Genomic DNA, 72,089 nt, shown 5'->3' with positions numbered 1-72,089 from the left:
TGTTTGATCATTCTAAGCCACCTCATAGCAACACTTTCCCTTGATCGCTCAAAGTGGAAAAAATGCTCAAACTTTGACATTGTGTAACTCGGATACCATGGCACTTATGGATGATTCGTTTGAATCTACAGGGTCATGTTGTTGGTGCCTAAAAAATCCTCTCTTGGTTTTGGAAAAATCGATTCCATTTTCTTGTGGTGATATTTTTTATGTCGCATCAAAAACCATCAAAAACCATCAATGAAAGGTGGCAGAATAGTGCATCTTTCGTTTTGCTCGTCATGGGAACAAATTGTCAGCGCGAGCGCATCTGAGTGGCTGATTTTACACTAGGTGTGCTTTTTTCTCACTCTCCAAGACGTCTGATCATTCCGAGCCACCTCGTAGCGATGCTTTCCCTTATGCGCTCAAAGTGGGAAAAAAGGTCAAACTTTGACGTTGCGTAACTCAAAGACCATGGCACTTATAGATGAGTCGTTTGAACCTACGGGGTAGTTTGTTGCTGCCTAAAAAATCCTCTCTAAGTTTTGGACAACTTGATTTCATTTTATTGTGGTGAATTTTTTTTGTCGCATCAATTACTGTCAAAAATCGTTAGTGAAAGGTGGCAGAATAGTACATCTTTCATTTTGCTCGTCGTGGGAAAGAACCGTCAACATGAGCGCATCCAGGTGGTTGGGTTTATGCTAGGTGTATCCTTGTATCTCTCCCCAAGATGTTTGATCATTCCGATCCACCTCATAGCGATGCTTTCCCTTAAGCACTCAAAGTGGAAAAAAGGTCAAACTTTGACGTCGCGTAACTCCGAGACCGTGGGACTTATAGACGAGCCGTTCGAACGTACATGGTCGTGTTGTCCCTATTGGTGGGCTTATTAGACCATAAATATAGAAGTTATTACATTTTATTGTTCATTATTTACCCTAGGACATGGCTATAACAATTTTGACAAAAAATATTAGAACTTCCTCAATATACAACCAAATCAAGTGAAACAAATTGAAAATGGAACATAACTCATCAATGAATCATTCCCAATTGGTTTTATAGCCAAATGAAAGAGGAATCAACAAGATTTAAGGTTGTGATTAGGCTGTTGCATGTGAGAATTACAAGAAAAGTGCAGCAAATGATAAGTTTCTTATTGAATATCCTTCAATACATAAAAAATCCTTCAAAATTATTTATATTCAAATGGTACAAATTTGGGCTCTCAAAATTTGCAAATCAGCCCCATGGGCACTTTTATATATAAAATTTGGCATCTAATATAAATGATCAAGCTCATTACTGTTTATATTTACAAAATTTTGCATCTAAATATGCAAATTGCAACTTCTTGTTGTTTTTTAATACAAAATTTAGCATCTAGATATGCACATTACAACTCATTGTTTTTTTTTAATACAAAATTTAGCATCTAGATATGCACATTACAACTCATTGATGTTTTTATATACAAAATTTGACATCTACATATGCACATTACAACTCATATGCATGTAGAGAACATCCAAAAAAGAAAAGTTACAACGATTCACAAAAGATATATATAAAATTGTCAAAATTATTCTACCATATTGTAGAATTATTCTTCTAGATGGCCCAAAATCAATCAAGTGAACCTTCTGGATCAGCTCTAAACCTTAGTGTCTCAAGTATTGCCTCGTGGTCAGATTCACAAACTTTCTACAAGTCCTTGTTAAGAGGTCTACCATGATATTTAATCAAATGAATATTTGTTGCAACAAGAAGGTTTGAGTAATGAAGAATATGTCTGTGTCTGAAAATCCTCAAACAACCAAGCATTAGAATTTTTGATAGGGTACCTGAATTTTATAGAAGGATAAGTTAATGCCAAAATCAATACAATGACTAATAAATAAATGAGTTTAAGAGGTCTCAATACAACTCGGCATGGTACAACAACGGTACCTTCTAAGCCACGTCCCCATAACAACAACGGATCCTATTGGGTACTCAATACCCTCTCCATCAACCACTGTAGAAGTCAATTTCTTTTTGGCCTCAATACAATGACATAAAAAGTAATTTGTTCCTTCTTCGTTGTTCTCATCTGCAATAACTACATATACATGGCCTGCATTTAATAGAAGTATATAAATTAATACCAAAATCAGCATAAGTTAATACTAATAAATTGAGCTTAAAATTGGTTTTACCCAAGTAACAAATTGCAACCCTTTACCTGGTTCAACTATGCCTGATACATGGTTAAAATCCACTTATGCTTCAATCTGGTTCATTTTTAGTGCTCTAAGAAGTTGATATGTATCTAGGGTTTGCAAAGGTCTACAAGACCATTGGTCAACCCACTCTTTTGATTCACATTCATCCCACACAAAATGCATACACGAAGAGCAAAAGTATGCAATCTGTCTAGTATAAATAACTAGCAATGTTGCATTTGAACTTATAAATGAATGCATGTCAATTTATCTTATAAGTGTACAACAATATAGATGATTTTCAATGTTAAATTCACATATTAACCAAAAAATCTAGAAACCATAGACTTACCTGCATTACCTAGTCCCATCATAGAGTTACACCATTGCACAATTGTTTCTACATCTATTAACATTGCACCACCTTCGTACTTCAATTCCTCTCTAGTAAGAGATCTTTTCACACATGCTCCCGCACCATCATGCTCTCCCTTTCCATGCCCTGCCTCTATGAAATTCCAAAAATGTTGCAAACCACTTGTCACATGCATCCTAGTCAACCAGTAGAACATCCTTGCATTCTTGAATTGTGCAGTGCAATTGTCTGACCATATTAAGTGTTGGTTGTATCTTATATATCTTTCCCTTAAACTATCATAGAAGACTGTAAAGCATCCTTGCACAAACTCTAAGGAATGAGTACGATCATCGCTGATATAGAAGTGATATTCTCTTATAACCTTTCTATCCTCCTTGGTGCTATCATGTGCATGCATGAATGCTATGTGTACAAAAATTGTAAATTGTGTAGAGTGTGTTGGCATTTTTATGATGTTTTGATTGTCACTAATGGACACACACTTTCTTGATGTATGAGTTAAGCTCAACTGGTTATTGTTCCAATCGGTATTATGTATTATTGAAAGTATAGTCTTTAGACTATTGGTATTTTGCAGAAGATGGTTTACTGGTCACAGATTGACTGAAGATCCCAAGCTGTATGAAGACCCCAAGCGGTTCGAGGATCTCAAGCAGTACGAAGGACCCAAGCGGTAGTTAACTTTTGATCGAAACACTATGATCTTTCAGTCTTCATTTTTGACAACCGTTAATCGGTATATTGTATTAACCGATATATATCTGTGATGAGTTACCAACCGATATTACTGTAATGTGTGATGAGTTATCATTCAACAACACTTTGGTGGTGTGTTTGTGTCATGTTACCAAATGTGTCTAGATGCACTGTACCTAGGAACTTGTAGTCTAATTCTATTGGATCGACATGAAATCAGATTCCTTTATAAGGACATCATGTCTAGGGTATGCATGTGTGAGATATAGAATAAAAAAGGTTATGTGTGATTATTGAAGAGAAGATTAGGTCTGTGTGAAGAGATAGAGTGTGGAGATATTGAAGACTGAAGTAATGCTGAAATGCATTAACAAGGAGCTATCAAGGATCTAATTAAGCATACTATGCTAGCATCTAGATCATTCACTTGTTGATTACTCACATCTTCAACAAGTCTAAAGCCCTTAATCGGGTAGGCTCAACAAAACTTTTGTAAATCCTCTAACAAGGTGGTTCACAACTGTGGATCTTAAATCCTCTAATGGGTAGTCTTTAAAGGGGATTATCTCCTAACAAAGATCTAGATTCCTAACAGGATTTGTTTTGGTGAAGAACATCGTATGACCTTAACCGGTCTGACCTTAATCGGTCTGATTACTATTCTACAGATAGTTACTTGTGAGTTTCTGCTCATCGTGGTTTTTCCCATTTGGGTTTCCACGTCAAATATCTTGTGTTATGGTGATTGTGCTCTTGTGGGTGAATGCTTTGTTTTCTATTTGGTTTGCATTTATCCTAACCGGTTTATTAGTGAATCTACTACATCGGTTATCTGCTAAATTGTTTAAAAGTCTACTTATAGTATATTTTGGCATACTAATTCACCCCCCCTCTTAGTTTTCATCAATTGGTATTAGAGCAAACCTTTGTATAAGTCTAACCACTTGGAAGGAGATATGGGGGAATACAGTGTGAGGGAACTTACTCATCATCTCACTCAAACTGAGAGAGCCTATGATGAACTCAAAGTCAAGTACAAAGCCTCTTTGGCCAAAAGAAGAGAGCATGCTGAGAAACTGATGGAACTCACTGAAAATAGCTCTTCTAATGAAGCTGACATGGATGCCCTAGTTGAAGAAGTTGAAAAACTGAATGAATCTAAAATCAATCTAAGAAGGGAGTTGGAAGGACTGATTATCAAAATCAGTCAGGAGCTTGAGAATAGAAGGAAAGCTGAAGATCTGGTACCCTTACCGCTCATCTCTAGGAGAGTAAAGTGGAAAAAGAAGTAATACAAGGTGAACAAAACATGACTATTTATGAGAATGCAACCTTGATGGAATCCAATGTTGCTATTTCCAAGGAACTTACTGAGTCAAAGGAAATACTTGCCAAATTCAATCAGAGTACTGCTAAGCTAGAGTAAAAGTTGGAATAAGAAAAACCAGCAAAGGATACCACTGGACTTGGTTTCTCTAGGTATGAGGAAGGTGAGACCTTTGGAACAAAAGTTGAAGCATCAAAGAAGCAACTGACATCCAAGGATAAAGGTAAGCAAAAATTTAAACCTGTTTACTTTAATTGTCTCAAAGAAGGACATACTGCCAATGTATGTATAAGCAAGGCCTACAACAATTTTCCTTATTTTCAAAACAATATGCCTAGATCCAATAGATTCAATGGAAACTGTTATGCATGCAACAAGTTTGGGCATAGAGCATTTGAATGCAGGTCAGTTTTGCACAACACTGGGAGATATTCTCCAAGGACTCAAGGAGTTATTTCAGAACTTCTTGTGAACCGGAATCCTAACCGATACAATACCTATGACCATCGGCCAGTCAGTTATCAAGCGGCAACTGGTTGGAAAGCAACTTGTTTGGTCTATCGTGGTAGCGGTCACATTGCTGCAACATGCAGAAGGAAGAATGGAAGTATGAATAACAGACCATGGAGAACACTTGGAATGGTATGTTATCATTGCAGCAAACCGGGACACACTGCCAGAACTTACAGATTGAGAAAGAATCTATCGGGTGATATATCGATCACTCCAGAAGGGAAGATTGATATTGAAACCATTCAGGTAGAAATGAATAAAACTTGGAAAAAGAAATCAGAAGAAGAGTCACAGGATGAACCTGCTTCTGCACCTAGTGTGGAAGTCTCTGAACCGGCAAACTAAGTTTCGTAAAAGCTTAGGGGGAACATATCAGTGAAATATTTTGAACCCCTGATTTATATTAGTAAAGACCTTTACCAGTATATGTTACCTATCAGTTGGTAGAAGATCTGAAGCGGTAAAATGCAAAATTAGGGTTTGTACCCTAGCAGTGATGCATTTATTATGATCGGTGAGAGTTTGTTTAAAAGGGTTTTCGTCATCATTTTCACTTATCTGTTTACAAAAGAAGAATCTTTAAGAGCAGAGGAACCAAAGCAATTTGTTTAACATTTGGAGAAATCATGTGCGAAATCTTGCAATCATCTTCAAGCAATCAATGAAGAACACTAAGCGGTGAACTAGCAACTGAAGTGGTGAACTGTGCGCGATATTGGAAAACCTAAATTTCAGATTGTGAAGGTATTTTTTGAAAATTCTTTCTTATCATTTGGTTATGGCTTTTGCATCACATTCTAGTTCTAGTGCACCTGAAGATACGCTTGATTTTATTCAAAAGAAAATGAGATACAATGCCCTATCTCAAATTCCCGTCGGAGTCATTGTCGAGGGAGATATGTCAGGGTATATAGACTGTAAGTTGGAAGACCTAGGATGCCTAGTAATTCACTCCCAGCTAAGTTTGTTCTGTGGAGATGACAAGAAGATCAAACCAGAGTATAGCATCCTCGAGAAGATGAAACTACACAATGCAGTATACTTTCTGGAAGAATTTACGGAAGAACATATTCGCGTTATCCTCAGCAGAGTGCATGGTGATAAGATGTATCTCGAATGGACCTATGACATCACACCGGAAGCGATTCATGCCATCACCGAATTCTGCAATGTTGGAGAAGTACCATTTCTACGGAAGGTCACCAAAACTAAAATGACAGAACTCATTGGTTTTGTGAGTGACCAACGAGAAATGACTGTCAACACCATTTTTGATGATCTGGTAAAATACGCTTGCATGGTGATTGGTTACAAAATATTTTATGCCAACAGAATGAATTTTGTCCCTGCTACTACGGTGAATGTTGCTTACATGATGATCAAGGAAGATACTAAATATGACCTATGTACCTACTTACAGAAGCAGTTGTTGGTGAATCTGAAATCCATCAAATAGGACAAATCACTGAGGTTCAAGTTTGGCCAACTTCTGGTTGGTCTATTCTTCTATTTTCAAGGTTATTTCCCTAGAATCGGTGATGTTCAATGGTCTACTAACCTATCGGTTTCCAGACAGATTAAGGAGAGTCTACAAGCAGTGGGAACTGCATATACTGAGGTTCTAGGTAAGTATTTTGATAAATTCAAACGAAAGATGAACCAGAGAATGAGGATATCTAGTGATATAGTGAAGAAGTATGAAGATGACATTTGCTTCACAATAAGGACATATGATTGCATAATGAAAGCTATGGAACCTAGAAAGGAAGTAGTTGGCCCTATGGGGTATGAAGTGGTGAATGACATATTGATCGGGTATGCCTCTACCCTACTTGCCTCACCACTGGATGTAAAGAAGAAAAGAACTGGTACCTACTTGGATAGAGTCACACCGATTGAGGAACCGAAGCAGAAAAAGGGCAAAGCAATACCATCGGTATCTGCACCGGTTACATATGACAACCCGAAAGTGACCAAGCGGTCACCAGCCAAAAAGAAACCTGAGATTATTCCGGCAAAAGTATTCAAGAGGAAGCGGAAATCCAGGAATCACTCACCAGAGTTAGAGGACACTGAATCGAAGGTTGAAACAAAGAAGTCAAGGCAATCAAAAAAAAATTCAAAGTCTGCTGGTAATGAACCAACAACTTCTGCACCAGTAAATATAGATATTACCTCTTATAAACCAATGACACACTGTCAGAGGACAATAAAGAATACTAGGAGGAAATTGCTTGATGACTTGAAGGAACATTTTGATGACTTTAATGATAGTGAGAAAGAGAACGTAGAATAGGAGGTCATTAAATATTTATGTATTAATGATCGGTCACCTTCTGAGATTGAATCTGTTACTCCAAATTCTTTGTATAATTATTTGGATAATAAATGGCACATTGCCATTGAAAGAGAACAAGAGATCAGGGAGAAATTTTTTGCACAGTACTTTCCTGATGCTTCAAATTCTGAGTTATTTGAAATTATGGATAAGAACAAAGGCATCTTCTTTATGAGGAGGCGACTCAGGTTACTAGAAGGTAAAAATTCTGAAGTAGAAAAGGATACACACATACATGTTGGCATTTGGCATTATAACAGACAATGGGAGGCCATTTGGCATTATAATAGAAAATGGGAGATTGTTGACATTTCAATAAGGATATTGAGAAGGTTGTTGATGATTATGGATATAACTGATTAAGAATGATTTAATGTCTTAATATTATTATTTTGTCATTGATGTCAAGAAATTGATTTTCTAATTTAGTATGATGTTGCCATATCTTGAGAAGTATGATTTGATGAGTATAAAGATGTCAGTAAAAGACACAGAAAGAATATGATGAATAAGGGGATGAATAAGGTATTCAATGGGCAACTATTACCGAGTAAGACAATGATGAGATCATGATGTTTAGATTGTTTTAACATCATACATATGTTGTAAATTGTAAGGTTAATACTATACTATGTTACCGAGCAAAGAACCTAGTTGGTAAACCCAAGGAACCTAGTCGGTAAAACCTAAGGTTATCGCAGTCGGTAAAACCTAAGGTTATCGCTATCAGTTAATGAAGGCAGAATGTCTACCGAGTGAAGTTTAGTATTTACCGAGTTGTAACTGAGTTGTTACCGAGTTGTAACCAAGCTGTAACAGAATACATTAAATGGTTACATGCGTTATTTAATGAAGAAAGCTGATGAGCTAGAACTGATTAAATGATTGGTATGTCGTGCATGAAGTTTGTTAAAGAATCTATGGCAAAGGAAAATCGGCATGAAGATCTACAACACAGATTGAACCGCAATACCCTAGCACAAGTTCCAAGAAATGTATGCAAGTTCCAAGGTAGGGTAAAACATTTTTCAGATTGAAGGATACATTGAACCTGGACAAGATTGAAGATCTGATGGCTATGATTGATCATGGGAAATGTGATCAAGGAGATTAAGCGGTTAGCTAATTGTTTATAAATAGGGAGTTGTTGATAAACAATGTATGTGGGCAAATGTATGCACAGGGATGCTACATAGTGATTACCGAGCACATAAGCTTGAAGACCTATTTGAATAACAGAGTATAGAAGCCCAGCAGATGGACAAGATTAGTTCTATGTCTATATTGTATTGAGCAAATAAGAATCTGCTTTAGCATTTTAGATGTGAAGTTGCAGATAGATTTTTATTACTATTATTTTGTGAAAGTGACATAAAATCTCTTAACTGAGTGGACTTAACAGTCTTATTTGTAAAACCCTCTAGCAAGGTGACATTCTGATTGAGTGTTCGAAATCCTTTAACAAGGTCACTTCTAACAAGGTGAAGATCCTAACAGATCTGAGGGAAATCCCTTAACCGGGTCACATCTAGCAATGTGTTTGTAATCTTTAACAGGATTTGCTTTTAACCGAGCATACTGTAGAAGAGTATATTTCTTAGTGGGTCCGAAATCCCACAGTGGTTTTTCCCTATTTGGGTTTCCACGTTAAATCTGGTGTTATGAGGTTTATGATGTTTATATGCTTTTGAGTTTGCATGTTTAACAATTTTGGTTATATTACTAAAGTATATGTTACTGAGGTTGAATCTGATGTTTTTATGGAAGATTAAGTTTGTATGATCCACCCCCCCCCCTCTCATCTTGTTGGCTATTGGATCTGTACTTACATTAAGTATCAGAACTATCAATTGGTATCAGAGCTTTGGACTCAGGAAGAAAAGTTTAAAGGTACTTGAGGCAAAGATCCAAAAATGTATAAGAGGGATACACCGAAGCTGAACAAGTCAAGTTTCTCTATATGACAGAAAAGGATGAAGCTGCACCTATCAGGAGTTGGAGAATATGTTGTATATTATCTGGAGAATGATTTCATCACACTGAGCACCTATCCATTGACAATGGAAGAAATAAAGGCAAAGCAAGAACATATCCAAGCAATGATTGAAATAACATCTGCATTGACCGATTCTGAGTTTAATGATCTAGAAGGCTGCAATGATGCAAAGGCTATGTGGGACAAGCTCATATCAGTGTATGGAGGAGATGAACATGTTCAAAGAGAAAAGGTAGATAGTCTAAGAGGACAAATTGAATCTATGAGGATGAATTAAGGTGAGAACATAACCCAGTACAGTACAAGACTAAAGGAGATTGTCAATCAAATCAAAGGAGTAGGTGGAACTATTGAAGAAAAGGATATAACAAGTAAGTTGTTAAGAACCCTTCTACTGGCCTATGCAATCTGAGTCTCTGCAATCAATGAATTGAGGTCTATACCTAATATGCCAGTTTCTTTAGATGCTACTATTGGTAAGCTACATGCATTGGAGTTAAGTAACTTTGATAACAGTGGATCTTCGATAAATAAAATTTAATCTGCATTTATTTCTTTTCATCTTGATGAATCTAATGATTACAATGAAAGAAAGTATAAGTACTCTGAAGGAGATCACAATGGAGCAAGTGAAAGATTTCGCAAGAACATGGAGGAAGTACACAAACTATATGAGGAAATCAGAAAGCAGGAAGAGTTTGAAGCACTATTAGCCAGAAGGTTACCGAGAGGCAAAGGTAAGTATAAAGGAAAACTACCTTTGAAATGTTTCAATTGTGATAAAATAGGACATATGGCTTCTAACTGTTCTAACAAAGATTCTACTGAAAAGAGAGATTACCGAGATGACAGACAGAAAGATAATCATTACAGAGGACACCGAGACTTCAGAAGAAGAGATAGAAAGACATGCTTAATAGCCGATGAGGAATCTAATGATGATAAATCGGATGAAACAGATTCAGAGGAAGTAGTTTATGTGGCTATCAAAGATGGATCAGATGAAGAAAGGTATGAAGAAAAAGCCCTAATATCTCACATAAATACTAATGATTCTTGGATCACAGATAGTGGATACTCACATCATATGATAGGTGATAAACACAAGTTTGTTATGTTAGAAGATTATGATGGAGGCTATGTAAGATTTGGTAATGATGCACCATGTGCAGTAAGAGGTAAAGGATCTATAACACTTCTTGACAATGCAAGATGCAATGATATTTATTGGGTTGAAGGTTTGAAATACAATTTGTTGAGTGTAGCACAGCTAAACAATGCAGGTTACCAAATAGAATTTTAGAAAGGAATTGTCAAAGTTCATGACAAGCATGGAAAGTTAGCTGCTACTAGGACACAAACAAGAGGTAACACATTTCACCTTGACTCAACTCGGAATAAATGTCTGTATGCAAAGATAGATAATACCTGGTTATGGCATAAAAGGTTTTGTCATGTAAATTTTGATAATCTGATCAAAATAAGCAAGAAGCACCGAGTAAGAGGTCTACCAAGTCTTGAAAAACTTGAGAATGCTATGTGCCGAGGATGTCAAATGGGTAAGATGACAAGATCAAGCTTTACAAGTAAGTCTTACACTTCTAAGGGAATTTTAGATCTTATGCACACTGATCTTTGTGGTCCTATGAAAGTTTAAAGTTATTATGGTGACAAATATTTCATATTATTTGTGGATGATTATTCAAGGATGATGTCAGTAATGTTTTTAAAAGAAAAATCAGAAGCTTTTCAAATGTTTAAATGGTACAAGGCAAGAGTTGAAAATGAAACAGGAAGACAACTGAAATGTCTTAGATCAAATAGAGGAGGAGAGTTCACATCTGATGAGTTCAACTTATTCTGCAATGATCATGGTATTAAAAGACAAGTCTCTGCACCGAGAACTCCATAGCGAAATGGAATAGCTGAGAGAAGAAACGGATCTATTGTGAATTGTGCCAGAACCTTGATGATTGAAAAGAAAGTGCCACAAACATTTTGGAGAGAAGCAATAAGCACAACAGTTTACACCCTGAACTGAGTACAATTGAAGAAAGGTACTTTGAAGACACCATATGAAATCTGGTATGACAAGAAACCTAATGTAAGTTATTTTAAAAGCTTTGGAAGTAGATGCTATGTACACAAAGATGATAGAAATGGCAAGTTTGATTAGAAAAGTGAAGAAGGAACATTTCTAGGTTATTCTTCTAGAAGCAAGGCATTTAAATGTCTGATCAAATCATCTAACAAAATAGTAGAAAGTGCAAATGTGAAAATTGATGAATTTGCAGAAAGAAATGATGAAGGAAATTCCAAAGAACCAGAAGATTATGATGAATTTGTCTATGTTCAACTGACAAGTCCTACCGAGAAAACTGTTGAAGAAAATGAAGAGAATATCCAGTTACGGAGTGATGAAGAAGATCATACAGAGCCTACTGAGCCTGTATTAGCCAAGTATGTCAAAAGACATCATGCACCAAGTTAGATTATAGGAGATAAGGATGATCCAGTGATGACAAGGAACAAACTGAGATAGAACACATATCTGATATCTGAATTTGAACCGAGAATAGTGAAAGAGGCATTTAACAGTGAAGATTGGATAAATGCTATGATAGAAGAGATTGATCAAATCAAGAAGAATGACACATGGACACTAATCCCAAGGTCGAAGGACAAAAATGTAATCGGTACAAAGTGGATTTTCATAAACAAGCTAAATGAAAAAGGTGAGGTCATTAGAAATAAAGCAAGACTAGTATGCAAAGGTTATGCTCAAGAAGAAGGAATTGATTATGGTGAAACTTTTGCACCTGTGGCTAGACTTGAAGGAGTAAGAACATTGTTGGCATATGCTGCTTTCAAAAACTTCAAGGTATATCAAATGGATGTCAAATCTTCATTTCTGAATGGAATATTAGAAGAAGAAGTTTTTATTGAACAACCTGAAGGATTTGTTGAAGACAAGAGTAAGATCAGGTATGTAAATTGAACAAAGCATTATATGGTCTGAAACAAACACCTAGAGCATGGTATGAAAGATTGCACTCTTATTTGATTAAGATTGGTTTTATAAGGACAAGTGAGAACAACAATATGTATATGAAGAATGATGAAAATGGAATACTGATCTCAGCCATATTTGTTGATGATATTATATTTTTTGAAAATGACTCTTTATGCAAAAACTTTGGAAATGAAATGAGCAAAGAATTTGAGATGTCATTAATCGGTGAGATAAAGTATTTTATAGGTTTACAGATACTGCAAATGAAAAATGAGATTTTCATTACTCAATCCAAGTACATAAAGGAAATCTTGAAGAAATTTGGAATGGAGGATTCAAAACCAGTAAGTACTCCTATGACTACCAACTGTAAACTATCAAAGAATGATGAATCTGCATCTGTTGATGAGACACTTTACCGATCCATGATTGGAAAGTTGCAATATGTTGTTCACAGCAGACCAGACATAGCACATGCAGTAGGTATAGTTGCAAGATTCTTTGCAGATCCTAAGGAAACACACATGCTAGCAATCAAGAGAATTTTTAGATACTTGAAAGGCACTGAAGATTATGGCTTAGTATATCAGAAAGGAAATGATTTTGATTTAAAAGTTTATACTGATGGTGATTGGGCAGGCAACATTGATGACAGAAAAAGCACAAGTGGAGGAGCTTTCTTTTTAGGAGAAAGACTAGTGAGTTGTCTTAGCAAGAAACAAGGATGTGTTTCACAGTCAACAACAGAAGCTTAATACGTTGTTGCAGCATTGAATTGTACCAACATAGCATGGATCAAACAACTGTTGGAAGGTATAAATGAGAAAGTTATCAAGCCAATAACTATATTCTGTGACAATACTAGTGCCATTAACATTTCAAAGAATCTTGTTATGCACTCTAAGACAAAGCACATCTCTATCAAATATCATTATCTTAGAGAAGAAGCTCAAGAGAAGAAAGTGGTGTTGGAGTATGTTAGCACAAAGGAACAAATAGCAGATATCTTCACCAAGCCACTACCAAGGGACACTTTTAAATATCTCAGAAGTAAGTTAGGGGTCCTACCCCTATCTTCTACTCACTGACCGAGTTCGGTGAAAGCATCAATTTGATGACTCTATCAAATATCTTTTAAGAGTTGATGCTGATTTACACACTTTAGGATGTTTTCTAAAGGTGTACAGGAAACAGTGTAGGATACATACAAAAAATAGGAAATGAAGACAAAATGCTCTGACCGAGACTAAGTTGACACATTATAGTAGGAATTCACTTCATACAGGAAGAAATTATATTTTAGTTCTTTACTTTTTGGCATTTTTGTCAAAGGGGGAGAAGACTGGAGAAGAAGACTGAAAAGACTGGAGAAGACTGGAGAAAACCAGAAAAGAAAGACTGAGAAAAGAGGAGAAGAATAATGTATGGGGGAGAATTTTGATGACAGAAGGAAAGCATTTCAGCATCGAATCAATTAGGTCAAATCAATTGGTTTTGCCATCAATGCCGAAGGGGGAGATTATTGGCATTTGGCATTATAATAGACAATGAGAGATTGTTGGCATTTCAATAAGGATATTGAGAAGGTTGTTGATGATTATGGATGTAACTGATTAAGGATGAATAAATTAATTTTCTAATAGATAAGCAAACTGATCTATTACTGTCTTAATATTATTATTTTGTCATTGATGTCAAGAAATTGATTTTCTAATTCAGTATGATGTTGCCATATCTTGAGAAGTATGATTTGATGAGTATAAAGATGTCGGTAAAAGACACAGAAAGAATATGATGAATAAGGGGATGAATAAGGTATTCAATGGGCAACTATTACCAAGTCAGACAATGATGAGATCATGATGTTTAGATTGTTTTAACATCATACATATGTTGTAAATTGTAAGGTTAATACTATACTTTGTTACCGAGCAAAGAACCTAGCCGGTAAACCCTAAGGAACCTAGTCGGTAAACCCTAAGGTTATTGCTATCAGTTAATGAAGGCAGAATGTCTACCGAGTGAAGTTTAGTATTTACCGAGTTGTAACCGAGTTGTAACCGAGCTGTAATAGAATACATTAAATGATTACATGCATTATTTAATGAAGGAAGTTGATGAGCTGGAACTGATTAAATGATTGGTATGTCGTGCATGAAGTTTGTTAAAGAATCTATGGCAAAGGAAAATTGGCATGAAGATCTACAACGCAGATTGAACCGCAATACCCTAGCACAAGTTCCAAGAAATGTAAGAAATGTATGCAAGTTCCAAGGCAGGGTAAAACATTTTTCAGATCGAAGGATACATTGAACCTGGACAAGATTGAAGATCTGATGGCTATGATTGATCATGGGAAATGTGATCAAAGAGATTAAGCGGTTAGCTAATTGTTTATAAATAGGGAGTTGTTGATAAACAATGTATGCACAGGGATGCTACATAGTGATTACCGAGCATAGAAGCTTGAAGACCTGTTTGAATAAGAGAGTATAGAAGCCCAACAGATGGACAAGATTAGTTCTATGTCTATATTGTATTGAGCAAATAAGAATCTACTTTAGCATTTTAGATGTGAAGTTGTAGATAGATTTGTATTACTGTTATTTTGTGAAAGTGACAGAAAATCTCTTAACCAAGTGGACTTAATAGTCTTATTTGTAAAACCCTCTAGCAAGGTGACATTCTGATTGAGTGTTTGAAATCTTTTAACAAGGTCACTTCTAACAAGGTGAAGATCCTAACAGATCTGAGGAAAATCCCTTAACCATGTCACATCTAGCAATGTGTTTGTAATCTTTAACAGGATTTGCTTTTAACCGAGCATACTCTAGAAGAGTATATTTCTTAGTGGGTCCAAAATCCCATACTGGTTTTTCCCTATTTGGGTTTCCACGTTAAATCTAGTGTTATGAGTTTTATGATATTTATATGCTTTTGAGTTTGCATGTTTAGCAGTTTTGGTTATATTACTAAAGTATATGTTACCGAGGTTGAATCTGATGTTTTTATGGAAGATTAAGTTTTTATGATTCACCCCCCCCCCCCTCTCATCTTGTTGGCTATTGGATCTGCACTTACATTAAGTATCAGAACTATCAATACATGTTAAAGTTGTTGTCGAAATACACCGAGTATCTGAAGCCACTAGGAAGGCTGATCAAGAACCTGACCTATCCTCAGGCAAACCGGATGAGGTATTTGACAGTCAAGGTGAAAGAGTGATAGAACAAATTGACCCTATTGATGTTGATGCATTAGATAAGGAGGATGTCAATCTTGACAAAGAAAAAGCTGAGAAAGAGAAACAAGACAAAGAGAAAGCAGAGAAAGAAGAAGAGGAAAAAGCAAGGCAAGAAGAAGATAAGAGAAAAGAAGAAGAGAAGAAGAGAGAAGAAGATAAGAGAAGAAGAAGAGAAGAAGAGAGAAGAAGATAAGAGAAAAGAAGAAGAGAAGAAGAAAGAAGAAGACAAGAGAAAGGAAGAAGAAAGGAAGAAGGAGGAAGAGAAGAAAAAGCAGGAAGAGGATAAGAAGAAGGAAGAAATGGAGAAGAAACAAGAAGAGGAGAAAAAGAAAGAGTCAGAGAAGAAGAAAGAAGAAGAAAAGAAAAGAGTGGAAGAGGAGAAGGAAGCAAAGAAGAGAAAACAAGCAGAGATCCAGACCGAAGAAGGAGGGCAGACTCCTAAGGTAACCGGGGATCAAACCAAGCAGGTTGATTCCACCAGTCCTATTGATCTAACTCTTGCATGTCTGACTCAATCTCAAGATGAGTCTGAGCTACTTTGAGGCATCAAACTTGCACAAGAGAGACTAGAAGAATTGTGGAAGAAGAAAGAACAGGATGTCATACAAATTGCAGTTGACACCCTTACCGGTCTAATTCCCAGTACTAACCTCCCCAGTATCAACTCCTCTCTATCCAAGCTCAAACTTATTTGTACCATAGTAGAGGACCAGGTATAATGCTTGGAAGATGTTGCTCAAGCAACTACAAGAAAGAACCATGAAAAGGCACTAAATATTGCCTTAGTCAAGCAACTGAATGAACTTAAGACACAACTACTGAAGCAGCAGAATGATATCAGTGTTGCTATGGGTGGGGGTAAATTACTTTTGAGTAAAATCTACCAACCCCATCTGTTTTGTGAAGATGTGCTCAAACAGAAAGCTCAACTCCAATCGGAGCTATAGGAATATATCAACAACTTCAAGATGCCCTATGATTTATTCACTGCCTATGGAAAAAATATTCATCATTTTTAGCATCAGACTGCCAAGATGGACTTAGAGATCAGCAACCGGACTCAAGATTTCCAAGAGCTTCAACTGCTCCTATTGCCAAAACTGCAGGTTCTTCAGAGATGTTTTCTCAACTTGGAAGCTATCACGGTAACTCAAGAGATGAGTACCATCGATGCAATGGAAGAACTGGCATTCCAAATGAAGACTGAAAGTGAGGTTGCTACCTCATTACTTGAGTCATGGACATTGGACATGAAAACTTTTGTGCAAAACTTTAAATCTGTTTTTGAGAAATTTCATTCCTTATTGTCATGAACATCTACTCTATTTTATTGTATAAGAAAAATGGGTTACTTTGCATTACTTTGTCATTGTTGGCAAAGGGGGAGTAGTGTACATTAAAATTTTGGTGAATGTTACCATTTCATGCACTTACTTGTAATGTTTTGCAAAGGTAGGAGTATATATGCTTAGGGGGAGTAATTTTGATTGTAGCATCTTTTTTGTTATTGTTGTAAAAACACTTAGATGTCAAAATTTTCCTAAGTGTTGCCATCAATGCCAAAGGGGGAGATTGTTGGCATTTTTATGATGTTTTGATTATCATTGATGGACACACACTTTCTTGATGTATGAGTTATGCTCAACCGGTAATTATTCCAATCGATATTGTGTATTATTGAATGTATAGTCTTTAGACTATCGGTATTTTACAAAAGATGGTTTACCGGTCATAGATTGACTAAAGATCCCAAGTGGTATGAAGACCCCAAGCGGTTTGAGGATCTCAAGCGGTACGAAGGACCCAAGCGGTAGTTAACTTTTGATCGGAACACTATGATCTTCCAGTCTTTATTTTTGACAACCGGTAATCGATATATTGTATTAACCGGTATATATCTGTGATGAGTTACCAACCGGTATTACCATAATGTGTGATGAGTTATCATCCACCGACACTTTGGTGGTGTGTTTGTGTCGTGCTACCAAATGTGTCTAGATGCATTGTACCTAGGAACTTGTAGTCTAATTCTATTGGACCGACATGAAATTAGATTCCTTTATAAGGACATCATGTCTAGGGTTTGCATGTGTGAGATATAGAATAAAAAAGGTTATGTGAGATTATTGAAGAGAAGATTAGTTCTATGTGAAGAGATAGAGTGTGGAGATAATGAAGACTGAAGTAATGTTGAAATGCATTAACAAGGAGCTGTCAAGGATCTAAATAAGCATACTGTGCTAGCATCTAGATCATTCACTTGTTGATTACTCACATCTTCGACAAGTCTAAAGCCCTTAACTGGGTAGGCTTAGCAAAGCCTTTGTAAATCCTCTAAAAGGGTGGTTCACAACTATGAATCTTAAATCCTCTAATGGGTAGTCTTTAACGGGACTTATCTCCTAATAGGATCTATTCTGGTGAAGAAAATTGTATGACCTTAACCAGTCTGGTTGCTATTCTGCAGATAGTTACTTGTGAGTTTTTGCTCAGCATGGTTTTTCCCATTTGGGTTTCCATGTCAAATATCTTGTGTTATGGTGATTGTGCTCTTGTGGGTGAATGCTTTATTTGCTATTTGGTTTGCATTTATCCTAACCGGTTTATTAGTGAATCTACTACATCGGTTATCTGCTAAATTGTTTAAAAGTCTGCTTACAATATTTTTTAGCATACCAATACACCCCTTGTAGTATTCATCAGAGTGGTAATACCTAGATTGTACTTCATTTTGCGGCTTCAGTGTATAATTCTCAACAAAATCAATGACAAAGACAATAGAGTCAAGGGGGAAAGTGTCCTTACACAACTTGAATTCCTCATCTAACCACCTAGCTCTATGTGTGTGACTTATGTACTCATACACTAGTTTCTCTTGAAACATCTTCATAAAATCAGCTATGCATATATCCCTTTTCATTAACTCACACCTCTTTAATTCTTTTCCATCTTTAACACCGTATGTGACTGACTTGTATTTTCTAATAGAAACTAGTTCCTTACCAATTTCATGTGTGTTATCCAGATGTAGGCATCTATGCAACTGTTGCAAACCACCACATGTAGGACAAAAACCTCTCAAACACATCATCTTATAGTAAATGCACCTGTCATCTCATCTATATAGTACACTTGAAATAAATTCTCTTAGTGACTTAGGAGGTGCTTGTATACCACATTGCTGCAAAACATCATTAGTGTGAAAAGTACAACATATATAGCGATAAATATCATAATGCATGGAAAATTCAACATGGACCCTACAACAACATGTAGTACGTGCATGATTAATCTTAACATAAAATGGTTTTGTCATCTCAAAAAATCTTTGACTAATTTTAATTTGAGGAAAGCTTTGAATAAACCTTTCATCAAATTGTGTTTGAGTCATATCTAAATAGTGTTTTGGATGTGGCTCACGATTTCTAATTCCAATTCACCTTCTAACAACATCTATTTAGTTGGTTGAAACCCTTGTGTTGTCATGCCAATATTTCTCAATTAACGTTCTTAGTGCATCAACAACAACCTTTTCCTTGCATGGGAGTCTACTCGAGAATGCCAAAACATAATTATTATTAGGATCCTCAATTTTCTCTCTCCTCTCTAAGGCATAGTGTAATGTGATTCTACTTATCCTTAATGACTTGCTTGTTTTGATTATTAAATGATATTTTTTCATTTCCTTTCCCATTATGGTTGATGTGAGGGCACGATGAGTAACATTAGCATCTTTAGTGCGTGATTTCGAACCAATGGCTTGGTATGTATCAAAAAGATTTCTCACAATGGTTCTTTCACTATTATTTTCGGATGTCTTAACCCCAAAATTTTCGTTGTCTCTCTAAATTTCAGATTTTTAATCATTTCAAAAACTAATTGGCATCTTCCACTTTGATTTAAGTTTTCAAAATAGTTATTCCAAATTATTCTAATCATTCTTATACAAGTTCTTTTAGAAATTTTATCATGCATGGGCTTCACAATATTTTCATCAATGTCTATTAGGAACTTTGGTTTTCTATGAATTATTCTAAGATGTGTTAGGATTGGTGCATGCTCTTCATTTTCATTAGGTGAATTATGTGCATTGATCACATCAATTCAAATGGTATATCTTCTTCAATTTCATTAACATGTGCATTCACTGAATCATTTTCAAATGGTGTATGTTCATTGCATTCATTAGGTGCATTCATCATATGTATTTGAATTGGTGTATTTGATCATTTTGATTTGGTGCATTCATCATATCAATTTTAATTGTAGAATGTTCATCACTTTCATTAGGTGCATTAGATGACGTACCTTCACGTAATCTCCTCATACGCTCCCTTTGTCTTTCCTTTGTTGCCTCTCTTTGTTCATTCATTCCTCTCTTGTTCTTTCCCATTGTCCTACACATAACATCATGATGACAATCCATAATCAAATAGAAAAAAAACAACAAATGATCATCAATTTGTTAACAATGATAAGATTACTTCAAAAAAACCCAAATACAAGACAAATCAATCATGATCAAAGAAAAACAACAACAAATAATCATCATTTTGTTATAATCTAAAGTAACAATGATAAAATAACTTAAAAAACAATCCAATATACAAGACAAATCAATCATTTCAAAGAAAAATTCACAAAAAAAATGAAAACCTGACTATTATTGTCCTACAAAATCATGTGCAACAATAGTGGGGCCTTCAAACAACTTGCAATGCTAGTTTTTAGGCCGTTGGGACTAAAATATATTAAGGTTTTCCCATAACCTGTATGGGTTATGGAAACCTAACGGGAACGTTCAATATTTCTCATAAGTCGTATGGGTTATGCAGAACTAGAAGTTTTGGCCTTAGTTCTGCATAACCTAGAGAGAGAGAGAGAGAGAGAATAGGGTCAAGAGAGGGAGAGGGAGAGAGAGATAATATGATAAGATAACGAGAGGGGAAGGAGAGAGAGAGAGAGAGAGAGAGAGAGAGAGAGAGAGAGAGAGAGAGAGAGAGAGAGAGAAGGGGGAGAGGGTGAGAATATGATAGGATAACGAGAGAGAGAGAGAGAGAGAGAGAGAGAGAGAGAGAGAGAGAGAGAGAGAGAGAGAGAGAATATGATAAGATAATGAGAGGAGAAGGGAGAGAGGGTGAGAATAACAAGAGAGAGAGAGAGAGAGAGAGAGAGAGAGAGAGGAGGAGGAGGAGGAGGAGGAGGAGGAGAGGGTGAGACATGAGGTAGAGAGAGAATGAGAAGGAGAAAAGGGTGAGAGACTTGACAAAGAGAGAAGTGAGGGGAGAGAGATGAGATAGAACTCAAGGAGGATAATTAGGGCTCATAATAGACAAAGACGATGATGGGGGAAGGAAGATGAGAGAGAGATATGAATGTATACAAACATATGTATATATAACTATAGATATGCATATACACATACATACACACATATTATATATGTATTTCTATACACACGTGCAGTAAATGCTAAGTTTACAAGCATACATTATTATGTTTTCATAACCCGTACGGGTTTTGTGAAACACAAAATAATGGTTTTAGTTCTACATAACCCGTACGGGTTATGTAGTATGTAGAACTGTGAATAGTACTTTTTGTTTTTCAAAACCCGTGTAGGTTTTGGCTTGGTAAGAGGGTTGGAAAATGATCTTGAGGCTTGCAAGCCCATTCCCCCCCCCCATTTTTGTCCCTTTACACATTTTTTCATCTTCCAACATGATTTCTCAACTTCGTTGTCATCAGGTTTACAAAGGATCAAGTGGGTATCTCTAAAATTACCACCATAATCTCACATGTCTTCTCAGTTTTCTGACCATATAAATTTTTCTATTTTTGGACAACATTAGCATAGTAAACTTTAATTTTCTTTACCAGTGCCTTGACAGTCCTCACAGACATATGTCGACCATTTTTTTAATAACTTTTGATAGACTTGACCAAATTTAAAATAAATGAAATATTATTGTTCTACACTAGATTCTATACACTTTTTAAAAAAAGTTTGCATTTTTTATTATTTTGATGCAAGTTATGCCCAACGCACGAACATGTACCAAATTTTCAAGATGCGGTCACTTCACAAAATCACCAAAAACAAATACTCAATGGAAAATTACAAAAAAATACACATTTATATCCCACTCTTACCTATCATCCTACCAAAGGGTTTTGAAAAATACTAAATCTAACTATATATTTGTGCAGCGCACGAAAACGGCTATGTGAAATGGAACCATGTCGGCCAGACATAATGAACATCATATCGAAAAGAAGGATGTCGCCAAGAGGAGAAGTCCATCAAAGTGAAAAAGGAGGGTTGTTAGTATAGCTTATAAAGGCTAATGAGAAAGGAAAACTATCTTGCCCATAAGCCATGTCTCATCGGCACAGATACATGTCGATGAGACAAGAAAGTCATTTCACCGAAAAACTGCACCCATAAGGATTTTTGCTTTTTTCAATCTACAACATGCACTAATCACAAGCAATAAATCCACCACATTATGAGACCAATTTAGAATATCAAGCCAAGATAGAGACACGTGAATTCAACCTTTTTTCACATCATCTGCAACTCATACTTTTGCACAACTGCAACTCATTAATGTTTGCTTTTCATCTACAACCTACCCTAGTTGACATCAATGACAACATTACCAAATAGAGGACCTCTCTTGCCTTTCCATTGCTTTTTTTCCTCTCTTTGCAAACACACACACTTCTCAGGTCGATTCTGCTTTCCACGACCTCTCTTCCCCTGTTTGATTAACACATATTTCAACAAATTCAACAAATTCATTCTCTACATGTCTTATAACCATAGCAAACCATGAGAGTACAATTCGATGAGTCATTCTATAAAATAGTTTAAGTGCTATGTCTATGCTTACACATTTTGCAGACATATCTACTAGGGTTGTCGCAAATACAATACCTAACCTAATTCCTTTATCTGTTACACTCAGATGGATGTTCAAACTTTGTTTCCAAACTCCCAATTTGGCATGAACTGGGATGATCAGTTTCTTTTAAAAATTGAAGAATTTCTTTACTTTTCACACTTGATTTGAAACAGTCTTCTATTGCCTTCAATGCCTTACAAGTTGCAAAGCAATAGTTTTTGCCTTCCTTCTCATGAAAGGGTTGCGAGTATTTCCAATCCAAACACAAATCATAGATGAAATTTGTACAATGAAAGAACTTCTAGAGTCCAATGCATCTAGACCAGGAGAATGATTGAATTTGGAACCAAATATAGAGGAGCATATGAAAAATAAGGAGGCATGTTGTATATCCTTAGCAGAGATTTTGGGCTCAAAGGTGGAGCATGCATTCTCTTATGGTACTACAATAACTAGCTAACAAATCCTATGTTGGGATTTGTGATACCTCGAGTTGCTTTCACATACTGAAATGCGTCTATAAAGCTCTGATCTTTACTCCGCATGAGATATGCAATTACCAGCGAGGTTCATCAAGAAATTCCTTTATATAATGCATAAAAACTGCCCTTCCCTACTCTCTTACCTCCTCAAAAAAATTAAACACATCACACGCTATTCTTGTTATCAATTTAGTACATGAGTTATACCATTTTGACAAAGAGAAGCCAATGAGACCATCAATCACAAGAAAATTGAAGAAAAAAAATAGAGAAATGTTTGTTGTTGGTGTGGATCACCAGTTTGCCCATGTGCTCCTTCACCAAAGATAGTAGATTGTAGAGCTCTCCCATAAACTCCTCTTCCCCCAATTTATCTATCATAGGAAAATAGATTTCTTCTTCCTACAAATAAATGTGCAAGTCTTAAATAGGATTAAAAGCTAATTTGGGTGGCTCAAGGCATAAAAGTTGCCTTCATTTTCATACCTCCTTCCTGGAAAATGCTCTGCCATAAGTGTTTATTTGGAAGTTGGATATTCTTCCACTTGGATATTGACCACAAAAAAATAATGGATTCGATTTCTCCTTATTTGATTTCTAGACACCCTTCACTCTTTCTCACCCCACAACAAGAAGTGCCTTCATATATATTTCAGTCATGGTTTCTTGCACTAGATGCAATCAATTTGTGAATTTTGATATGGTTTCATGTATACCACATGATATAATTAAACTTCTAAATTTTTTGCCATACAACCAAGCTTACCACTAACTCAATACACTTACAAAGAACACGCTGAGGAAAATATTGCTCTTTCACAAATTTAAAACTATTTTCTGAAGCACATTACTCCAAACATATTTAATGATTACTACTTCACATTGCACTGATTAAGGATTGAGAGCATCCTTATTTGATTTGATCAAACCATCACAATCATCTCAAATCAAAAGGCCAATTGGGACATTGTTTGGCAGATAGTTCAACTTGCTTCACAACACCATGTATTCTAACTATTGGAGATAAAGTGGGTGGCTATCGGTACATGTTACATTTATTAATGGGTTTTTAGTTGTTTTTTTTTGGTTTCTTTAAAGTTAAAAATTTGAGGACTAGGTGTGTAAGGATTGCAACCTTTCACTCAGGCAAAATCACTATTTTCCATTAACACCAAAATGACAACTTAAAATATTTTGATAGACAACTCAAGACTCTTTGCTTGAAAGACCAAATCTCAAGAAGATTTCGTATCCATCCCTCCCTCTACCTATCTCTCTCTCCCTCTTCCTAAACCTCTATATCTGTATCTCTTTGTCTCCCCATCTCTATCTCTTCATATTTGTCTACCCTTATATATCTCCCTCTCTTTGCCCTTTTATATCTCTCTACCAATTGAATTCATATACACTACAAATGTATGCAAATAATAGACCAAATCGTTCCCTAATTCACATTCTATACCTCATCGACATACCCATTGCACAACAAGGTACAATTGCTAGTTATTATTATTTTTAATTTTAAACATTTTATTAATATTTAAAAAAATGTGTTATATTAAGAAAGCATTTGAATTATATGAATAAAGATATCCTTTAAAAAAATGGACTTTTATTTAAAATATTAGATAATAAATTGTCTAAGGATATCCTTTGCAAAAATAGATTTTATGTGCATCGACTTTGTGTTGTAACTTTCTAAATTCATATTTAAAAAAATATTTATGATAATTTAAAAAAAAAAAATTTAAAAACAAAAAATATTTATTTCTATCTTTAAATTTAGGTTTGCATAAAAAATCTAAAGCTTTTAAATAGGTTTTCTCAAATTAGTTAATATAAATAACTTTTTATATTAGTTATAAATAGCAAAGGCTAATCATATTAAGAAAGTTTTGGAATCCTACACATCAGTTTCAGGTCAGTAAATTAATTTTCAAAAATCAAAGGTATTTATCTTCAACACAAAACCTATAATTAGCAGAAAGATCATTAAAATTTTGGGATTCAAACTAGAAGATTTACCTTGCTCATTCATACCTGGGTATTCCTTTCTTCATGGGAGCTAATAAATCATCTTATTGGGAAAATGTGCTTGAAAGGATTAAATCAAGAATTTCAGCTTGGTGAGTCAAATGGTTGTCTCTCTCAGGCCGCATCCTCCTTATCAAAACTATTTTGGCCTTTGTACCTAATTACTACATCTCTGTCCTTAAGGCTCCAAAATCAGTTGTCATGAAGATCCAAAAAATTATCAGAATTTTTTTATGGAAGGTTATCTTTCACAAGAAAATAAAATTCCATTAATTTCACTCACCAATATGTCACATGGAAAGGAGGTGGGAGGTGGGAGGAGTAGGACTGCACATGATCTCACCAAATAGAATAAAGCATTTGGAGGTAAATTGGTATGGAAAATGTACTCCAAGCCTAATGCTAAATGGTGTCAAATCATGCAAACGAAGTATCTAGACTCTTCAAACCCGCTGAGAATCCTCACCATTGCCAATCCTCCAAATGGATCTGCAATGTGGAACTTTATGATGTCCTCCAGAGAATTGGTAACCATGTATATTTCTTGGCAAGTTAATAATGGGGAGTCAATTCATTTCTGGAATGACTCATGGAATGGACACCCTCCATTAGCACAATGTCAACACCTGCAAGAAATAATTCATATTCTCACTCATTGGTGCATGAGCACCTAGGACTTAGGCTAATATTCCTTCTTCAATTTTGGCTTGTACTGACCTTATCCAAGTTAGGTTTCTAATAAGGACTCCAGGAGGGTCCAAAGTGTGTGTGTAACATTTGGTTTGAGTCAACTGTAGACCTAGTTGAGTTTGTTTTCTTCCTAGGTGTGCACTTTGTGAGTAGGTGTTAGGTTGAGTAGTTAAAATTCCCTTCTTTATGGTCAAAAGAGGCATAACTTGGTGAGAGCATTAGAGAGGTTTATAATAGTTTTAGGAATGTTGAAAAAGACATGAATGATGAAGTGTGATAGGTTGCCTAAGTTGGAAAGGCAAAATGTGGAAAATTGTAAAAGTTGTCATGACAACTTTGGTCCTAAAAGAGCTTAGCGGTGGAGTTAGGGTTAAAACATTGACCTAGGATGCCTCCACATGTGGAGAGGACTATTTAAACCCTCTCTTACATTAATACCAAGGTTGGAAGGATTGAATTTGGTGAATGACAATCTGAAACCACTCATTTTTGGACTGTTATTACTGTTTTTGTCTTAATTTGCATAAAAAGTAAATACAAATGGATTGAATCCATTGATCCAATCTTCAATAGTTTTTATTTGGTATTTTATAGGGCCAATCAATCCATTTCATTCTTTTTAAATAGCTTTTATTAGTTATTTTACTATTTTGTTTTCAAACAGCCAGTTTTGGCTTGTAAATAGAAAATTATGTAAAAATGGTTGCCCCATAAAATCCCTTAGTGCTACCATCACGACCTACTGGGAAATGGAAGGAAACCCTATGTACATTGTAAATATGCAAGGAGGAGTTCTGGAAGTGAATTTTACCATTGTTTCCACGTTGTTCTAGGCGAGCCTAGGAGCAACCCGACTAGAGAAAACAAGGTGTAAATTGAATGTATATTGTAGGGGTTTCTTCAAAACATAAACTTTAGCATTTGAAATTGAAGGATAGGTCCATTTAGAGTTCTAGTTGAGAGGAGAAGATTTTACAACCTCGTTTCATAGCTTTACCCCTTTGTTGAATAGTCATAGCCAGTTGAAGCTTCGAAACCCTAACAAAACCTCGTTTTTGGGTTAGGGCACTGTACGGCAAGTTAGGGGACTAAAACCAACAAAATATCTTGAGGATGGATGAGTGATTGAAGGATCATATAACTTATTGTAGGGTCTTTTGGACCTATTCACTCCAAACTCTTAAAAACCGGACTTAGGAGGACTAATTGGGGCTCATCCTTGTAGCCCTATTTCTAAGCAAATTTATAAAATCTGTAAGGGAATTGAAGATTGCAAAACCTCAAATGGACCTAGTTGATTTAATTTCAAGTTAAATACCACCTCCACACCTATGCAATGTCTCATAACAATATGGGGGTGAAAAGTGAGAAGTTGACAAGTTGTTGTCAAGGTTGCAAGATGAGTATATGACAAGCACATTGAATTGGTAGAGTTCCCAATCAAAACACTTGTTGCAAACACCTTAAGATTGGCAAAGAGAGAGTCCTAGCAGAGATTGAGAAATATTGGAGGTATTGAAGTATAGCTAGACCTGGTGAGGTTGGTAGAATTGAGCAACACCAACTAGGTGAAGTATGAGCAAGCTAGGTGAACCCTATCAAATTGGTATTAGAGCCTACAAGATTTGGGCTAGGTAAAAGTTGATGTCCTTAGAATTGGAAGAGCCTGTTGGAGACAATATCAATATGGTGACCAATGCAGAGTTGGAAAAGAAAGTGGATGACTAGGAGGAAGAGAATAGGCTCCTAAAGGAAAAATTGGCAGAATTGGAAGGTAAGCTTGGTGAAATTGAAACCAAGGCAGATGAAGTGTTGGTAAAGGTTGAAGGAGTAGGAGGGAAGGGTAAAGAGGTGTCAGAAGTAGACAAAGTACCTGAACCTAATCCTATTTTGGAACAAGAACCTTTCCTAAAGGCATTGAAAGCTTTAAGTGGTAAATCACTAAAAGGATTGCCATTGTTCACTAGTAAGATAGAAGTAGAAGTGGTTCTAGAATGGATAGAGGGCATGGAGAACCATTTTGAATGTGAAGGCATAACTGAAGCTCAAAGAGTCAAAGTGGCCAAGTATAGGATGAGGGGAGCCGCTCTCACATGGTGGAAACTTGTGCAGGATTAGAGGAAGAAAGTGGGTAAAACTCCCATCTCTTCTTGGAAAGGGATGTTAGTCAAAATAAAAGAACTCTATCTACCTGATGACTATGAAGTGCAGATCCATAGGAAAAGACAAAACTGAAGACAAAATTACCTCGATGTAGGTGGTTATACGGAGGAGTTTCACAAAATTAGTCTTAGATCTCATGCGGTGGAAGAAGAAAGCCTTAAGGTAGCTAGGTAACTAAATGGACTAAGATAGAACATCCAAGAAGAAATCAGTCTATTGAGCCCAAAGATAGTACATCAAAGCTATCAACTTGCCTCTAAAGTGGAAGAAAAACTAAAGAGGAAACATGATTCAAGTAGTAGTAGGGGCAGAGGTAGAGGAAAAGAAAATAGAGGCCATAGGGGAGGTTTTGGAGGAAGAAACTCAAAGCAAAGAACACAGGGTGAGTCTAAGCTCACTGAGCAACAAGAGCTTGGCACTGGTAAAGGAGGATTCAATAGAGGAAGGGGGTCAAACAGTGGTTTTAGAGGAAGGTCTAGTGTACAAGGTAGAGGTTCCTCGTATTTTGCCTCAATGAAATGTTACCATTGCAATCAGTTTGGTCATCCAACATATAGATGTCCAGAGAAGGGGTCATCATAACAGAGCAGTGAGAGGAGAGTAAACTACCTTCAAGAAGAGACTTCAAGCAGCAAGACTTCAGAGGTTGCCTTAGAATTAGAAGTAGGCGACAACCTAATGATAAGAATAACTTTGATCAAAGAACCTGTCAGAGAAGAGCCTAGCCAAAGGAGATTACTATTTAGAATCAAATGCAAGATTATGGGCAAAGTTTGTAAGGTGATAATAGACTCAGGGTCAACAGACAACATTGTGTCAGAGGAGGTAGTGAGTAAGCTCAAGTTGCAGAGGATTCCTCACAACAACCCATATAGGGTCACTTGGTTGAACAAAGGCCAACATGTCTTGGTAAATGAGAAGGCATAGGTGGATTTCACCATTGGGAGGTATAAGGAAAAAGTGCTATGTGATGTCCTACCCACGGATACATGCCATTTTCTATTAGGAAGACCATGGCAATTTGATAGACAAGATATTCATGATGGAGCCAAGAATGCATATTCATTCAAGAAAGATGGAGTCACATTCAAGATACAATCTATCCTTGAGGAAGGTGAAAAGAGAGCAGCATGTCCTAATGTCCTTTTGGTGAGTGAAAAACAATCCTTGAAGACACTCAAGGAAGGTGAAGGTATAGGGTTTGCATTAGTGATGAAACCTAAAGAGGAAGATAAGAAGGAGAAACCAGATTTGCCAATGGAGGTTCAAGACCTATTGAAACAGTTCAAAGGGATAGTGAGTGATGGACAACTAGCCACCTTACCTCCTAAAAGAGCCATAAGCCATCAAATTGACTTCATACCCGGAGCATCCTTACCTAACAAAGCAACTTACAAAATGACTCCCCAACAAAATATTGAAATTTCTAAACAGATTCAAGAGCTCTTAGACCAAGGCCTAATTAGGAAAAGCATTAGTCCTTGTGTTGTACTTATTGTCTTAGCCCCAAAGAAAGGTGGTACTTGGAGATTGTGCACTGACTCCAGGGCTATAAATAGAATCACCATTAGATATATGTTTCCAATTCCTAGAATAGAGGACCTAATGAATTGTTTAGGGGAAGCCAAATACTTTATCAAGATTGACCTTAAAAGTGGATACCACCAAATTAGGATTAAGGAGGGTGATGAGTGGAAAACAACATTCAAGACAACAGAGGGTCTTTATGAATGGCTTGTAATGCCATTTGGCTTATCAAATACTCCAAGCACCTTCATGAGGCTCATGAATGAGGTGATGAAGCATTTCATAGGTAAATTTGTGGTGGTATATTTAGATGATATTCTCATTTTTAGTGAGGATAAGGCAGATCATGTTAAACATTTGAAAATTATTCTACAAAGATTGTATGAGGAGAAGCTAACCATGAACTTAGACAAGTGTGAATTTGTTAAGCAGGATTTGGTTTACCTTGGGTTTGTGTTGTCACATGGAAATCTCAAGATGGATCCTAGCAAGGTTGAAGCCATAGTAAATTGGCCTACTCCTAAGTCAGAAATAGAGGTGAGAAGCTTCCATGGTCTAGCTTAATATTATAGGAAATTAATTAGGAAATTCAGTGCTATATGTGCACCAATGTTGGACACAATTAAAGGTGGAATGAAGGAAAAGTTTTAGTGGAATGAACAAGCAAATAAAGGTTTTGAAACCTTGAAAGAAAGGATAGCCACTCAACCGGTTTTGGTGTTGCCTAGTTTTGAGAAACTCTTCACAGTGGAATGTGATGCAAGCAATGTTGCAGTAGGTGTTGTTCTAAGTCAGGAAGAAAGACTAGTAGCTTTCCATAGTGAGAAGCTAAGTGATGCTAAGAGGAAATACTCCTCATATGACTTGGAGTTATATGCATTAGTGTAGGCTTTGAGTAAATGGAGACATTATCTCCTTCCTAAAGAATTTGTAGTCTACACAGACAATCAAGCTTTAAGATTTCTAAACTCACAAGACAAACTCAGTCACAAACACATGAAGTGGGTAGAATATATGCAAGCCTACACATTTACAATCAAGCACAAAAAGGGGAAACTAAACAAGGTTGCTGATGCATTGAGTCGGAGACTCTTGACAGTCTAAGAAATTCAGTTAAGAAGCATAGGTGTTGACAGTTTTAGAGACCTATACCCGGATGATGAAGACTTCTCAAATGCCTACAAAGTATGCAAAGAGTATCAAAATCATTTTCATAGTGAGTATTCTGATTTTACCTTGCAAGATGGATTATTGTTTAGAGGAGGGCAACTTTGTGTGCCTAGAGGGTCAATAAGAGAAAATCTCATATAAGAGAAGCATAATGGCAGTCTTAGTGGTCATTTTGGAGTCATCAAAACCTAAGAGTTAGTACAAAGATATTACTATTGGCCTAGGATGAATCAAGATGTTAGGAAGTATGTGGAAACTTGTATTGTTTGTCAAAATTCCAAGGGAACTTCTTCAAATGCCGGTATATACCAACCTCTTCCCATACCAAATAGACCTTGGGAGTGCATTAGTATGGACTTTGTAGTGGGTATGCCAAGGACAAGGTGAGGATTTGATAACATTCATGTCATAGTGGATAGGTTTAGTAAGATGGCCCACTTTGTACCTTTCAAGACCACTCATGATGCATGTCATATAGCTCATTTGTTCTTCAAGGAAGTGACAAGGATGCATGGCTTACCCATGACCATTGTTTCAGATAGGGACTCAAAGTTCATGAGTCATTTTTGGAAGACACTTTGGCAAAAAATTAGTACTAACCTATCCTTTGGATCAACCTACCATCCACAAATAGATGGGCAGACCGAAGTGGTTAATAGAAGCTTAGGAAACCTATTGAGGTGCCTTACCAAGGAGTATGGTCAGACATGGGATCAAGTGTTACCACAAGCTGAATATGCTTACAATGAAACAATAAATAGAACCACAGGAAAGAGTCCTTTTGAGGTGGTCTATGGTCTTCACCCAAGGGGTATTCTAGAGCTAAGGGACTTAGGAAATGCAACAACAAGGAGTGGATATGCTGAAGATTTTTCTCAGTCAAGCAGGCATTGATGGAGAACACAAGTAAGATCAAGCAAAAGGTTGATGAGAGAAGGAAGAACCTACAATTCCAAGTAGGTGATCTTTTCATGGTGCACCTTAACAAGGCAAGGCTACAACAAGGAGTGCCTAATAAGTTGCAGATGAGAAGGTTGGGTCCATGTGGAATTCTAGCCAAGTATGGAGAAAATGCATACAAGGTGGAACTACCCAAGGATCTAGCATTGTCCCCGGTCTTCAATGTGGCAGACTTAGTTGCTTATAAAGGACCAACTCCAGGTTCAGATTATAGTCACTCAGAGGTATCAGATGATGTAAATAACCTTCAAGTGTCGGCAAGACCAAGTCCAAAGGCTGAGAAGGTAATGAGTTCAAGGATCTCTAAAAAGACAAGACACCAAATTTATTGGGAGCACCTAATCAAGTGGCAGGGTATGGATGATGTAGAGGCTACATGGGTGCTTGAGACAAAGTTCAAGAAGTTAGGCATTGATCAGAATCTGATCCCAAAAGAGGTGACTTAATTTTCTTTTGTTTGGGAGAATGGTGCAGGAGCACCTAGGACTTAGGCTAACAGTCCTTCTTCAATTTTGGCTTTTACTGACCTTAGCCAAGTTAGGTTTCTAATAAGTACTCTAGGAGGGTCCAAAGTGTGTGTGTAACATTTGGTTTGAGTCAACTGTAGACCTAGTTGAGTTTGTTTTCTTCCTAGGTGTACACTTTGTGAGTAGGTGTTAGGTTGAGTAGTTAAAATTGCCTTCTTGATGGTCAAGAGAGGAATAACTTGGTGAGATCATTAGAGAGGTTTAGAATATTATTAGGATTGTTGAAAAAGACATGAATGATGAAGTGTGATAGGTTGCCTAAGTTGGAAAGGAAAAATGTGGAAAATTGTAAAAGTTGTCTTGACAACTTTGGTCCTAAAAGAGATTAGCGATGGAGTTAGGGTTAAAACATTGAGCTAGGATGCCTCCACATGTGGGGAAGACTATTTAAACCCTCTCTTGCATGCATACCAAGGTTGGAAGGATTGAATTTGGTGAATGACAATCTGAAACCACTCATTTTCGGATTGTTATTACTGTTGTTGTCTTATTTTGCATAAAAAGTGAGTACAAATGGATTGAATCCATTGATCCAATCTTGGATAGTTGTTCTTTGGTGTGTTCTAGGGCCAATAAATCCATTTCATGCTTTGTAAATAGCTTTAATTAGTTCTTTTACTGTTTTATTTTCAAACAGTCAGTTTTGCTTGTAAATAGCAAATTATGTAAAAATGGTTGCCCCATAAAATCCCTTCGTGCTACCATCACAGCCTGCTGGGAAATGGAAGGAAACCCTATTTACATTGTAAATATGTAGGGAGGAGTTCTGGAAGTGAATTTTACCATTGTTTCCACCTTGTTCTAGGCGAGTCTAGGAGCAACCCGACTAGAGAAAACAAGATGTAAATTGAATGTATATTGCAGGGGTGTCTTCAAAACCTAAACTTTAGCATTTGGCATTGAAGGATAGGTCCATTTAGAGTTCTGATTGAGAGGAAAATCTTTGACAACCTTATTTCATTTCTTTATCCCTTTGTTGAACAATCACAGCCAGTTGAAGCCTATAAGCCCTAACAAAACCTCATTTTTGGGTTAGGGACTTGTACGACAAGTGAGGGGACTAAAACCAACAAAATATCTTAAGGATGGATGAGTGATTGAAGGATCATATAACTTATTGCAGGGTCTTTTGGACCAATTCACTCCAAACCCTTAAAAACCGGACTTGGGAGGCCTAATTGGGGCTCATCCTTGTAGCCCTATGTCTAAGCAAATTTATGAAATCGGTAAGGGAATTGAAGATTGCAAAACCTCAAATGGACCTAGTTGATTTCATTTCATGGTAAATACCACCTCCACACCTTTGCAATGTCTCATAACAGTATGGGGGTGAAAAGTGAGAAGTTGACAAGTTGTTGTCAAGGTTGCAAGATGAGTATATGACAAGCACATTGAATTGGTAGAGTTCCTAGTCAAAACACTTGTTGTAAACACCTTGAGATTGGAAAAGAGAGAGTCCTATCAGAGATTGAGAAAGACTTGGAGGTCTTGAAGTATAGCTAGACCTGGTGAGGTTGATGGAATTGAGCAACACCAACTAGGTGAAGTGTGAGCAAGCTAGGTGAACCCTATCACTCATGTATAGGGTGAGAAACTCATTGACTATATCAATGAAATTGAATTACATTAAGGAAAATCCATTTGGAAATATTTTCCACATATTATCACTAATATTAATTAAAAGAAGATGTTACAAAACCTTTTGGATCAAAGGATTATATTCCTCTCTGATAAATCGGATAAAGTTTTTTGGGCTCCTTCCAAACAAGGCGTTTTTTCAGTTAAAAATGGATATGCAACTTTACAACATATGATGGAACAACAACAGAACCAAAGAGATTTTAAATTCTGTTGGAATAACAAGGTTTTGCCTAAAGCAAATTGCTTCTCTTGATTGGCAATTCAAAACAAAATCTTAACTAGTGATAGACTAGTCAAGCTGCAAATTTCACAACCATTTCTCTGTGTTCTGTGTAATAAGGAAAGTGAAACAATTGACCATTTGTTTGTTCAGTGTCCATTTTCTCAACAATGTTGGTTATTCATTTTAAATAGATTTCAAATTTCATTGCCTCTGCCAAACACAATTTGGGATTTGTTTCAGTCTTGGCCTACTCTGTTTACCTCCTCCACCTTTTCTTGTATTTGGCACATCATTCTGGCATCAATCATTTGGTTCATCTAGTGGGAAAGAAATAAAAGAGTTTTTAGGAAAGTGTCTTTGTCCATTGATAAAGTTTTGGAAGTCATTCAGAAATCAGTTTCAAACCTCGTTAATGTTCATGTTCATTCCCATTTTAACATTTCTTCATTATTTTCGTCTTGGGATTCTTCCATTATCAGGAATTGGAAGCACATTTTATCACCATCTAACTCCAACGCGTCATCTTTTAATAAATTGATTAAGGTTGATAGATCTAACATTTCATGGCAACCCCCTCATCGAGATTTTGTCAAAATTAACTTCGATAGTTCATCAAGAGGGAACCCAGGTGACTCAGAGGCTGGAGTTTGTATTAGGGATCATATGGGCAATTTAAAAGCATTCAAATCTTTTGTATTGCCTCCAGGAACCAATAATATGGCAGAGGTGCAAGCGTTATTGGAAGGATTGATCCTTGCAAAGAAATTGGGTTACCTAAAAGTTCATGTTGAAGGGGGCTCCTCTCTAATTATTAATGCCTGCATACAGAGGAAAACATTAAATTGGAGGATCTACTATGTTCTTGGACAAGTTTGGTCTCTGCAAGAATCATTCGAAGCATTTCATATTTCACACACTTGCAGGGAAGGTAATAAGATGGCGGATATACTTGCAAACATGGGCTATGATGGCCTTCAAGTTGAATCGATCAAGGACGATCATGAATTAAAGAATTTTCTGCAAATTAAAAAAATTCTATGGGATGAGATTTCATGTGTGATGAGACATGGTAACCATCATGGTTAATCACTTAAATGCCATTTAACTTCACTTGCAATAATGACTTCAAACCAAGGTGAATTAATCACTTAGCATGACCGCATGTGCAAAATGTATTAAATTAGTCCCTCGTCATCTTTGCATACATGACTACATCCTTGGCGCGTGTGAGATGTAATCCAATAACACCTCATTCATGGTTTAGTAAATCTGTCACATGCGAATTCTTGCAAGAAGGAAGAGTTCATAATTACAATATAGACGGTCGGGCCAACTATTAAACATCACTTCCTCCACCTAAAAGGCATTCTTCCCTCGCAAGCTAAACTGGTTTGTGCATAACATAGGTTTTGAAGAGGGAAAACAAATAGAACTCCAGATTAGGGCTCGATGACTTCAATGGAAGGAAGATTGCAAATGGACTCTACTTGCACAACATGTCGCAGAGAGCACATAGAGTATTTGCCGCGCAACTACAAAGTCTTCTTACCAGTGGAAGACTGGGAGAGACCCTTTACGAAGCACATTACAGATGTTTTTCTGGGACAAGTATTCCAGATTCAATCATACCAGATCAAGAGGAGTATCAAGCGGGTGATTTGTGAAGAAATCCTGTTTCCTCAGGCAAGACGGGCCATCTTCCCTTCACAATTTATCTCTATTTTCTTGTCAAATGCTTTTGACTTTCTCCAATCCCTTTCAATGCTTGAGTTAATTGCTGCCAAAGTTGTCAAGCATGAATTTCTTCTTGGTAATAAACTTCTCCTTGTAGCCCAAAGATATGACTTGTGGGAGGGTAACACCCACAATGGAGGCATTTTCCCGTGACATTTCCTCCTATCTAGACATGTCTTTGTGCCAATTTATGATTACATTAAACATACGCTGGAGATGCAGAACTTTTCTTATATCCAAAGTGCTCTGGATAGACACTGTAGGGAAATAGGGCAGGAATTGGTCACTTTGGTTAAGAAAAAGTCGAACGCCTTGTTAATTCTGTTGAATGCTGAACCTCCCGAGGTGAATCCACCCCTACGACCGGTAGTGCTGGATTTGAATGTTGCCTTAGGGCCTGTGCTATCGCAGGGCTCCAATGAAGCTGTAGGGTCAGCTCAAATTCCACCCATAATCGACAGGGGCATGGTGCAAGAACATCAAGATGAAAACGTCCAGTCGATGGATGGGTAAAGTAGAGGGTAAATTTGGTACCTATTTTGATAAGCATAACTATGGATGTCGAATGGCTCTCCATTTTCAAAACTGTTGAGGATGGCCAGGTTGCGAAATTTTAAGCCTACGTACAATATTAACTTTCCCAGGTAACAGGTGTTGGTCTCTTTGTTTATTTCCACCAGTTCAACAGAACCAGTAGTAGAGACATTTTGTCAACCAGCTGGGTTGAACTGGTAATGGAGGCTCCTTTTGAACTGGTTAATAGGACAAGCATTCCGGTATTAAAGTTCTGGTATGATACATCCGATAACTGGTTGTGGCAGCTTTACTTGGTCTCTTCTTTTATTTCCACCGGTACAACAAAACCGGTAGTAGAGACATTTTGTTAACCAGCTGGGTAGTACCGGTAATGGAGGCTCTTTGAACAGGTTAATACGAAAGGAATATCGGTATTAAAATTCTAATATAATACAACCAACAACCAGTTGTGGTAGCTTTACTGTGTTCCGATAACCAGAATCTCGCTCCCCAAGTTTTCATGATATATGGTTGTGGGGGTAGTTTTTTAAGGTTTCTTCTAGATTTGTCTTGTCTTGCTACTCTCAACTTTGGCCTCTATGAGGTTTGTACTATGGGCAGGCCTTTTTTCCCTTTGGATCTTTGGGGGGTCCCTTCTTATAGCCCCAATTTCTCTTTTCATTGTATCCGAGCAAGGACATAGGGTTTTCTTCCCGATTCTTTCCCTATTGAGCTCTTGAATCAATTATCTTATTAATATATATATATCAGTGGCTTGCCACTTTTGCCAAAAAAAAAAAATATAAATAACTTTTTTTTAACCAATTATAGATATAAGATTAAAATAATGGTCCCATAAAATTATGATTGTTTTTAACTAAAAAATCTATAAAACGAAAAATTTAGAATAATATTATTTAATTATATAATTTTCTACTTATTTAATTACTATTCATCCAATTGATTATATTTCTTCTAATTTATTGAAATTCTATATATAGATAGAAAATCCATAATTTTGATAATCTATTTTAAAAATAATTTTCTCAATTTTATTTTATAAATTCCTTCCAATTGCACAATTTTTTATTTTTAAATATTTAGTTTTAGTTTTTTTCTTTACTTCTAATAATACAAGTTTTCACATGACAAGTTTCCAGAAGCCTTTGGATGCATCTAAGATCTCTATATAAAGAGACAATTGTAATTCATACATCTTCATTGTTAGTGGTAACATGATCAATTTCCACCTAATAACATTCTCAACCACAACACTGAGTCATAGAAAGTCAAGTGGTGGTGCAACTAGATTAGACTCCGATGAGGGGTTTTCAGTACCATATAAACAAGCTCATAATACTTTTCTTCCATAGGGACATCTAGAGTTTGTTCCTAAATTTCTTCTATTGTTTCTAAATTTTCATTTCATATGTTCTTGAGATAATGTAATGCATGGTGGATACTTGTGATGGAACCTACTTGCATGGATAGCTATGGGTATTTTAAAAAAAAAATGTTGTTGAGAAAATTTAACAAAAATAATAACATTTTGGTTTGTTATCACACAAATCTTGGTGTTATTCGTTTCACTCCTCTTTGCTCCTTATTGAAACAATATAACAATTTTTTATTTTGGTTTGGCTGATTTGGTAATGTCACTAAGTATGAGACAACTTCATTTTTCATTCTAGGTCAATGAGAGTTTAATTTACTAATATTAGATGAGAAACAATGTAGTGGACAAGAATGCAGAGAATTATTATTATGTTAAGGCTCTAGCCCCTAAATGGAAGATTGCATGTTCCAACTTCCAAAGCTACTTCACATTTTATAAATTCTTTATCTAATTCTATTAATAGTCTTCAATGAAAAAATATTGACAAAGTATTTTTGGTATTTCTTGTTTCACTACATTGCCAATTTGGGTTTCTAGAATCCAACTTTGTTGTTGTTGGTTGATACCAATATGAAAGTAAAAATTGGTGTAAAAATATTATATAATATATCGTATTATAGATTGTAATGATCATGATATATTTATGAAAATATTTTATTTTATGACTCAAAATTAGTTTCAATATTGATAATCTAATCAATTCTATTATACACATGCATGTGTTGTGAATGATGATACTTTTTCTTGTATCAAAATAATACAACCTACCAATAACTTAAAATTTAAGAATCCAACTTCTTTGATGATAAACATTAAATAAAAAAGTGAAAAATCTTTCTTTATATTTTATTAAAAATAATTATTTAATAAATTGTAGTCTATAATATAGTTATTGATTTTAAAATAAATTAAAATGGTATTCTTCATCACGATCCCTTGTATAAAAAGATTTTATTTTATATTGACAATATAATCAATTTGTAAATGATTTTTACTTGATATTATCTCGACTTACATCAAAATTATAAAATTCAATTATGTTTGGAAATGAATTTTAATCTATATAAATTTGACTCTCATGAAAATTATAAAATGCCAATAACTTAAATTGAACATCAGAACTTTCATCATTGTGGCCACCAAAGCAAAAAATGAAAAAGCATCTTGGGCCTTTGGTCTACTAGTGAAGTTGAATGGCTCCACATGAGCCCACCATGGATCGAGTCTTGTTAAGTGCAATGCTTTGACATCATAAGGGATGAGGAGAATATAATGCCTTGAGCAAATTTGACAGAAACTACTCAGTGAAGGCCATCGTTAGCTAAGAAATTGTAATATATTTTAACTGCTAAACATTTATTGTTCAAATAAACTATTCAAAAATAATTTCAAAACAAAAAAAAATCTTGCAATTAAAATTTTTCTAATCATTAAACTTCCATTTTCAAACATTTTGAAATTCTAATTAGGTTGCATCCATAGCTTGTCAAATTTCCTCCCTCACCTATTTTTATTTTCAATTTTTTTGAGGGGACAATTAAATTGTATGTGTGTTTGAAGCTTTTTGGAGGGTTATTATTTATTATTAAATTATATGTGGAGTTGAAGCTTTCTAGAAGGCTATTATTATTTATTATGGAACTTTCTTCAAATGTAGAAACAAATTTAATGATTCAAGTACATGTTGCTTTTTCTAAGTCCATTGTGCTAATGGTGAAGCTAGTGTGGGTTTTTTCCTACATGCATGACTATGGAGAAGGTCCACCACTCTTTTTAAAATTGATATGTCTCAATCTATTTTACCTAATTTTTTAAAAATATAGGTATGCTGGTAATAATTTAAAAATATAATGATTATGAATTACAACAAACATTTTTATTACAATACTATGAAGGAAGTGCTCGCCACACTTTTTTTAGTACTTGCCATATTATAACTTATCATAGGCAATACTATTGCATTCATTGAAGCCCAATCAATCAATTAGTTTGCACCAATCATACGTGATTATTATTTTTGCTTTCAAAATAAACTTGGCTTTTGTAAAGTTGAGATCTATATTTTTATATTTAAGATATTGTAGAAATTATTTATCTACACTATGATTGGTTTAAAAAATTTGGTGTTATAGGAGCAAATTTTTAGGAATCATTGATTTTTTAAGTGTTTTTTTGAATTTCTTTTATTTTTTAAAAAGAAATATTTTTTTTAAATAGAGTTTTTCATTTTTAATTATTTATAATATTTTAAATAAAATATTTTTTATAAATAGATATATAAATTTTATAGTTCCTTTTTATCTCAAAATATAAATAATAAAACCAATTTTAGGGATTTGACTCAGTTCAAATAAATTAAATGAGAAATTAAATACAAATATTTCTATTAAAAAAAACACCTAATTATTATATGTATTATTTATAATTATATTTTATATATCTTTTTGAAATCATTCTATTTTTTAATACTTTTTGAAAATCATAAATTTTTTAATCATTTGTTTTTTGGTGGGTAATTATATGTATTTTATTGATATTCAAAACAAAGTAAAAAGTTGTAGTATCATCTATCCCACATCACAAAGAAACATTGCCAAAATTTGCTCCAAAACAATGTCCATAGTCTGACAAAATATCAACCAAAACCCTAACCTCGCCTACCAGTATTTTGCCCTATACACCCATTTTTACATCTTAACAATTTTAAACATATAAAAGTCAATCAAGTAACTACATAAACAAGCTTTAAACAAAAAACAATGTTTTTCTTTTCATTTCTTCCTCACTCTTTACAAAGGCCCATTAACTCATTGGTCTTTCATTTTGAAACTTGCTTCTGGTTCATCTTCTGGCCCCACCTTCCTCTTTCCTTTGGCTCGCTCTCGTTCCTTCACCCACATGCAATGAATCAATGAATCCTGATATATGCTTCTACCCGATGCTCATCCGTGTTCATCCCCTATGCCCAATGAATAAATGAGATCAGTTGTTGAGGAGTCTTCTCATATATGCCCTTGGCCACCTCTGCATGCATAAAACCTGCCCCTGAAATTGCCCTTTCCAACATCGAATGCAAACCATACAACCAATAATTTCTTACAACCCTTCAACACCCATTCAACATTTCCTTTCCATCCAACCTCCAACCCCCACATTGCCACCATTGACATGATGTTTATATTCGTCCTGCACCTGTGTTTAGATGTAAAAAACTCTTCACCCAAAATGATTTCCTTGATCTGAATGAAAATATCCTCATTAAATTTGAAAAGATTTTTCATTCTTTTCTCAATAACTTTGCCCATAAATGCTAATATTTATCTTAGCGTAATCAAGGAAAAGGTGACCACCATATTAAAATGTAGTCACCACCCATCCACAATTGTGAGCACCAAGTGCTACCCATGTCACATCACCTCACCACTGCACCCTTTCATTAATAGCTTCAGCGGTGTACTATCCCAACTTAGAGATCGAGCTCAAGCTTACGAAAATCTTCCACTGTACTTTTTGGCCCATCATCAAGAGTCACTGCCCATTTGGATAGCTTGCCCACCACATTGTTCCCTGATCTCATCACATGCCCAACTTCAAATTCCTCAAAAGTTTATAATAAATTCTTGGCAACGGTTATATATTTATTCAAATTCCAAGCATGTATTTCACCCTTTTTAATTAAATTAATAATAATCAAGGAATCTCCTTCAAGTTGTATTTTCAAGAAGCCCAAATTTTTTTCCTATTTTCAATTCTTCAATAGTCCCGGGTTACCCTTTAAGGCCCCATCAAAGTTAATTTTATCTATCCTTCCCTTAACTTGGACCACTCCACCACCTTCACCTTTTTGGATTTGGGATTAGGCTTAACAAGCCCATTAATAGGTCAAATTTTTAACCATTTTAATATATATAAAATAATTTAATAATCTTTTAATCATAAATTTAAATATTTTTTATTAAGTCATTCAAAAAATGTCTAATTTCACTTTTATAATGATTAATAACTATTTTATTAAGACCAATTAGAATTAATATTACATAAATATAATTAAAATAATATAATTTTATGCTACAAATTAATAATTAAATTTGAGATTAATTTTATTATTCTAATTCTAATTATATAGTTTTTTAAAACTAAATTAGGGTTATGCTTTTAAGAAAAATATATATTTTCACTATAAAATTTATATTATATTATAATTATTATAATTATTTTATTAAAGTAAGAGTTATAGTTAATATTGCAAAAATATAATTATACTAATATAATTTCAAAATAACAATGGTTCAAAATTATAATAATTAAAAACTAAAATAAAATATTTATTACAATTCAAAATTATAATAACTAAAATTAGAACCAAAATTTTTATTACAATACTATGACGACAAGTACATGACATTTGTTTTTTTTAAATTTAAATTTAAATAGTGTGAATCAAATCCTTATAAAAAAACCTATTTTTTGAAAAATAAAAAATATTAAAATTTATATATCTATATAGAAAAATTACTTTATTTACAACGTTATAGATTAAAAAAGAAAAAAGAAAAAGAAATAAAAAAATCTAAAAAATCTATTATTCCTAGAGATTTGTTCCTATCACTAGTTTTTTTAAACCAATCGTAGTGTAGATAAATAATTCCTACAATATATTAAGTTAAAAAATATGAATCTCAACTATATAAAAATCAAGTTTATTTTTCAAACAAAAATAATAATCACTTCACATTGGTGCAAAACAATTGATTAATTGAGTTGAGTGAATGAAATAGGAGAAATGTATTAGTAGCCGTTATAGCTAACTTCGTGCGACTTAACTATTTATAGCTATTGTTTTGGCTTCTAGGTAGTAAGATGCAAACTGTGGGACCCGATATGCGTGCAAGGGTAAAAAAGTACACATTCCAAAGTGTTGCCTAACACGTAATATTACCTAGATAAGTACTAAAAGACGATTAAAATAAATTTGACCAAAGAACTCTTGGGCCACACCACCTCTGCCTTCTCAATAATTAAAATGTATAAACAAGACCTCCTTCCAAATCATTTGAAGAGCCACCCCTAATTAAAATTCGTCGAAGATGACAAGAGGGTCTATTCATATTTATCACTCATCTAACTCTATGATGTTTGCTAGAAATTGACAAGACCTTACATTTCATGATTGGTAGATTACTTTTAAAAAAAAGTAGAGAACTTTATCCTCACCAATGCTTACAACCTTAAATTAGACACGAATATCAAACACAATGTGAAATAAGAAATTAGACATGAAAACCTACAATGTGAAATAAGATTAAGATAAATTTGATCACAAGAACTTATACTTAAGATGACACCACCTCTACCTTCTCAATAATTAAAATGTATAAATAAGATCTCCTTCCAAATCATTTGATAAGCCACCACAATTAAAATTTGTCGAAAATGACAACCTGATCTATTCCATTAATCACTCATCTAACTCTATGATGTTTGACAACCCTTCACACTCCATGATTGGTAGAACTTTATCCTCATCAATGCTTACAAAGTCTAGCAAAACAAAAGTTGTGGCAATGAGAAAGGAAAACCCTTTTGTTCCAAAGGACTTTTGGTGAGGGTGAGGCTCCCACATCTACGGAGTCTCGTGAGAATTCGATGGGAGGGGCCCTTGGGATCTCGAGCCTCATGTGGGTCTACGTCTGAAACTAGTAGGAATTATTATTCTTTTGAAAAGGATTCCCACCTACACCATAGCACACACTCGCAGCTTTCAAAAATCTAACCAAACCCCGAGTTACGAAAAAACAGAAAATCCCCCTCTACCACATTGAATCCAATGAAGATAATTAAAAGGGGTGGTGCAGATTTAAAAACAAATTAACAATAATATAGCCCACAAATTCATTAATAGTAAATCTACTCATGGTGATGATAGCATTTGTCATGTTTAAACAAGTACATGGTCTGTGACTCAGTTTTCCTCGGGCGGTGCGTTGACTGGAGTTTCACTGTCATATGCTGCATGACATTCCCTCGGGCTCAAGACTCTCTTTTTCCTTTTGCATGCAACAACAATCTCTTTAACACCACCAATGCCTGAAACCATGCTACCATTTTTAGTATGCTTAACCATTGCTGATATAGCAAATGAAGCTCAATTTCATTTTTGTTTTGAGCAGCTGATTTGTTGATTGATTCATAGGGATGGATTACGAGAGAATCGATAAGATTCAGGTAAAGTTAACTGAAAACAGATTTATTTGGCTTTTCTGTTTGCATTTTGATGGAAATTTGTTATTGCCTGATCTTGTGGGGGAAAAAAAGGTGTTTTTCTAACTGGATTTGTACACCCAGCGGTGAATAAAAAAGCTTGAGGTTATCGATCTCGTGGGTTTAATCGCCTTAAACAATATAGGCCACAATGTGTTCTTTATTGATATTGTTTTGTAGAGTCTGTGGGCAACATGGAGGGAGATGGGTTTGTGGGTTTTTCTCTGGTTCTGTTGAAGATGTTAATTGAAAGTTTCGAGTTTGCTCTAGTGGCTCATAAATGAATCCTGATCTGTAATAGAAGTTCAGGACTTTATTTAATTAGGGGGACCCAGTAAGGGAAAGGTTAGATCATGGAGCTGCATTTTTCAAAATGTAGATTTTTTTGATTGCCAGATGAGTATTGCTATGATTACTGAATGAACCCAAAGAGTGAGGTTTCAGATTAGAAATTGCCTAGGATAACATATACGTAGGTCACTTTGTGCGACCCATCATCACGATGGGTGATGAATAAGGATTGGAAACTGGAGTTCCTTATATAGGTAACTCACTTTACTAGAGGAGGTGAGAGAGCATTTAACCTCTCAGTAAGCAGCAGCCCTCAAAACTAAGATGACTTATTCCATCCGTGAATCCATTAAGACCTTGTTGGCAAATGGGTACATGATGAGTACCACTTGATATGGTACAGGGTAAGCTTTTCACATTCAATCTTGTTAGAGAGTGTTGTGATCAGCTTGAGTAGAGCCCTAATGCCAAAACTCCACACACTATCAGGGAACTAAAAAATGTTTATTTTCAAATCGGCTGATGATAGACATCAAAGTTGCCACCAATAACTCAAATAAATAGCAGCAACTGCAAAGACCAGAGTAGGAAACATACGGAACATAATTCTGAGGGATTGCCTGGTTGCTCCTGTCAAGTCCCGAATTATGTTATGGAGGGTACTTTTCCTTGCCCCTGTTTGTATGAGAGCCCATAAAAGACAGCAGTAAATCTGTAAAACCTAAAACCAGCGAAATGTTCATATTTTTAATTGATCTCTAATGGTTTTCTGATATGTTACCCATCTAACAATTGGTTAATATACTATTTTTGTAAAATTATTTCTCCTGTTTCAAATGGCATAGACTCTGTCTGAACAGAAAATTAGTCAGTGCAAGAATGCTAGAAAAACAAATTTCAAGGCTTGCTGACTGTTTCTGTACTTTGTCCAGATAGTACTTAACTACAAGAAACAAACATTGACCCTTTCCACATTGCAAAAACATTCCAACGTATTTCAGGTCACACAAGCAATAAGTTTGTTTTCTGGGCTGGTCTTCAATGGTAGGATTTGCCCTTGAATATTGGTCTATTACCACTAGTTTCAGTCTTATATACAAAAATCCTTGCATTATTTTTTAATGATGCTTAAGGAATCACAACCCCAGGGGCATTTCCATATAGCATGGATATCCTTCATCTGAGATGCCATGTCAGAGGAATATCTATTCCAGCAAAGTTGTCACAGTCTTGCATATGGTATCATTTGTTTTACATGCTTTTTGGTGGCTTAGACTACAAATGGAAATGAGCTCTGGTTGATGAAACAAAAGACATCCAAATCACTAGTGAACCTAGCCTTTGTGGATGATATTCTGCTGGTTTGGATTTTGAAGTCATCAGCCTTTGCTGATGATTTTGCACTAAAACAATCTGGCACTTAATATATCTATCAGTCAAAAGCTTGACATTAGTTTGTCTCGTCATTTTTTCTCTTTTAATCACCTCAAAAATTTGAGGCTTGTGGAAAGTGAGGACACATGTGCATAGTCTTAGTTTTAGAGTCCAAAACTTTAGTTTTAGTCTATCATGCTTTGTTTGAGTTTCAACAAATCAAGTAGTTCCGTGTTGCACTTGGTCTTTGGTGCCAGAAGTTGCCCCTGCTGTATCATTAAAACTGGATAAAGGCTTGTGAGTGGTCTAAGTGGCACTAAAATCTCCACTTCCTTTTAAGTCTTAATTTGTTTATTACAATTTATGGAACTGGAAAGAGCACCTAAATTTTTCTCTGACATATACGAAGTTGTGTTGAATTCTTATGGATAAAGACATGTGAGTGGTGTAAAGTCATGCCTGTGACACTAAAATCTCCTCGTCCTTTTTCGGTCTTGATTTGTTTATCATAATTTATGGAACTGGAAAGAGCACCTAAATTTTTCTCTGACATATAGGAAGTTGTGTTGAATCCTTATGTTGAAGAAAAATAATTTAAAATTTTAGGTTCCAAACAAATAAGTGTTTGTGTTATTTACGCAGACAGGAGTCATATCACCTCGTCTGTCACCTAATAAATTAAGGCGCAAGCTTATTGGTGTACAACGAGGAAGGAAAGCTTCAGAACTTGATTCTGCCTTGTCTTCTTCCAAAGAAGGACCAGATACAGTTGGGCTTGTTGAATGTGGGAGAGACAGTTTGTTGTCATCAGGTTCTGGAAATGTCGATGATGAAGGTAATTTGACAGCTTTTCTGGTGATTTTATTCATTGCATGCAAGGGTTAAACTGGAATAGGATACATATGTCTCAGTGAATACTAGGACATCTTTTTGGAAACAATAATGACTTTTCTGCCTATTATTTGTGATAGGTTTTAGTGGTATGCAAGATTTCCTCAACAGCAAAGAGAATGGCCATGCTGTGCATGATGTTGGACACCCTCTTCAAACAAATTTTCCAACAAAATTATCTGCCACAACATCTGCATGTGAAGAGGTTCCTGATTTAGGTACTGCAGCTCAAAACTTGGCATCTATGAAGGATTTTCAGTTCAAAGAAAATCATCATTTTCAACTAAAAGTTCAGAATTTCACAAAACCTACCAATACACAGGTGGAATATTCGGGAAATTTGAATGTTGTGCATGCAATGAGATCTTTTGAAGATGACAATTTTGAATATGACAGTGGGCATGAAAATGGCAGTGTATCTAGCTTTGAATTCCACAAAGGGGATCGATCTATTCATCGGCGGGTTTTAGGACCACATTCTAAACCTGCTCCATCAAAGTGGGATGATGCAGAAAAGTGGCTGGTAAACCACTCTTCAGGAGACAGTCACATGAAACCTAAATCAAAATCTGGCTCTGGTCAAATGCAAGGTGTAGCTGCAGGACTTGGAAGAAAAGTTAATTTTCCGGGTCAGGGAGGTCGTCCAATGGGTGGCACTAATATTCACATGGCAAAAGGTGCATCAAATGCCTTGGGAGGTACTGAACCTACAACTACAGATGGAAGAAGTTTGAATCAGGAGGAGGGAGAGACTAAAAAGGTCTATCCTGATAAGCCTGTCTCAAGGATGGATGATGGTGGAGCATCTAAGTTTGCCTTTGTGCCACCAGCAGCATCACATCTTATCACAAGAACTAATGATTTGGATCGTTATTCTCTAGAGGATGTTTCATGTTGTGTCCCTGGTGAACCAAAGGGAGATGGTGAGGCACTGCTGAAGCCCTCACTTCGCATTGAAAAGCCCATTGCAGATCCAGCTAGTAAGCATAAATATGAAATATCTTGAATACTTTGGTAACTTAAAAAGTCTTAAATGCAGTTCAAAATATAATATTTGCTCCTTTTTCTAATGCCGTTTCATATTTTAGGAGTGTTTAAATAATGTAAATATTTTGTTGTTAGGAAAAGATTAGGGAAATTCTTTTATTGAAGAAGGCATAGGATGGTTTTTTTTATCATTTGATTGTAGGAGAGATTAAGCTATGGAACTTTGGACTTTGCAGTTGAATTTAGCAAGAATGGTCATTCCTTCGCACAGCATATTCCTCCATCATATGTTCCACCTCCTTCTACTGTTCGATCAGTTGCCATGAGGGATATGGGAACAGAGATGACTCCCATTGCCAGCCAAGAGCCTTCAAGAACAGGGACTCCTGTTAGAGCAACATCACCTACCATGCGGAGTCCTATTTCTTCCCGACCATCAACCCCTGGAAGAGCTGCACCAGCATCCTCACCTATGGATGGGACTGACAATGAATTAGATTGTCAAGGAAAAGTAAATATACATGAATTATCTGAAAAAGAATTGCATGAAAAGACCAGACAAGAAATAATTGCTCTTGGTGAGAAGCTTGGCAAAGCTAATATTGCAGCATGGGCAAGTAAACGGGAAGAGGAAGAGGATGATGCAAGATCACAGAAGAACAGAAATTCAGAACCAAGTACATTGACTGTTCTGGAAGCCCGTGCAGTAGCTTGGGAGGAGGCAGAGAAGGCAAAGTATATGGCCAGGTCATTTGTTATCCTTATGGTTATCATGAATTATGTAGGGGTTTTATTAAGGTATATCTTGGTGTAATATGCTAGGCTCAACATTAATTGCTATTGTATGCCTGCCCGGGATTTTAGGCTCTGACAATTGTATTATGCTTTCAAAATATTCAAGAAATATGCCAATGTGTGTATAAGTAAATGTATCTGTCCTTTCTCTCCGTAAATAATTTGAATTTCCCTAGTTAATGGCATGCAGCATTTTTGAAATTGATTGGTCCCACATGCTCATTTAATGTGATGTACTATCATGGTGGTTATCTGCAAGCACTGAACAGCCCTCTCCTCACAGATATAGGCGTGAAGAGGTTAAAATAGAAGCATGGGAAAATCATCAAAAGACAAAGGCAGAAGCTGAAATGAGGAGAATAGAGGTAATCATATTACAACTTTTCTCTCTTCTAATTGTGCTTTCAAACCTCTTAAGTTGGAAAACATTTTAACCTTTCCTTCTGCTTCTATTCTCAGTTGAAAATTTTCTTTTAGAGAGAATATCACAAAATGCTTTGCTGCAACCCAAACACATATACTCAAGATGCTTGATTTTACAGGGTTCATTTAAATGCTGATCCGCAAATGTTATGAATGTTGAATGGTCAGGTGTGGTACTGCCTTGTAGAAGATGATCCATATTCCTCAAAAGAAAGCTACATGCTTAGATTGATTTATGATATCTCTTGTGACTAATTAACAGGATGGTTATCCCTCCTCCTCTCAATGGATAGAGGTAGCCCATAATTATAGCTAAGAGCACGAGTCATCCAACTTTAGTGCCTCAATTCCTCTTACCACAAGTTTAAGGAATTGCAAGATTTAAGCATTACTCTCTCTACCAGCTGGACTTTCTTGTAACCCTGGACATAGGTAGTGCTTGATTATATTAGTTAATAATTACTATATCAAACACAAATGCAAAAATCATTGGAGCAAGCAATGATATATAAGTGATCGTACCAGTAGCAATAACTGGAAATAACCTTGATTGACTGAGACCTGGGTTTGGGGCTGTGTCAGGACTCAGAACTGACTGGCCAGTTTTTTTGAGTAATCTGGTTTTTGCAGGAAAAAGACGAGAAAATGTTGTGGATCACTGAATAACCTGTGGGTCTTTAAAAAAAAATCATGCCCACTTTTTCAATAAAACCTGTGTTTTTGATTTCCTTATCATTTTTTTAACTTTTTGCTCCAGAATCAACCTGTTTCAGAGCATAGGTGAGACATTTGAAAATGTCGATTACAGTTTAAGGGAGGAGAACAAGGATACAAGGTTTCTGGCTTCAAATTCTTAAGTAGTTAGGAGCCTCGTATGCGAATTGCATTTTGTTTTGTTCTGTAAGACTTAAGTCTTAAGGGTTACTTGATTGAGAATTTGAGAGTGTAGTTGGCAACATTGAACAAATTCTTTATTTATGTCTTACATTTGTTTCTTTTTCTATGCGCACTACATTTGGCATGAAATAAAATTAGCAGTTTATGTTGCTGCATTTTTTTGAATATTTTAGTCTTTTTTGATTGCTTGGTTTTTCTAATTTTGAATTCATTTTACACCTTCAATTTGTTGTGTCAATGCCATGTAAATGGAATACCACTATGGTTCATAACTTATACCACTTCCACCTGCTGTTGTCCATTTATCCAGTATGGAATCCACCATAAACTAGGCAATTGAATTCCATTTACTCCTTCAGTTTGCTTTGTTAATGCCTTGTAAGTCGAATATTACTATGATTCATACTACCTTCACAAGCCATTGTCCACTCAATCAGTATGGAATCCCAGTACAATTCTTCTGTGACTAGAATGCAATGCAACATGCTAACATGTTCACACTGTAGCTTATGACAAAGAATCTATGAATGCAATCGCTATTATCATACATAAAAATAGCATAGGTAGCAGTAATAATTTAGCCGTGTTCTGGGTAATAAAATCTTAACTTTCATTTCCATCGAGATAAAAGAAGATAAAATGCAATTGAATTGATACTAGAAGCTTTATGGTTGCTACCATTTTCAAGTTTTGCATAAATATGTGGGGTTACAGCTAAAGAATTATAATTTTAACCAAGATAAAATTGGTCATTGCATCAATTTAACGCTCTATCACAGTGGAAAGTAACTACTCAATCAAACTCAACTCAAATGAAAACCCAAAAGCTTCAGGCCAGTGACGCTAAATTGGTGCACATTGGTCAAAAGCTGATTTACGACAGGCCATCTTCTAAAGTTCCTATTTTTGCATCAAGTTTTCTGCTGTGTCAGTTGCCTCTGTGTTAAATGCTTGATTATTTACAAGAGTGAGCTATTATGACATAACTAGAGGTTTTCTCCCTTGAACAATTATGAAAGTTTGAAATGCCTTAAATTCTTGAAACCAATTGAAGATGTTGGTAGCTGCTATGTTCATAGTGGTTCCTATTCTCTCTTAACTTGAAACGTTCATGAACAACACATGAATTGTGACAAACATCTGGCAAATGCATGAGTGATATTGATGATAAATGGAACCAAATGAGGTATATTAGCATAATTGTGATGCCTGTTGGGTATCTGGTAGTTGTTCATAACTTCAGACTACTGGCAAACTTGTCAGAGCTGAATAAGGGCCTTATGTCTTACTGGTTTTACCTGGATAGCTTTCAACTAAAGGCGATTCGCCTATCAGTGTCATAAATTGTATGACAGCCCCAATCATGGTAAGGCACCTTTTGTAGCTATGGGGCCTCTTTTCAACAAGTCTTAGACCCCCAGTGCCTTCATTAATGACTTACCGTTATCTTAAAGTTTTTGATAGGCACTGATTTTTATGTTTCTGATGTTTATGTCATATGAATTTTGTTTGCATATATATTTAATATTTATTGCTTGGTTCAGCGTTTATACATAGTAACCTGAGCTATGAAAAATCTACTTGCTCATAAAGACTTTGTTATCCTCTGTGAGGGTTCTATTTAGGAAAGCTATTGCATGTTTCTTTTCCTATCTTTGATTTTTCCATTTGAGTCCTTTTCATGTTGCTATCCCTGATATGAATTGGATTATGTACCTGTTCGTTGGTGATTTGCACATCCACATGTCTTAGAAAACTGATAGAAATTCGGCTTTTTGGCTATTGAGATGTATGAAGTTATAAACAACATCGTGTGTCTTTTTTGTGGTGGTGATTATTGCACAATACCTTCCTGACATGTTAGTATGCTTTCCTCTAGACAAAACAGTTATTGTGCTTGTCACTTAAATGAAGCTTCTTACTGTCATCTTTCTGATAAATAATAATAATGTTCTACCTATCTCTATGACTTGGGCCATCTGTTAAGTAACAGGATACTGATAATGCATACTAACTATATTTTCATATAGTTAGGAAGCTGTAGTTTATATCATTATGACTTTCTTTGTTACAATTCCATGTTCTTTTTTTGCTTATGAACTAATTTGACCCTCATATAAAAATGTCACCAAGCTGGAAAACTTTAAGGTGTAGTATTTAGTTTAGGGACTATTTATACCAATTACATTCCCTTTAAAGTTTGAAGTGAAAAATAGTTGTACAGCCTTTTCTTAAGAAAAATCATTTGGATTTAAAGAATCAAAATGATAAAGAGATCTGCCTATAATCATATTTGTGGTAAAATTCTTATTCTGTTACTCAAGTTAGAATTATTAGTCTCTTCAGATCTGGTTTATGAGCATTAAATATTTTGTAACTTTTTCTTGAATTGATTTCCCAATAGTTTGTGGACAATTCTCAAAGTATGTAATTTCATATGTTTAAAACATTCTTGTATACCCAAAAGGATCTAGAGCATCTCTTGGTAACAATTGTATTTGATCAATGTAGTTTTATGTTTTCTGATCAGGTGAAGTAACAAGTATGAATAAGTTATAGTAGCACAAACGTCAGCCTAAAGCATATAAATCAGGGCAGTGAGAAAGGCTAGAAAAGAATTTAAGCCAAATCCTTGACTTGCTTGAGAAACAGAGAACCTAAACAAACCTACACTGAATACTCTCAGGAATGGCTGTACTAAGCATGCAAGCCCAACAACCATAGGGATATTGACTTCAGACCAAAAGAGCCATAAAATATGACAGATCAGTCTGTGAAGCAGCAAATTTTATAACTTGTCCTAGCAAAGGCCAAAACAGGAAAGCTTATTGTCATCTTCCAAGTGCCTGCAGAAGAATCTGTACTTGCTGAACAAAATGTTTTGATGCTTGCCAGTTTCTTCCCATGTTTAATCTTTCCTCTTTTAGATTGGGATTTAAGATCCTTGTTAAAAGAAAAGTCATACCCACTCATATGTTCAACAAATTTTGAAGCCATTGGCCTCTGAATGTTAATCATGGCCTTGACAGCTTTGGGTTTCCATTTACTATCTTCCCAAAGACCCCAATAAAGGCAGTCCTATTTGATTATAAATTTTTGTTTCATTTCTCATTTGCTTAATTGGTACTTGTGGCATTGGCAATGAAACAAAATATCATCTTATGCTTTGTGTGTCTAGTGCCTGTGCTTGAGTGAAGTCTCGCTAGGAGCAGGGGATGTTTGTGTACATCTAAGTATATTTCTAGGATGTTGTCTCCACAAGCACAAGTGTTTATAGAAAATGATTCATCCCTTGCGTGCTATTGAGAATTATCTCCAACCTTGGGGTGGGCAAGGAGGCTGTGATATTTCCTTCACAAGCTGGCTGGGCTAGTAGAGAATGGTGAATAAGCATGTTTATGCGACATGCAGTCACCTCCTTTGATAATATTGGCAGCTCTTCATAGATCATATCATCCCATCTAAGGCAGCATTAAATGGATTTGATCTAACGCGATTAGTTCCCTTATACCTTACTTCTAACACACTAAGGTGTCCAGAGTGCATGATACAAATAAAAGTATTGGTACTACGATCTAGAGATATCATAATGGAGAGTCCTAATTTACCATTTTTGGTTCACATGAAGATCCTCTAGCAGAAAGTAGATAGAATGATGATTAGCCCACAAGGTCACTCTGAAGCTTGCCAACTGTTGAGTGCCTCTTATCAATCTTCCTGAAACAATGTTGGAAGATAGTTTCAAATCTTAAGTTGAGGTCATTGTGATGATCCAGTAATTATTAACAGTCACTTAATTGATGGCAGTAATTGCGACCACAAAGCTGCTCATCTTGTTGAGTTTAAAGAGGTTCTTCTCGATGGAAATTTTGAGCTTGGTAGTGATAGTCTTGATCTCTGCAACATTAATGGAACTGTGTTATAGCATAATGCATAACAGTTTAAGGATTTTTTTTTGTCACAATTGAAATTTTCCCCTTGCTAGCTCTGGGTAGCCTTATTAAGTGCATTCAAAGTTTAATTTCACTTAACTTAGGAAGCATGCTACAAAATTGGCTGAGAACAAACAAGTTATTAACTTCCTTTATTAACCAATCTTGCATCAAAATGTTAAATTATTAGACCGTGCCTTTTTACAATACCTTCTGTGTGATTCAATAATCTATAGCTAGTCATCACTAATAAATACTTCTATTTGCAATTTATTGCTTGCTTGTCACATCTGTGGTGATGACACTATCCAGAATAAACAAGTTGAGTACACGCTTTCAAAGATTTTAAAATCAGCTTAGTATATTTATTGTTCTTTTTGGAGACTGGAAATTCCCATCAGAGTTTTGTTTGGATAGAAGCTGAACTCTTGTATTCTCTATACTAATTCTTTTCCTTTATTTCACTTGCCTGCAGTCCTTGTATTTCAATAGTTTGAGTATATTTCAGAAACAGTCAGAAGCAATGTTTTCATTCAATTGTGTCATGCATGCTTTTGGAGTTGAGTTGACCATATCCAGATGTAGAGTCAGATCAAAATGAAAATATAGATTTTTACATCTGACGAGATCAGTGTCAGATACTCTTCTAGACTCAGTAATTGCAATGAGTCCTCTCTCCTGGAAAACAAGCAGAGTCAACCCTTTACTGAATTATTGCTGAGTTTCTTCCCATAATATCACTTCTTCAGGTTCCTATGTTTTTATTGATTCCAAGTTGCATTATTATGCTTTTTAGACATCAAAATAAACATAAAAATGTGTAATAAATAGGCAAATACCATTGTAGTGATTGTGTTCATTATATTAACACAATTACCTATGCCTATTTAATTCATGTTTGTATGTTCTTTCTGACTTTCTATTAAATAGATATGTCAGGAAATGATAAATACCTTTTTTTGAGGTAAAGTTTGAACATTTTTCCATTGTTTAATTTGCCTAGCAACTTCAAGTTTAAATGAGAAATAGACCATTAGGGTTAGAATTTGTGGTTGGGAAGCATAGAACATATAACATAGCAAGATGAAAAGTATCAAAATTATCTTTCACATTTGGAAAACAATTACAATGAGGAAAAACCAAAGTTGTCGGGTTAGTGTGCGTGCAGGCCTACTTGAGCACTAATGGTGCATGCTGATTAACTCCAGCATTACAGGGTGGATGTCCATTGTGCTCAAAGGGAAAGTTATATGATTGACCAAACCTCCTGGAAAAAATCTTCTTTTATGTTCAACATTAGTCTGTTCATCACTCATTTGCTAGTTACTAGAAGATGATTTCTGTGATTCCACTCGATGTTATGAACTTATGACTATGGGTTCAAAATGTCTAACCATAACTTATTAGTTCATCAAGCCAAATTTTTACTGCTAAGATAAGCTCTTCTTTTGATGCTCTGAAAATCTGGGGTATTGTGTAGCTTGGGGGATCACACCATGCAAACATCCTGGTAATAAATTCTCAATGATCTACTATTATACCACATCCCTTGGACATAATTCCTTAAGTCTCTTTACATCAAAAGGTAAGGAAATGTCTTGCCATGCTCGTAGACATCTGGCATTTTGCCAAAAGTGAAATTAATTATATTTAATTATTATTTCTTTGCATATGCCTCGTGGATTTAAAGGGTAGTGATATAATTCTTTACTTTCAGTAATGTTTAATTTGAATTTATTGGCATAAACCTTTTTGGGTAAATGTTTAAACACAAAATATGTAGCTACCATCACTAAATATCCTTCATTTAAGACATCAGTGGATAACCACCCTATATGTATGAGCTCTATAACTTATCCTCATGCATTATAGTTTTCTTGGCAACCATTTTACTGAATCAGAATATGTATTATGGACAGTCCACATAATTGCATATTTTGTGATGGTTATCTTTCTATCATCAGGCCTAGCATGTAACATCTGAAATCTTTCTATCATCAGGCCTAGCATGTAACATCTGAATTCTTAAAAATTCAGAGCACCATGATGTGGGAATATTAGTGTTTTGGGGCTTATCATACATTTTCATGTAGGTTGAATGCAGAAGTCCTTCAAGGTGAAACTAAAATCAAACTCACCTTGCTTCAAACTTGGGCGCAACTTGTGACATCTAGTCTTACTAGAGAAAGTGAGCAATTTGTACAAACAAGGTTTTTTTTAAGTGATGTTAATATTGGTTTTTATTTCAATTCCTTTTCTCTTATGACCTACACTGCTTTCATTTTTGTCCCCTATTCATCTCATGGCTCATTGTTTTCTTGTGTGGTGGTGGCCTTGGTCAATCATCCTTACACAATGTTATGTCTCTCTTTTCATACCCAATTATTGGTAAATCATTTCCCAAACAAAATTTTCCCAATAGGCTTTTAATGGCCTTTTGTTCTCATAATTACAAGGGAAGTAGGAAAACAGAGCATTTCCAAATGTTCCACTCCATATCAGAGAGGGGCAAAGAAAAAAAAATGTATCAGTTGCAGTTAGCTATCTTGAAACATAAAGTTAAAACTCGGATGGTTGTCTATTTAGCTAAAGCTACAGGATTAAGGATTAGGCTTGGTATTGTATATGATTTTGTATTTTGAATTTTGAATTTTGTAAATTACAACCATCTGTTTATGATTACGATCAAGATATCACCTAAACTCTTAATTGATTCCTGTTTTTCATTATATCAAGACAAAAAGGTAACATATTCAGGCCATCGGACCGTATTGAATGCAAAAGTACTTAAAGATGGAACCAAAATCAAGGACTCCTTTCTTAAAACTTGGTTACTACTGTGATATGTATTTTCCCTAGAGAAAGTGACTAATTTGTACAAATGGGAGGCTGGTTCAAGGTTTTAGAGTGATTCTTAATTATTTCAAGTCCTTTTCTCCTATGATCCACACTGCCTTCACTTTTGTTGGCACCCTCTTTCATCCTTTGGCTTATGTTTTTGTGTGGGTTGTGGTCCTGGGCAGTCTTCCTTACTTGAAGGGTCATCTGTGTTTTCATCTCCAATTATTTATAAACCACTTATCCAATAAAAATATTTACAACTTTTGTTCTCTAGAAGTGTGAGGGAAGTTGGAACACGTATACCATATCCAAATGATTCACTCCATTTCAAGGAGGGGCAAAGAAAATAACATTTATCGGTTGCAGTTAACTTTCCTGAAACACAGTTAAATTCCAGAGAGCTATCTATCTGTCTAAAGATATGGGATTATGTATTGGGCTTGATATGATTTCTTGATTTTGTACTTCAAATTTTGTAAACTGTAACATTCTTCAGGAGCTTTGCTTTTAAGTTGGACACGAATGCATAATCAAGTTGGTCATCCAAATGTTTACAATTAGTTCAATAGCTTTTGTGATATTGATAACTCCAAAATTGATAATTTTTTTTGATTTATAAACAGGTGAAGGCAGAGCGGATGAGGAGTCATGCACACGAAAAGCTAATGAATAAGCTAGCAGGTGCTCGACATCAAGCAGAAGAGAAAAGGGCAGCTGCAGAGGCCAAACGAAGTCACCAAGCTGCCAAGACAGCACAGCAGGCGGAGTACATTCGCCAAACTGGACGTATCCCATCGCCATTTTTCCATTGGTCTTGCTGTTCTTAAAAAACTTCATTGTTTCTTCCAGGACTTGATCATTTGGGACGAACATCCTCAAATTACTTATGGCTTTATGAATTGAATGTCTGCCTTTAGCTGGCGAGTGCGACTTAAGCTTGTTTACGTCGTTTCCATTTTATTCTTCCCAGCGGTATTCGTTTTGCAAGCTTTATTATAAAAGGCAAGCCCTTTGTATAATGTTTACTTGAGTGGGCACCTTAGAGAGAAGTTGGAGCTCTGAATGGGGTCATAAACAGTTGTAAAGTAGGTGTTCTCTGATGATTGAAATCTGCATAAATGTAACTGTAGATTCTTTAATTATTTTCATTATCTTAATATATATCGCATTCTGTTCTTACTTTTTACTTAGTTTGGAGAAAATCCAGATCAAAGTTCATCTGTCAGAAATGCTTATATATATTATGAAATCTTTCTTTGGTGGAGGTTTATCTGTTGATTATTTGTCGTGAAAGTAGAATATTTGAATGTAAGACTTACAGAAAATTATTTACTGATATATTTTCTACATGTTACCATGAATATAGAGATACACGGCTGACACAGTTTTTTTTTTCCGGCTAAAAAATATTGTAGCACCTTCATATGGATGGTTGCCTTTGAGCCCATTGTTATCTCATCTGACTATTTTTAACCATTTTTTTAATGCAGTGTAATAATCAGACCTATAAATAAAATCCACAAATTCATTACAGTATGTTAGTACTAATCAGTTGTTGGGGTTTCAATAGAGTATACAAGAGGCACGGATTTGTAGGAAACATTGAATTCTTCAAGAGATTATCAAAAACTGTGCTTTGATAGATTGACTGTTGACTTGGATATAAATAATGTCTTCTAATCTTTTTATATTACTTGTAACTAAAGTGCTGAGTGGTGAGTGCTGCTTGATTTGATGGGCCAAGGCACCCGAAATTTTCTGTGGTCACACTAACATTCAATTGTTGCAGTATATCTTGATTTGTATCATGACCCCTCAATCAGCTACTTCGCAGTTCAATATGATTCACAGGCTTTGCAAGCAACAAACAAGCAGATGTTGCTAACCCTTAAGGATGTATGGTGATCTTTTTGGCTCCGTAGCTTTTAGTGGATGCACAACCTAGAAAATTTCAAATTTAACTTTGATTTAGGTATCTGAAGATGACTAGACATGTCATTCTTTGTATCTACAGTGTTGGCATGGATTGATAATAATACAGCTGTAATTGTGTCAGTATTGTATATGATTAGCATCCTTTGATCAATGCGGGTGGAAATGTGAGGAGAGGATAATGCATATGGATTTTCAGTTACTGGTGCTGCCATAACTATTGTAACAGGCTATTTTATATTTTGGAGGCACTGTACCCTGTTATAGCAGCAGTTAATTAATTGTCATCAGTTTATTTTTTGCCGTCCAATATTCAGATTTGTTGTCATCTGATAAAGATCGAGGCTACAGCAGGGAAAAATATAAATATTCAGTCAAAATCTTTCAGCCCAAAGACTTAATTCTGGAGATAGAAGCAGACAAATATCTCTTTTCAGAAAATGTTATCCTGCCTATTGGGAAAGGTCACCAAAACATATTTGTGTCATACAACATTTGCCAATATTATAATTATCACCAATTATTTGTTGTGACATAATGTTGCATCTATTAACAGTATTGCCATCTCATTTTAAATAGATGGATAATTTTAGCAATGATTCGATTCATCCAGGGATAATAAAAGAATCTGAATCTTAGAACCCTGTTAAGCCTATGGAAGAAACATAAAGTTCAGAGAGCTCTTGTTGGAAAACTACAGAAGTTTAGATCATCAGCAACTACCATATCATTTCAAATTTGAACATGTATAGTTTATCAAGGGAAAAAGGTCAATTTTAGTTACTAGTAAATACCCAAGAAATTGAAGTTTGCTGTATTTATAGTGGCTCTGCATTTTACAAAAGAAAAAAGAAACGACAATTTACTACTACAACAAGCGAGTTTTTGAGCTAGGTTTATTTACAAATAATGATGGACTATTATGAAGATATGGAACAGGATGTCTATTCTATAATTGGAAATCCCATTCAGAAGTCGGCATCTAGAGCCTAACTTAATGAATGAGTGACTAGGTGCTTTCTGTGGCATTCCTATGGTAGTTGGTCTATTTTGTTATGGTTTATTTGACACTCCACTCTCGACTCGAATTTTGAGTGTAGGCATCGATGTGTGCCACACCTCGGGAAAATGAAACTGGTACTAAATTTGACTACTGTATTCATCTCCAAGCTCAAATTGTAAGACAACATTGTAAACTTCACGTTAAGAAAATTGTTGTGTATAAGCTGTATTAGTGCATAGGTACAACCATCACATGGTATGAACAAGATGGGATTATATATGATTAAGCCTTGCCCATTTGTTATTATTGCCATTGGCTGTTGTCCTGTAATATTTAACAACTCTTGTCCTGCAATACTTTACAACTCTTTCTGGCATTCTTCATGCTTTTTCAAAATGAAAAAGTCTTATAGCAGGGATGAAGTTTTGTTTGACAACATTTAATAATGGATCTTCCTAAATGTCATAGTTGTAAATGCTGTCATAGAATTGTAAACTAAACATGGAGGAACTATTCAACAAAATATGCGTATCAGGCAGCTCAAAAAATATTTTTTACAATGTCGCAGTGAGACATTGGGTGAAGGGTGGGGAGACTTAATATCATAAACATGAATGTATGGTAAAAATCAGATTTTGGTCCCAAAACAATGCATAATGTGGAAGCACTTTTAAAGCTCACCGTTTGTTAAATTGGAACCAAAACCCAAAAAGGGTATGGCCTTATTTATTGCAATAGTTGCAGTGCAGAAGCGTGACAAAGGTGTTGAATTTTGTACCATCACCCAATAACTCCACCATGACCAAGATAATTTGTGAATGTCGTGTGAAATTGGCAAAGATGTGCGATTAATTGTGAATGATCATTATGTCTTCTGTACTGGTTAAAGACACCAATGCTATTTATAGTTCGATATGTTGGGAGTTTATGGATGTTATTACGTGTTCTGTACTTGCATCTTATTTACCTCATTATTAAACTCGTCAATTACACTCACCCAAGAATAAAGGTAATCTTTCATTCTGTACAATTGTTATGAATTTATTGAGTCAAACTTTTGATTTAATCTCTAATTATGATTAGAGTTTGATTACAGTAGTTGAATTAATTAGATTTAATTGATTAGTTTTGCTATTTTTAGATTATAATCTATGATTAATAAGTAAATTATAATAATGCATTATTAATAAAAAAGGTGTTTTCATTATGATCAATTTCAAAATTGACTTATTTTTTTGAATTTTCTATGTAGTAGTTAAGATGTATTGATAAAAGTGTTAAACATTGCATTTCTCTTAATAAATGGGCTAAAATTAATGTTATTCTACCTTCATCTTTAGAAACTTTAAAAATATTTGATTTAAATTAAAAAAAAAGTGTGTAGTTGTTCTTATTTTTTAGATTTAGCATTTAAGGAATTTTAGAAGTTCATAGGAATAGGAAGAGGATGGGAATCTATTATAATTATAGAAAGAAAATAAATAAGAGAAATAAGAAAAGTAAATATAAATTTGAGAGAAAAACTAAAATAAATTCACCTAACATCGCTAGTATAAGCATACCAGTAGTAGAGTTATAGTTCATTTGGTGACTTACAAAGTCTAAATGGTACATTGGATTGTTTTGGCTTCTCGATAGTAATGATGCACATTGTGGGATGCACGCTTAAAATTGGCAATACTTATGCACAAATGCTCTAGTAGTCATGTGCTATGGGTACCAATAAAGGTGCACAAATGGGTCAATTATGGTCCAATTATTAATGAGCTTTTGGTTATCTGTTTTTTGGTTTTTTTCAAAGTTAGTAATTGGGAGGTTGGATGTGCAAGGAGTGAACAATTATTGGAACATCAACGGTAATTGGTGCTCTTCCCCTAAATCAATTTGAGGAATATATAAAAAAAGAAATTCACCACTAAATCACCTAACACCACTAAATCAATTTCCAGACACCACTAACTCTAGTTAGTGGACTTTTCTTCAAAATTGAGTATCAACTTTTTAATTGATAATGAATATATTTTAACATTAGTTTAAATAAATAAAAAACTTTAATTAGATTTGGAATGTAAAGACACGCATGCAATCATTCTCTAGTGAAGTTATCTAAGTATCAAAATTTAACCTTATATTTTGAGTGTCTATTTGAAGAAATTCCTTACTTTTGAAATCAATCAACAATTTTGGTAAACTCCTCAAAAACCAAAGAAAAATCTCCATTTGAAATTTTATTAATAAAAAAATTAAATTTGATTTCTAAAATCTAAAAGGATTCTTAGATATTGTGTGCAAAATATTCTTATAAAAGTTCAATGACCCAATTCATATATTTTCTAAAAATAGAAAAAATAAATTATCTCAATATTAAACCAACTAATTAAGAACACCTTAATTTGGTAATTTGCTTATAACTACAACCACCACTTCTACAATTTTGCTACTTTGGAAATTGTGATAATGGACAAATAGACATCCATCCATTTTTTTTTTTTTTTTTTAAAAGATTTGAATAAAGGAAGCCATAAAATGTGTAGTTTGTCATAAAAACTACATAAATATACTTTTTTTATCATAAGAATAATAGATGACCTCAAATTATTTTATTTCATTTTAAATTATATTTACTACATAAGAAAATATTTAAAATTAAAATTGGAAATCCCATTTAGGACCCAAGTTAATTAGTGAGTGCTCCATTCTATTATAGCTTGTTTGGCCCTCCACTTTTGACTCGAATTTTGAGTGTAGTCATCTATGTAGACTCCAACTCAATAAGCCACGGCTCCATTTTGCCCTCCACTCTTGAATCGAATTTTGAGTGTAGGCATCCATGTAGAGTCCAACTTAACCCGAGTGATTGCTCCATTCTGTTATAGTTTATTTAGCCCTCCACTCTTGAATCGAATTTTGAGTGTAGGCATCCATGAAGAGTTCAACTTGCTCCATTCTGTTTTAGTTTTTTTGGCCCTCCATAATGTACTCGAATTTTGAGTGTAGGCATCTACATAGAACTCAATGAGCGACTGCTCCATTTTGTTATAATTTATTTGGCCCTCCATTCTTGACTCGAATTTTGAATATAGGCATCCATATTAACCTGACCTCAGGAAAATGAATCTGACACTAAATTGACTCTACTGTAATTGTAAGACAACAATGAAAACTTCATGTTAAGAAACTTTTGTCTTCTGTATATAAGCTGTATTAATGCATAGGTACAACCATATCATGGTATGAAAAAGATGGGTTTACATGTAATTAAGTCCTGTACATTTGTTTCTATTGCCATTGGCAGTTGTCCTGCAATATCTTACAACTCTTGTCCTGTAATACTTAAAAACTCTCGCTAGCATTCTTCATGCTCAGTCAAAATGAAAAAGCCTTACAACAGGGATGACGTTTTATTTGACAAACATTTAATATGGATCTTCATAAATGCCATATTTATAAATGCTGTCATAGATATGTAAACTGAACTGTTCAACAAAATATCCCTAGCAGGCAGCTCAAAAACTAATTTTCAAAATGTTAAAATGGAGAGATTTAATATCAATGTATGGTAAAAATCAGATTTTTGTTCTATAAACAATCCATAATGTGGAAGCACATTTAAAGCACACAAACTGTTTGGTAAATTGCCACCAAATCCACAAAAGAATTTGGCCTTATTGACTGCAACAGTGCAGACCTGTGACAAAGGTGTTAAACTTTGTACCATCGTTCACGAACTCTATCATGACCAAGATAATTTGTGGACGCGTCTATTCTGGTTTCAAAATGGCGGTATGAATTGATTAACATGTGTGTTAGTCGCGTGTTTTATACTATCGATTTTGCAATAAATGGCTACGACTAACATGTTGCTATCACGTTGTACGAAAGGTCCGTTTTGGAGCCAGAATAGCCGCGGATGCGTCTTTTCTGGTTCCCAAAACGGTAGTACGGATTGACTAACACGCGTTTTACACCATCCATTTCGCAACACAGCCGCGACCATAATTATTAATGTTGTGTGAAGTTGGCAATGATTTTTAACCAATTAATTGATAAATACAGAAAAAAGTACAGTCAACTTTACATTTTGATTTTCGAATAGATATTGCAGTTAAAATTTATAGATTTTATGAAGTATTCTGTACTTCCATCTTATTTATCTCATTAATGAACTCATTTAATATCTGTAGCACTTGCCCAAGAATAAAGGGATTCTTTAATCTGTACAATTATTGGGAATTATTGAGTCAAATTTTAGATTTACTTTCTAATTTTGATTGAAGTTCAATTACAGTACTTGAATTAATTAGATTTAATTGATTAGTTCTGTAATTAATTTAAGTGATGCATGGAAAAAAGTGTTAAAAATTGTATTTTTCTTAATAAATTAACTAAAATTAATGTTATTCTATTTTCATTTTTTAAGAACATTTAAAATATTTGATTTACATTTAAAAAAAAGTGTCATAATTTAATTGAGCTGTTCTTATTTTAGATTTACCAGTTTAGGAATTTTAGAAGCTTATAGGAAGGGAATGATAAAACTAGATTATTTACTCATTAATAAGAAAAATAAGAAAAATAATTAAAAGTAAGTTTGACAAATAAAGGAAAATAAATTCACCAAACATCACTAAATCAATTTTCATATTTGTTCTAATCATGTTTGTGGACCTTTCTTCAAATTCAAGTATCATTTTTAATTTGTAATAGATAAATTTTGATGTTAGAGTTTAAATGAGTGGAAAATATTAGTTAGGTTTGGAATGTGTGAAGACATGCACATAATTATTATTTCATAAAATTAAATCTTAACTTTAAACTAAAGTGAACCCCAACCCTAACATTATATCAATTTGAACCATAACTCTAAACCAAGTAAAATCCTAACCCTAACATTAAATCGCATTTAACCATAGCCCTAAATCATATTAAACCCTACCCCTAAACCTAATTTAATATTAAAACAAATTGAACCCTAGTCCTAAACCAAATTAAATCCCAATTAAACCAAATTCAAACCTTAATTTGCTTATAACTACAACAACCACCTACTATAATTTTCCTGCTTTAGAAATTATGATAATTAACCAGCATAGGTTTAAGAGAAAAATTGTTTTATATATATATATATATATATGACCAAGACCCTTATTATTAATTCCTATCTTTCAAAAAAACGACTAACAATTGAATAAACTCTTTAATAACAAGCAAAAAAATATTTTCCAATGTTCAAAAATATTTTATTATGAAAAATAAAAAAAAACTCTTTTATCTTTGCTATGATTGGACAAAACATTGTTACAAGCTAATTTTTTTTAATAATAATAATAATATTACATATTATAAAATATTATTGTATTATATAATTACATTATTATCATATTATATTATAGTATTATATTTTATTATAATATTATTATTCTTACTACATATTTCCTAACTATTAGTACTTAATTATTGAATTGTATTCTTAAATAGTTATCTTTTTTTATTTTAAAGAGTTTAATTGCAAAAGTAATTATTTATTTTATATTGAATTATAAGTTATTTTTAAAGAAAATTATAATATTTAAAGATGATATTATAAGAAAATCATAATATTGTATACTTTGACATATTTCTTTTCAATTTTGAAAATGTTTTTTTTAGAATATATTATTTTGGACTTTTAAAAGTAAATACTTAATATTTTATGTCTGTGAATTTCATCCAAACTTAATAATGAAAAACATTTGTGTTTATTTATATTAAAATATAAATCATATTATTAACATTTTTTAATAATTCATTCTAATCTCAATTTTTGTTCACTGTAAAGAACAAAATTGTCCTGTTAACATTTGGTGCATTATTTTAATTACATACTTAAACCTTTCTTACTTAAATTTAATAAATTGTTGGTGCATTATTTATTTTTACATTTAGCTTATTACTTTATTGTAATATATGTACGTAAGATAAGATAAGATTTTTAGGTAGTTATAGGTTGCACTTAAATCATATGATTTGCACTTCTCTTCTCTGTTGAAGTAGTATCTTATTGCTTGTACATTCATCTCTTGCTACCATATCCTATATATATATCCATGTCCTATATATCCATGCTTTGTTTCCACATGTGCAACCAACCTCATTATAATCTATCTTTTGATTAGAATATAGCTTATTCTAGCATATTGATCTTTACTCATTCCCATGTCAATTCCTATTTACCTTTGACCACATTTTAATGGAATAACTTTAAAATAATTACATATGAACAAGTGGCACATTATTGTACTAAGTTTGGCTTTCACTTTGATGCATTATTGTACTAAGTTACACTCATTTTCATACATTTTATTATTGCAAACGATTTTTCTTAACTTATTATTATTCAAGTGTTACTTCAATAAAAAATGTGAATATATATTTTTTTTAAATTTTTTTTTTTTAAAAAAAGTTAAGATGCATGATTTTTAAGTTTCTAAATTAGAGATTTTTTTTTGTCCAATCTAAATAGCTCAAAAAATATTGTTAGATTTCATGGATCAACTATCTTAATGTAGTTTTTTAGGCAATTTTTTAGGTTTCTTTTTTATCAAAAAATTATTGTCTCATTACTAACTTTTCCTAATTTTTTTCTTTTTTTATATATTTTACTTTAATAAGTTGAATAAAATTAAATCATTGTAAAAAAAATAACAATCATCTCTTTGGTCAAATGTGTTCTAACATTTTAATTATATAACAAAGATAAAAATTAATATTTTTGTTTTAATAGTTTATCTACTTTAATTTTTATTTAAATTATTTTATTAATAGCAATTCAAAATAAATTTATTAAATATTATAGTATAAAGTTATTATCATTATTAATTGTTTATGTTAAAATTAGAAACCAAAATATTGTAAAACTTATGAGATTCAACCACTAAACCTAGTTCTACAATGCATCCAACATAAAACCAATAAAGAACCTAGATCATGCAAACATCAAAATAGAGAAATGTATACCTTTGCATGCTCCTAGGGTTTGATCTCCATTGTCTTCCTATCTCCATTGATCTTGCTTAATACTTTTTGATTTGGTGTGCACAAAATCTCAATAAAGAACAAATTTAGGTTATGTATACAATTCGACAGAGTGTAGGTTCTTGTACTTGAATTCTATATGGAAGGATAGGGAAGAGGTCACTTTTATAGAGAGCACCCTAGAAATGGAGGGCTAGGGAGGGCTAGGATTAAGAGGTGGAGGGATAAATGGTCGACTCATATTAGAGAATAGGTATAGGAAATAGGAAAATATTAGAGAAGTGGTTAAAGGTAAATTAAGAGATGAATGACAAGTGTCACGAAGGAAAAAAACTAATAAATTAATTAAATAAATTAAAAGTTTATTTAATTAATAGAAGAGGTGGGGCTAAATAAATAAATAAAATATTTATTTAATTTAAGGAAAGGATAATTTTGTTGGTGTAAATAATTATTCATCTTGGATATTATTACACTTTACTTAAGTTTACTTAGGATAATGCATTTCATAGTAGTTTGGGTATGAGACACTTGGGTGTTTGTGCCACATTGGGATAGTGTGTGTAGGAGAAATTCCACCTTTTATGGTGTTGATCTTGTTGTTACACTCCACTCTTGTTGTTACACTCCACATTCAGTGGGTGATCCACCTCATGTGGACTATTATATTATTTCTCCTACCTACCCACACCTATTTCCTACTTACCCTTGTTTCTTATTGAGCCACATGTCATTTTTGTGTGCTCACATATCCCTAGCCTTGCCTATATAAGCAAGCTCATCTACATTGTATGTAACTATTGAATCATGATTATTGATCATTTTCTATTGATGAGAATACAGTTTATTCTTGTCCTATATTGTGTCTCTATTTTGTACATTTCATTGAGCTCTTGATCTTGGCAAAATCTCACAAATTTAAATAAATAAAAATATTTATTTAAATGGGGAAAGGATAGAAGATGATTAGTGAATTAAATAAATAAATAAAAATTTATTTAATTAATAGAAGTCTTAGGATAAAATAATTAAATAAATAAAATCTTTATTTAATCAAGCTAGGACAATTTTAGGTGTCTACATTTTGCCCCTCTTTGAGATGATGTAGCTTGTTGCATTCTTTCAAAGAAAATTAAAAAACTAATACGATAGGTTGCCAATGGTAAGGAAGACGACATGCCCCCTCAAGAGATTGGGTGAATTTTTTTTTTTCAAAAAATTTGAACAATCTCTTGAAAAAGAAAAAGGCGAGAAAAAGGATTAGCATGAATAATAGGCAGGTGAAAAAGGCCAAGGATGGGCAAAAACGAGGTCTTGGGGATCATGGAGCCAACGAGGGTCACCATGGGCATCTAGGGTTACCACACCTATAAATAGGAGTGCTGGATAGGGACCACCTCATTTGCATCCATCACTTTCATAGTTCACAACACATAGCAACTATAGGAGTACAAAGAGCCAGTGTGTACCTTGTCATCTTTTTGATTTCATGTATTTACTGTGTCTTAAATAGGGCTAGAATGTAGGTCGCCAAAAAAATGGCAATAGGTAAAACATTGAAAACATGTATATGAGAGCTATTAGTGCATCTAGGTTAAGTTGCAACACATTTATGGTAAAAATGCATGTAGGGTTGATAAAAGTGCATTTATGATGCATAAAAGTGTGTCTATGTCGAAAATGCATATAGGGTCAATCCTACCACGCATGTGTCAAATGTTGGTGTGTTTGTGTTGCTAGCGCATATATGTCAAGGATAATTGTGTTTTTGGATTTTTGATGTGTATGTGATAAATAGTGATGCGTATGTGGTCAAAGTGCGTTTATGCATGACCAAAACACGTTTATGGTTTGCTAGTGCGTATGTGATAAACATTAGCATGCATATGGTCAAAATAGGGACAAAATAGGTTGTCACTACATGATAAACATAAATGGCCAATTATAGGATAGACAATCAAATTGATGAAATCCAGTTATTGCCTCAGTAGGATAGGTTGCAAAGCAACTGATGAAGCTGGTAAAGTTGATGAAGTCATGAAATAGAGCTAACAAAGCTCAATTGAAGTTGATAAGATTCTAACATTGATGCGATTGGGTTTGTGATTCTAGGTTGACTTAGCACCGCTAGATTCATGCGAGTAGTTCCCTCAGACTCAAAGGTGGATACCACAACTATCAAAGGACGATCATTTGACACTATCTGTTCTTGGTTTATGGCATGCGACCTTCATGCTTGAGATTTAGATGAATCTAAGTCTGCTATCTACATTAGCTAAGCGATGGTACAGTGAGCACTATACCTTCCATTTTCGCATAGGAGAGATGTCAGTTACTCTTGAGGATGTTTACCAGATTCTATAGATCCCTATCCATGGCGAGCTAGTTGTTTACAACCACGAGAGAAGTGATGTAGATGCTTTGCATCGGGTGTTTAATTGTGATGATTTGGAGGTCCACAACAACCATATTTTATTATTTAAAAATACTGAAAATCAGGGGTTCTAGTCCGCCTCACCAAAAAAAATGAAAACAAACTTTTTTTTTAAAAATTTTAAATTTTCAAATAGAGGACATATATATGCAATGCTAATTTTTTAAAAATATTTTTGATGTATATTTTTCTCGTAATAATATTTTAAAGTCCAACATAGCTGAATTTGGTAGTTTTCATTCGATGTCACCTTTTGTCTACTAAATTTATCATTATCAAAAAAAAATTATACCCTTTTGGAGAAGATTCTTTCATCTACTGAAATTTGTTTTTTTAAATTTTTTTTTAATATCATTTAATATTTTTTTTAAAATTTCAAATTAGCCTCTTTTTGAACTTAAAAAACCTACTTGCAATGTTTAAAAAATTAAAAATATTACAATTAATCAAAATATTAAAAAAATTATATGTCCAGATTCCTAAATTCGAGCTCTACAAAAGGGTATTTTTTGATTTTTGTAAAAAAAATATTTTGCCTGAAGAAAAATAGAGTATAAGTGAAAAGTTTCAGAAATGCAGACAAATTGGTGATTTTGCTACCACATCACTTGACACATAGGTGAGTTCGACCGAACCTTGACAATTATAACTTAGTTCGACTGAACTCTTGGTGCCATCTAGGCACCACGACCGTGCCAACGGGCACCATGCAGTAGGAAAATAGTTCGACTGAACTTAGTCTTGTCGAACTAAAAGTTCAGTCGAACTAAGTTCGGCTGGATTGCACTAGTTAGCCCAAAGGGTGACACAACATTGTGCTTTTGTCCTACATATTTGGGCTTTGGAGCACACTGCAGTGACTAGGCCATTTTGCTCAAGTGGGTGTGGAGTAGGCTAGCCATACATCCATATTTATAGCATAATTGTCTCCCAACCATGGTTTAGGAAGATGGAGTATTGATGCAGGGTGATTGTTGTTATTGAAACAATGATTTGACAACCATACTTGGATCATGAGCCTTGAGAGAAGGATGATAGAGAATTACATCAGACCATATGCTTGATTGGCCACATAGCATGCATCATCAAGAGGTACCTACTAGATCGGGTGTCTCAGTAGTTTGGGAGAGTGCATGCACAACCACTAGGGATGCAAAGTTTGTATGTACACACCAATAAATTTCACACTAGGGGCCATGTTTGTCTTACAAGGTAGCAGTGGTTGAGTTTTAGTCACTTACACCTGTGCCTTGGGATATATGATTGGATGTTATAAAGAAATGAATGACACCAGATTATGAGGCATTTTCGAGCACATTCCTTTTCATGACTTATTGGGATAAGAGAGCTAGTACCCAAGTTCGATGATGACACAAATGGGGAGAGGTCATCTAGGTGACAGAGGAGGAGAGGGAGGGGGAGTGGATCAGAGGGGGATGATGAGGGTGAGGGAGGAAGAGGTGGATGACCAACGAGGCCACCATGGGGGCAAGGGAGGCAGGGTCAACCTAGGCCATGGGAAGTGATATGATAGACATAGGTACCATGGGTACATGCACATGTTCTAGATAACCAGTACATGTTCAGGTGTCACAGGTATAGGTCTAGGCTGCACCTCCCCAAACTGAGGGGGACAAAGGATATGGAGGGGATACTACTGGGTAGGGCCAACCAGGATAGGGATGGGATTGATAGGGCAGGGTTGAGCATCCTAGAGGAGGAGATGGTTGGGGCTGGGAGGATCCAAATGATTTTGGGGTCTTCAGAGCTCACATCAGGATTTTGGAGGACCAAGTGTAGTTGCAAGTTGGCTAGACAACATTATTGCGAAAGTAAGTGTAGACAGTTACATCCGAGTAGGACACAATGATAAAGTGTTATGGAAGAGTAAAGACCGTTATAGAGAGCACGAGAGCTAAAAGACAAGGTGATGTGGCCTCGGGGTTGGACTATGTTTTCAGAGGGGCGTAGGAGATAAAATATTGATGAAACCTATATGAGTCTATAGTACCAGCCAGCCAGAAAGCCGACAATGTTTCCATGATGTCAGAGGCCAAGAGCCAAGGATATAGACATAGATTTGAGAGCATAGGGATGATAGGGCCACCAAGAGAAGAGACTTCCATAGGTTCAGGAGGGGTCGAACCCTCATTAGGAGCTCAATTTTCACACAAATTATTAGGGTTAGAGGGTAGGAGTTCCTCATAGCTCCTTTAGATTCAATTTTTGTATCAGTGTTCATTTTTTTTGTATGATGATGTAGACATCTAAGGTTGATTTTGTAGCCATTTTTGAGATTTTGACATCATTGTATTATGACACTTATTATTTTTGATATATATGAGATGAGACCTATTCTTAGCTGATTCTATCCATGTGTTTATGTGATGATCTATGATGGGGTGATTGTACCAAGATGGTGAACAAAAAAGTGGCCACATGAAAAAAGAATGAAAATTTCCATAACCCTTGCATGTTCTATGAAATTCAAAAACATGCTAGGCTTGGTAGCCAAAAATAATAAAAAAAACAAAAAGTTCCTCAAAATGCGTACATGTTTTGAGGAACATTATATTTCCTCACACCCGCCGGTTTTGGCCATTTTCAATGCCAAAAATCGTGGAACAGTAGCCCAAAGAAGCAAAAAAATATCAGAACCTATGCGTGTTTTGCATCATTTTGCATTTTTTCGACATTTATAGCAATTTCCAACAATGCCACCTCGTCAAACAGGTAAGATTTCATTGTTTTGATTATTTTTGTTCGCATTTTAATTGAAGTTGGGTTTTTTAATTGATTTAAGTTTTTTTTTTATTAATTTGATGTTAGATTCTACAAGCAATCCCCAAAAAAGAAATAGACAACAAAGACCTCCTTGTGCACAAGCAACACAAGCAAACCTTGTAAATATTGCACATGAGCAACAAGAAAACTCTCAAGACGTTGCTCCACAACTACAAAATCCTCAAAATACAGCTCCTCAACAACCACTGCCACCCCTAAACCCTCCACGTCCTCCATTAGATCGTGTATATGCCACACAAGAGGATCTCATCAATCGCCTTACACAAAATAGTGCCCAATTTTTTTATATAGGTGAATAGGTTGAGGTTCTCTAGTCTTGAGCACCACTCAACCCTCGCCAGAACGCTAGAAAGAATGGCCAATAGTGAAAATGAGGTATCTGGGGAGGTTACGCAATGGGGTTCATGGAGGGATAGATGCTGATCATTTTATGCAGATGGCTTGTCATATGATCAATTGAAAAAAAAGGGCATACTTAAAGGTGACATATGTGCTCTTTTCACCGATCCTATTACTAGTAACAACCTAGAAGAAAATGTGTCT

At 34.8% G+C, this 72,089-nt stretch overlaps 1 protein-coding gene across 1 annotated transcript; it reads left to right on the top strand.

Moving 5' to 3' along the window:
- The first annotated feature begins 43,410 nt into the window (after nt 1-43,410).
- Nucleotides 43,411-57,544, top strand: LOC131067652 (uncharacterized). Its single transcript, XM_058002748.2, has 6 exons — nt 43,411-43,891; nt 46,235-46,427; nt 46,564-47,463; nt 47,707-48,217; nt 48,549-48,630; nt 56,982-57,544. The coding sequence occupies exons 1-6, from the start codon at nt 43,862-43,864 to the stop codon at nt 57,183-57,185; spliced, it is 1,920 nt and encodes a 639-aa protein (XP_057858731.2). The 5' UTR covers nt 43,411-43,861; the 3' UTR covers nt 57,186-57,544.
- Nucleotides 57,545-72,089: the final 14,545 nt, after the last annotated feature.

The sequence above is a fragment of the Cryptomeria japonica genome, chromosome 11 (assembly GCF_030272615.1).
Source record: "Cryptomeria japonica chromosome 11, Sugi_1.0, whole genome shotgun sequence".
NCBI lineage: Eukaryota > Viridiplantae > Streptophyta > Pinopsida > Cupressales > Cupressaceae > Cryptomeria > Cryptomeria japonica.
Note: the sequence above shows the minus strand (reverse complement) of the source record. Positions and strands in the feature narration are given on the sequence as shown.

Excerpts from the sequence above, each read along its gene's own strand:
- LOC131067652 (XM_058002748.2), top strand. The coding sequence starts at position 43,862 with ATGGATTACGAGAGAATCGATAAGATTCAG. Across the intron at positions 47,464-47,706 it reads GCCCATTGCAGATCCAGCTA|TTGAATTTAGCAAGAATGGT; the intron begins GTAAGCATAAAT and ends TGGACTTTGCAG. Across the intron at positions 48,218-48,548 it reads AAGGCAAAGTATATGGCCAG|ATATAGGCGTGAAGAGGTTA; the intron begins GTCATTTGTTAT and ends CTCTCCTCACAG.